The sequence below is a fragment of the Delphinus delphis genome, chromosome 12 (assembly GCF_949987515.2).
Source record: "Delphinus delphis chromosome 12, mDelDel1.2, whole genome shotgun sequence".
NCBI lineage: Eukaryota > Metazoa > Chordata > Mammalia > Artiodactyla > Delphinidae > Delphinus > Delphinus delphis.
The window spans coordinates 82,985,269-83,055,626 of record NC_082694.2 but is presented as its reverse complement, the minus strand read 5'-3'; the positions used below and the strand labels follow the sequence as shown (position 1 = coordinate 83,055,626).

General features: G+C 51.4%; 2 protein-coding genes across 2 annotated transcripts; one reads left to right on the top strand and one right to left on the bottom strand.

The window, feature by feature from the left end:
• Positions 1 to 14,626: 14,626 nt before the first annotated feature.
• Positions 14,627 to 24,587, top strand: KLF11 (KLF transcription factor 11). The gene is made up of 4 exons (XM_060027104.1): positions 14,627 to 14,781; positions 16,376 to 16,645; positions 17,928 to 18,888; positions 21,920 to 24,587. Exons 1-4 carry the CDS (start codon positions 14,740 to 14,742, stop codon positions 22,198 to 22,200), a joined length of 1,554 nt encoding a protein of 517 aa, XP_059883087.1. The 5' UTR covers positions 14,627 to 14,739; the 3' UTR covers positions 22,201 to 24,587.
• A 3,724-nt stretch (positions 24,588 to 28,311) lies between these two features.
• CYS1 (cystin 1) lies at positions 28,312 to 53,857 on the bottom strand. The gene is made up of 3 exons (XM_060027103.1): positions 53,510 to 53,857; positions 35,880 to 35,932; positions 28,312 to 31,250 (listed from the first exon to the last, which is right to left on the bottom strand). Exons 1-3 carry the CDS (start codon positions 53,855 to 53,857, stop codon positions 31,145 to 31,147), a joined length of 507 nt encoding a protein of 168 aa, XP_059883086.1. The 3' UTR covers positions 28,312 to 31,144.
• Between the last annotated feature and the right edge of the window lie 16,501 nt (positions 53,858 to 70,358).

Sequence of the window (70,358 nt, the reverse complement as noted above, 5' to 3'; positions counted from 1 at the left end):
TACCTGCTTACACAGTTAGGAAGTCTGCTGACATCCAGGCCTCAAATGAGTCATCAGGGCACTAATTAGGTCATCTCTGCTTCTCCGTCTGTTTTGGCCCATCTCTCCTGCTGCTGACAGACTCCCTGCACAGGGGTAGTTCTATGGCCCCAGCACATGCTCATAGCCACCCTGGAGAGGAAGGAACGGTGATTCCTACCAGCCCCAGCCCAAGTCCCAGAAGAAGCCTTATTGGTCTGGCTTATGCCACATCCTACCCTTTAACCAATCACTGTGTCCTGAGGAATGCAGAATTATGATTGGCTGTTGTTGCCACTTGGTGGGAGAGGGGCTGGTCAGATCTTGGTCACATTTTTCTGACGAGGCCTTTCAGCCCTCAGGTAAATTCCTGGAGAGGAGCAGACATGTGAGAGAAAGAGCTTTGTGCAACTGCTTTGCAGCCTCTAAACTCCCCAGGATATTTGTGGGGAGGGAGGAGAGCTCCAGGCCCCTGACCAGCCAAGAGGGCCAGCTAGGTGCGTGGGTTTGTATATAAAATCTTCTTTTTAGGTTTCCATAGGTACTGAAGGGTGTGAATACAAGTAAACAGAAGGAGGCCCCTGAGGCAGCAGAGTTCGAAGATGGCCCGCATGATCTCTCACACTGGCCTTATGCCCTGTTTAAGCCCCTCTCCTTGAGCATGGGTAGGACCCATGGCTTGCTTCTAGCCAATGGGATACGCCAAAGATGAGGTCACTCTGATGGCTACATTCCCACCCCAGCCCCCATAGAAAACTCTGTCTTGGCTGACCAGAGAGAGTGTCTCTCCTGCCGGCGTGGAAGAAAGGGCTGCCATGATGTGCTGCCTATGGCAGGGAAATGTAGGCGGCCTCCAGGACCTGAGCACGGCCTCCAGCACCTAAGTGCGGCCTCCAGGACCTAAGCTGACAGCCAGTAGGAAGTCTGGCCCTCAGTCATGGAGCCGCAAGGGAAGGAATTCTGCCAACAACCTGAGAGACCATAGAAGCAGGTTCTGCCCCAGTTGAGCCTCCACATGAGAACACAGCCCAGATGCCGCCTTGACGGCAGATTAACGAGACCCCGAAGAGCAGAAGCCCCAGCTAAGCTGTGTCCAGACTCCTCTTTTATTATCTCATGGAAACTGAGATTTTAAAAAAATGTGTGTTGCGCTTCCCTGGTGGCGCAGTGGTTGAGAGTCCGCCTGCCGATGCAGGGGACACGGGTTCGTGCCCCGGTCCGGGAAGATCCCACATGCCACAGAGCGGCTGGGCTCATAAGCCATGGCCGCTGAGCCTGCGCATCTGGAGCCTGTGCTCCGCAATGGGAGAGGCCACAACAGTGAGAGGCCCGTGTACCGCCAAAAAAAAAAAGTGTGTTGTTTTAAGCCTCCAAGTTTGTGGTAATTTGTCACTCAGTATAGAAAACTAAAAGACTCGCATTTTTTCTCTGCAGCAGGGAACGACTGCAGTGGCCACAGATGGGACCCCCAGCCCCCAGCCTTGCACCTGTCAGTCTGCTCTCCACACCATAGTGAGAGGCATGGTCCTAAAATGCAAATGGGATTGCCTGTTCCTGTAAGTCCTATCAATGCCTGCTCTCCACTCTCAGAATAAAATGCAAACCCTTTAGCATAGCCTGCAAGGCCCTTGATAATCTGGTCTTTCAAATGAGTTCCCAACTGCCACCTGTCTGTGTGTGGGAACCGGAGACCAGTTCCCCCCAGTCCCTCATGTTCCAGGCTTTCATGATCCACACACACACACACACACACACACGCACTCCTTTACGCTTCCTTTTTTCTTTCCTCCTTGAAGCTCAGCTCAAATATGGCCATGAGGCAGGGTTCTGACCCTAGGATGAAGTGCGTATCTACCCTGGGCTCCCCCTTCCCCGTGCAGTTCCTCTGGCCCAGACCCCAGTGCCTGGTCACCTATGTGTCCCCCCAATCCCCATCGTGCCCCAGACTGTGGACTCTCAGAGGGCAGGAAAGGCTCACTGTCTCTGGAACCTGGGACCAGCTCAGGGCTGGCCATCAGGAAGGGTCTGCTGAAATGAATTAGTGAATAACACGTCCACTTTCTGGATGGGGGTGACGGTCATTTAACCCTTTCGTGCCCTCTAAATGAGGAGTGGGACCTACACATGAATGGGGCAGGCTTGGGAACAAATGCGCCCCAACCCCAATCCCTGATCTGAACTGCCATGGCATCTGCAGCCCAGCTGACGTTTGCTGGAACCCAGAGAGCCTGGTTGGGCTCTTTGATCTGTGCTTCTGCTGGTCCGTTACCACCATACCAGCAAGGTCCTCTCATACCCAAGAAGGGGAAACTGAGGCTGAGACCAAAAGGAGCCTGCCTCACCATGACCACTGCCCCCCCTCCCCAGTGGCGGCCAACAGCCTGGGTGTGTCCCTCTGCAGGGGAAGCAGGCCAGGCCCACCCACAGGCTGGGGAGAGATCTTCCCCAGGGCGGGGCGTTTCCTGCTCTCGGGGTACCAGACAAAGCCCTCAGTGGGCCCTGTGGGACCAGGAGCTTCCAGCACCCCTTCCCACGTGCCTCCACCCCGAAGCATGTGCTGGGCCTGTGACACCCTCGTCCCTCCCTTCTTTTGCCGCCCAGAGCTCTGTGAACCAGGAAGCCAGAAGGTGGGGAGACTGAAGGGTCTCCAAGCCCCACTCTGAAAAGGCTGAGCAGCAAAGTGTGTGTGTCCAAAAATGCTCGAGGGCCTGGCTGCAGGATGGGGTGCCCTCTGAGCGTGTCCTGGGACCACCCCAGCTGAGGCCGGCCCACCAGCCAGGCGGTGCAAACTCAGTGGCTTTGTTTCCTACACCAGCGTTCCGGAGGTGCTTCCCCCAGCCCTGTGGGACTCTAGCCCCTGTCCCTGCCAAGGTTCCTGGGGGTCCCACATCCGGGGTGATGGGTGCCGTCCCAGTGTGAGGTTCCCAGCTGCCCCCTTCTCCCTCAGGCATAGAATAAGAAGCTCTCCCACCCCCAAACTCACAAGCTGGTTCTGACATGAGGGCAAGGCTGGGCCCAACCAAGCCAAAAAAATTACCTGCTCGGGATGGGGATAATTTGACTGCCTATAAGGGCCATGTTTTGTGGAATATCACCTGCAATTCTTTTTTTTTTTTTTCTGCTGTACGCGGGCCTCTCACTGCTGTGGCCTCTCCCACCGCGGAGCACAGGCTCCGGATGCGCAGGCTCAGCAGCCATAGCCCACGGGCCCAGCAGCTCCACGGCACGTGGGATCCTCCCGGACCGGGGCGCGAACCCGTGTCCCCTGCATCGGCAGGCGAACTCTCAAACACTGCGCCACCGGGGAAGCCCCTCACCTCCAATTCTTAACACAACCCCGCTAAGGAGGTATGATTGCACCCATTTTAGAGTTGAAGAAACTGACCTCCTATGAAGGTAATGGTCGCCGCCCGGGTGACCACAGGAGAAACTGGAGGGAAAAGTGCTCTGTAAATATGTGTGTAAGGGAGCATCATGACGGCTCATGTGTGCCGGCTCTTAACTCAGGTGGCCCGAGATCTGGGGTCAGGCCTTGAGATCAGACAAATCAGAGGTCAGAGGTTCCCACTGGGAGAGAGTCAAGCCTCCCTGGGTCCGTAATCGCTGCCCAGGCTGGGGGACCGGCCCCTAGGAAGCCGTCTTCCTGCAGAAGGTGAGGTGCCTCGTCACCTGGCAGCTACCACGGCTCCTCAAGTCTCCTCCTGTGCCCAAGTGCCGGGGCGTCCAGTCGCCTGCAGGGCCCGAGGCCCCAGGAAGCCCCGTTAAAGGAGCCCGGAAGGCAAAGAGCAGATGGGCGTGCTGCACGCAGTCCGGAAGTGGGAGTGCAAGGAAGGCGCTGGAGGGCGGCTGGTGTGATGAGTGAGGACTTCCTGCTGAGGCTCCCTTCCCTGGGGGTCAACCCCTGCCTGAGCCAGTCAAAGCGGCTTCCCAGCACCAGAGAGGATTGGGAAGCAATGCTGCTGATGAATACGGGCGAGAGAAGACGGAGGGCATTTGCCAAAGACGAGGAATTTGAGTCTTTCTCCCGGACCCTCGGCCAGCCTGTGGGGCTGCCATCTTGGTAGACGCCTGATGAGGGGCCATGAGCTTCAGAATGATTCCCTGGCAGGCTCTGCATTTATCGGGTTGGTATATATGCTGGAATGGGGGTATCAAGCTAAAACTGCATCCCCGGGACTTGTGGTACCTAGCTAATGACAGATAGCACGGCCAACTCAGGCAAGGGCTGAGGAGGGACTTCCTGGTGAGAAGGCTAACGCTCTATATGAGAATGGGCTGCCAGGTGCGGTCACACAGTCTGGAGACCTGTGATACTGTGGGGTCCTGGGAGGAGCTGCCCAAGCCCCCAGAATCTCAGGACTGGCCCTGGGGCCCCAGCAGCCAGCGTACTCTCGGCAGGAATCACTCCACACCCCTGATGGATTTCTGCCCTTTCCGGCTTGGGCACATCTCAGGTTGGGGAGCTCGTCCCTTGCAGGGCATCCCTGCATTTATCACAATCCTAACACGTATTCCCATTCACTATCGGTGTAGAGGGAGAAAACACGGCCAGTCCCAGAGCTGGCTGCAGAGCTGTTCTTGGAGGAGAGCAACCTACGCGTGGGTCACTGGTGTGGAGAGAGAGTCCCCAAGGCCTGACCACTCTGGGTTGGGGGTGGGACGGAGTTAACGGAGTGGGGTTGAGGGAGCCGGGGACGAGAGAAGAGGGGGGCACGGCACGTGGAGAACAATCCCTGGAGGACAGAGGACTTGGGCTTTTGTAACAGGGATGTTCCGTTTCATGTTGTCATTGTTTATCCCGCCTCCTTCAGCGTGACCTTCGCTCAAGGCGTCCACACATTTGGCCGTGATGGACAGGGGCTTGTCCAAGGGGAGTCCGTGCCCAAGAGATGAGAAGAGGAGGAGAAATTGGTACAAACAGGTCTGAGAGCCAGAGGTGCCTGGGAGAGATGGAGCCCTCGGGGGATCCCTGGTGATACTGGAAAGGATGCAGATTTCCAGCTGGCTGAGGGCTGCACGTGAGCACTTGAAGCTATTCTAGCTGAGTCATAAGGAACAGGGGGGCTCGGGAGCGCTGAGGGTCTGGGAACAGCCACGGACAGTACTGTGGATGGAGATTGCTGTTGGGCAAAACAGGCGTCGGTCTCGCTAAGAATTGGGGTGTCAGCTCTGCGTGGTGCATCCCCTTTCCTGGAAACCCAGGTTCCTCAGGGTGGTTGACAGAGGCCCCCCGCAGCGGCCCCCGCCTTCCTCCAGCCTCCCAGGACTCCCTCCCTCTCGGATCCAGCCACACTCACAGTTCCCCAAAACTCCATGCTTTCCCCTCTGGCCCGCTTGGCCAGGTATGCACTACTCCCTTACCTACATGTGCACAGGTGCACACACACCTGTGCTATCTGGAAAACCTGCTCTGATTCATCTCTTACAGTGAATTATTTAAAAAAAATTTTTCTTACTTTGTAATAATTTTAGATTTACTGAAAACCTGCAGATAGTACAGAGAGTTCCGGTACGCCCTCCACCCAGCTTCCGCTAAGGTTAGCGTCTTACATAACCGTGGTTCATTTGTCAGAATGAAGAAATCAACATCGGGACAACACGACAGACTAAACCGCAGACTTTATTCAGATTTCACCGGTTTGCCCACAAATGCCCTTTCATTACTTCCGGATCCCATCCTGGATTTCGCGGTGCATTTAGTCCTCGTGTCCCCCTAGTCTCCTCCGATCTGTGATGGTCCCCCGTCTCTCCTTGACCCGTTTTGAAGGGTCCTGTGAAGCATTTTGTAGAGCATCTTTCAATCAGAGTTTGTCTGAGGATGCTCATGGTTAGACTGGGGTTGTGGAATCAAGGAAAGAATGACACAGGAAGTGGCCTCCTCGCCTCACCTCGGGGGCCTGTAATGTCAATACGACTTATCACAGTGAGGTTAGCCCCCGTCACCTGATCATGTCTGCCCGCTCTCTCCACTGTGAAGTTTCTATTGCCCTTTCCATACTGTATGTGTTAGAAGTGAGTCACTACATCCAGTTCCTACTCTGGGGGAGAAGATTTAGGCTCCAGTCCCTGGAGGGGGTTATCTCTGCATGTCATTTGGGATTCTTCTTGGGGGAGAATTGTCTCTTCTCTGCCATTTGCTTACTTACAATGCATTTTAATGATCTCCGCTTTAAGATCTTCATCAGGTCTCCTCCTTCCAGTTGAGCTGAGTGGCTAAGACAGCTCCCCACCCCCCATATTTCCACAGCCTGCTGTGCTTTCCGCTCTCGTTGCACTTACCAAACTATACCGTTATCACTGCTTTCCTTGTGAGCCTCCCTATCACTGGACAGCTTTCCTAGTCATCATTTACGAGTAGTTATGCGGCAGGTACCTCTCAGTATTTGTGTGAGCATCATCTCATTTAATCCCCACAACATTCCCGTAAGTAGATGTTATTACCATCCCCATTTTACAGAAGAGGAAACTGGGGCTCAGAGAGGCTAAGCAGCCTGCCTAAGGTCACACAGGTAGTGAGCAGAGTCCGTGAGGCCAGGAACTGTGTCACACCTATCTCTCCCTGGTGGCCGGCAGGGTGCCGGGCTTCACCATCAACTTGCTTGCCTTGCAACAGAAAGAGCAAAAGCCAGAGCTGCTGTTGTCCACACCCGCTTGGGGGAGCTAAGCACAGGGGCCAGGTCCTGCTGGCTTACTGCCCCAAGTCTCCGCGAGGCCCCCGGGGTGGCGGCACCAGCAGAGGCGTCGCTCCTGGCAAGGAGGTTCCCACCTCTCAGCGTCCCTGCCCGGCAGGAGGGAGAGAGAAGGGCAGTGAAGATGGCTCCCAAATCGTGAGCCCGAGCAAACTACCTCTCTCAGAGCCCACGATGGGGTGGCAGCCTAGCGAGTGACCCGAGGGACCCAGCGGGGATCCATGAGTGACACGGAGCCAGAAGGGTGTCCAGGCAGGGGCTCCGGACAAATCAGGGCATGAGGCATTTTCTAAACTCATCCTGGCTAAGCAGTTCACTCATTTCCTGGCCCAATCAACACGGGCCTGCTCTGAGGTCAGAGCTCCCAGTTGAGGGTAGAGACAGAAGGGTAAATAAACAAATGGTAAATATAACAAATGTCACTGTAGAGATGCCGCACGGGGACACTGAGGAGGGAGGGGCACTGACTGCACCCGGGACGGGGGCTTCATGGGGAAGACGAGGGGCTTCAGGGCAGAAAGGGAGCCGGGGAGCAAGGGCCACCACCCAGGAGCCCCTGGTACCCGGGAAGCAGCGGGCAGCAGGACCAGCCCACCCGAGGGAAGCGGGGCAATGCCCCCTGGTTCTGCTGTGCTCAGCTCCGAGCTGGGAGCTGGTACCTCCTTCGAGGGTTTAAAATCCATTCCTATGCTGAGTCAGGCCAGCTTGGGACCACCGGGGCAATGCAGCCCAACCAAGGCTCGGCCTGGCGCTCCCCAGAGGCCAGGCGTGAGGAGCTGGCGTCCCGGCAGGTCCCAGCTCAGGCCCTGCAGGGCCCGTGCAAGTCCCCCTGTGAGACGCTTCTCCACCGGCCACTCTGCCAGCACCTCGAGCTGCCGCCCGCTGGCCCTGCTGCCCGCCTGGGCTGGTGCCAGCACCGCACTGGGTCACTGGGGAAGCCGGGCTGGCAGCACCTCCAGGTACAGGCCATTGGCCAGGCGGACAGCCTGGGCGGCCACGCGGACACTTGGAAGGCTGCCCGCCTAGGCCAGCAGGTACTTGGTGCTGTTGCCCAACACCGCACTGGCCTCTGAGGGCTTGCTTCTGGGGCTGTTCTCAGGACAGTGGCCCTGGGGTGTCCTCCAGGGGGCCTCACAATGTGGTGGAGGGCACTGAGCCCGGAGGCGTGGGTTCTGGTCGTTTGAGAGTGATTTGGATGAGTCGTTCCCCTCCTCTGGGTCTGTTTCTCTTCCCACAAAAAGAGGAGGACGGACTAGATGAGTACTTCTCGCAGCTTGCTCCCTGGACCGGTGGCAGCAACGCCATCTGGGAACGTGTTAGAAATGAAAACTCTCTGACCCCCTTGGAGACCTGCTGTGTCAGACGCGCCGGGCTGGACCTAGCAGTCTGTTTTGACGCAGCCTGCAGGGGGTTCTAATGCTGCTCAAGTGTGAGAACCGCTGGACTGGCTGCTCTCCTCCCAGGTCTCTCCCCAGGCTTATTTCCACCTATCAGGCACCCGCTGCCTAGGCACAGGTGAATGAGGTGTGTCGTCAACACTGAAATGTCACCTCCGCTCCCTGGACGGCTACCTCCCACTTGTCCCTTAACACCAGCTCCAATGACATCTCCTGCAGAAATGGTCCCAGACGGCCCTCCCGCCAGCTCCGCAGGCAGAGGGAGTCAGGTCCCCTCTGCTCCCCCCGCACCTGCGCCTCCAGTGTGGCCACTGTGGACAGTACATTCCCTCGTTTGTAGGTCAGTCTCTCCTGCCGAATGGTGGGACCAAAGGGGAGGGGCTGGTCTGGTCCCTCCATGGTCCCCTAGCACCAAGCACACAGCAGGGCTCTCCTTCCCCACAGCACCACAGGCTGTCCTGCCCAGGCTCTCAAGGCCCCACTGAGCACCCATCCCCTCCGAGAAGCCTCCAGGGGCCCACTACGCCCACATCCGCATCCCAAGCTTTCCTTTGGCAAATGTTGCAAGTTGGAGGCCCCTCTACCCCGGGCCTGGGGACCTGACATACACACAGCCCGGTTCTCCCTCTTAGAAGGTCTGAAGATGCAATACACAGAGAGGTCGTGCCCTGGCCTGGGGACACACAGAGAGAAGGCAGAGCACAGCAGCCACGAGGCAGCCGCAGCCACCATGAAGGAGTGTGTGTGTGTGTGTGTGTGTGTGTGTGTGTGTGTGTGTATGTGTGTGTGTGTGTGTGTGTGTGTGTGTCTGTGTGTAGAGGGAGGAGCTGACCTTCCCCTTTGTGTCTCGTGGGAGCTGCCAAGGCCCCCGCCACCACCCAGGTCCATTCACAGGACTCACATGTGCTCTTAGTGCCTGTTTTCCAGGAGGAGATGGTTGGGAGAAAGATGCACTGGACGTGGGTCTGAGAGATGGAGCCTGGCTCCACCTGTGCCAGCCAGGGCTGCTTCATCTCTCTAGTCCTCAGTTACTACCCCATTTTACAGATGAAGAAACTGAGGGTGTTAGGAGTGACGGATGCCTGCTGTCAGGTTGGTGGATCAGTCATCCAACAGGGGGGTTGGTGGGTCGGTGATTCATTAATCCATCCACTAATCAATCATTGATTAGGTCGTTTAGTCAACCAGCCTGCTGGTCAAGCAGCTAGTCAGTTTACACCATGTTCCGGTCCTTGTGTGGCTTCCAGACAGTGAGCTCAGCCCAGCGAAAGAGAAAGGCAGGAAGGATGGGCCGGACCCAGGCCTTGCCAGCAGCCAGCTCTCCCCTCCCAAGCCAGCTCTCCCTGGCCCTCCCACCCACCCTGGCAGCAGTCGGGGCAGGGAAGGCAGCCTCTAGACTCGCTTTGTTCCTCTTAGCTCCACAGCTGGGCTCTGGCCAAAGGCTGAAACACTCAAGAGCTGGCAAAACCCGGGCTGGCCAGTGTGCCACCTGGAGAGGGGATGCTGAGGGTCAGAGGAAAGAGCCTGCCTGCCCGCTGTGGGTCCCTGCCTCTCGGCAGCTGCCAGGCCCAGGCAGAGTGAAGCGGAGTCACGCCAACCATCTGTTTCTGACTAGGCCTTGAAATCAGCTCCTCCAAGTTCAACGTGGAAAGGGAACGACCCTTGTGGAACCACGGTTATCCAAGATGGAATGGACCTCCGAAAACATCTAGTACAGAGATTCCCAGATTTGGGCATTTCACTGACCATAAAATTTCAGGACAAGTTTGAGGGGCTGCCATAGGGTTGCCAGTGTTTTGTTCTCACAACTTAGAGTATGATGTACCATCTGCTATCACCATCGCTTCCTAAAAGACGTGACACTGTAACAAGAAAAAATAGGAGGATACGATCTCTGAGTAAGTGAGGGTCTGCAAACTGGGCTTAACTATAGGAAGAAATGTATTCTTTGCCCTTATTTTTCTCATTCATAACAAAACCTTGAAAGCTAACTTGATCACAATTCATGACTGATTATTTTGCAGGTCAGGAAACAGGCTCAAAGATGACAAAGAGACCTGCCCAGGTGATCCAGCACTTTAATACCAGGAGCTCGGACACCAACCCAATACCCTGTCCAGGGTCACTCCAGCATCCTAACTGGGTCCTCAGTGCAGTGGGCAACTGCTGTCGCTCTCCCTGGCCGAGTCCTTAACACGTTTCCCGCTGAGTCTGTTCCAAACCTTTCTCATCTCACTAGGGCCCCCTCCCCAGCAGATGGCTCCTAACGTCACCAAGAAGGTAGATCACAGGTCATCACCCTGGCCGTCTCTCCTCTGCATCCCAGAATCTTCCTGACTCCCCAGCCACCTTCTCTTTCTTCCCCTATTCTCTGATGAAGCAGGTCCTTCCTCCCGCCCAGGGCTGGCCTCCCTGTTATGTGCTCTCCCAGCCTTCCCGACACCACTCCCCAACCTCCTTCCCTTCCCTCTCCCTCTTGCGTCACTCGTTTTCCTCCTCTGAGCCCTTCACTTCAGTGTACAAACACGCTGAAGTTCCTGTACTGTCATTTAAAATTCCTTCAGAGTTCACAGAAACCGAAATCACGATGGCTTTCAAATACATGAAAAACTCTCAAGGAAACCCCACCAAAGAAATGCAATCTACTGTTATGAGTTCTCATTTTTTCCACTGAGCTTGGTAGAGGTCAAAAATTCCAGATGGTTCAGTATTAGTGAAGGGAGAGGGGACTGGCTTTGCAGTTCACTGTTCATGGGGTAAATGGACACAAAAGCATGTTTGGAGGGCAATTTGACAATTTTCCTCAATTAAAAATGCACATACCCACGTATCAGAATTTTCATAGCTGCTTTACTCATAATAGCCCCAGACTGGAAAGTCCTGATGTCCATCGACAGGAGAATAGATGGACACTGTGCTGTATTTTATATCAACAAGAATAAATGATCTTCAACTACATGTAACTCCATGGCAGACCCAACAGAGAACAAACCATATGATACTCTTTGTACAAGTTTCAATACATGCAAAAACATCCTATGGTGTTAGAAGTCATGATAGGGATTATCCTGGATGGGGTTAGGGAGGCGGCTTCTAGGATTCTGCTAATACTCTGTTTCTTGATCTCCATGCTGGTGACACAAGTGTGCTTGCCTTGTGAAAATTCACCGAGTTGTACACCTAAGTTTTTGCACTTCCCTATATCTATGGTATACTTCGATAAAATTTATCAAAAGGGAAAAAAAGGGAAAAGGAAAAGAAATGCAAGAGCATTTCCAGCAATTCCAATTCTAGGAAGTAATCTTGTAGTTATTTTTGCATGTGGGCAAACAATGAATGGACATGATGTCCTGGCAAACTGGAAATAGTCTAAATACCCCAGTGATTTAAGCAGGAGTGGTTAAATAAAGTACAACACGTCCATATAACAGAATAGCATCTAACCGTGATAAATCACGAGGGTGACCTTTTTGTACTGATTTGCAACAGGCTCCAAGACATGTTGTGAAATCAGCTAGCAAGATGCAGAAGGTGCACAGAACACTGCCTTCTGTGTAAAAGTATTTTTTCCATATACACAGACTCTCCGGGAGGACCCACGAGAAAGTGGTGGCCGTCTAGCTGGGGGCATCATGCTCTACTTTATCCAGGAGTTACCTGTGTCGAGGCCCAGTCTGCCTGCTGGACCGCGCTCTGCCTGAGGGTCTGTGGGGCCTGGTGCCAATGAGGGCCTCGGGGATGGCTCTGTGTCAACGACTTGTAACTGTCTTCAGTTTATAAACATGTCAATATCCACTGACTATAGGCAGGACCAGCATCTGGGGTTTGGCAGCAACCACAGACCGGTGTGTGTGTGTGTGTAAGAGAGAGAGAGAGAGACAGAGCGAGAGCGAGAGCGAGAGCGAGAGAGAGAGAGAGAGAGAGAGAGAGAGAGAGAGAGGCGGGGGGGGGGGGGTGCGGGGGAGAAAGGCTTCATGGAGAAGCCATATCTGGGTAGAGGTGGGGAAGAAGAGAGAAGGGACAAGCATAAGCGAAGACCTGTCTCTCTGTCACATGGACCGATGCAGGAAGGGTAGGGCCTTAACGCTTGAAGAGCCCCGAGCCAGCCTGCTGCCCAAGTTTCCAGGTATTCCTGCTGTCCAGGGGGCAGAAACTGAGCTGGAGGTGAGAGAAGCTTGTGCTCCAGACTCCTGGAGAGTCGATGCCACCTCCTATTCTGCAGAGACATAGCCGGCCACATGGCCTGGCCACATTGGCAGAGCTGGGATTTGCATCCGGGTGTGACGCCAAAACCCTGCACTTAGCACTTGGCTGAGTCGTCCTGCTGTTCGGGGGTCAGGAAGCGCTTTGCTGAGGAGTCACACTGCAGTCTTACAGTGTAAAAGTGGAGAAGGGTTGTGGTGTTCCACACAGAAGGAACGCCACGTACAAAGCAGAAGACAGTGATCTGACCTGATGTGGGCAGCACAGGGTTCCGTACGGAGGCAATGGGGGCAGGAGGGAAAGGGATTTGGGGAACTGGCCAGAATGATGCAGCACGCACTGGCTGGGGCCTGGTTACGAAGACTCATGGATTCCCACCTAAGGAGTAAGTTTCAGTCCCATAGCTGTTTGGATTCCAAACTGAGGGTTTGATTATGGGTTCGGTACCATCTCTACTTCTAGAAGATCATTGTGGCAGTGAGATGAGGCACAGATTACAGGTGACGAAGCCAGAGGTAGGGGGACCCGTTGGGAAGCAGCGAAATAATTCAGGTGAGAGAAGATGGTGGCTTGGACCAGAGCAGGAGTAGGTGATGGAGAGAAGTTAAGAGTTTGAGAGAGATTTAGGAAGAACAACACAAAGTAATTGGCAGAAGGAAGCAAGTGCAGGAAAAGGAAGGGTCAAAGGTGACTCTCAGATTTCTGGGTGAAGGAATGAGGTATCTGGTGGTGCCCTTCTGGAGGTGAGAAACCTGGACTGGGGTAGAATGGAAGTTGAGTTTCAAGGATATTGAAGTAGAGGGGTCTGCAGCATGTCCAACTGGGCAGGCCAGGTGGTGCTGGCCTTCATTCACTCATTCAACCAGTGGTTACTGCGTACTTGCAGCGAGCCAGGCACTGGGGGTTCACAGTGAATTAAACAAGGTCCCTAACCTTGGGAGGGTTCCTTCTGGTGGAGAGACAATTAACAAATAACCGAAGAAACAGAAGTTACAGGCCATGAAAGGTACTGCGAAGGATCTGAAGAAGATGAAATGGAGAGAAGCTGCAGGTCAGCCTATGCTCCCTCTGCCCAACAGAGCAGGCCTGTTGAGGAACAAGCTGGCCAGAGCCCTGGGTCCCACCTGCTTCCTTATCAGTTTAAGGGGGAGGGCCTGGTGCTCTGATGGCCTGTTCCTTGGGCCCAGAGCTTCTTTTGCTCAGAGCCAATCCCCACAGTGCAGGGATCCGCTACTTTCACCTGTTCTTAGCTTTTAGGGTCAAGGCTTCCGCACTGTGGCCTCTGCACCGTGCGCTGTGCCGAGCCATATCGAAACCCAGCAAATGTGGGCCACGTGGATGGATGAAGGGCTGTCTCATGCCTCGCTGCAGGTTGTGAGGGTGCACATAAACACAGCCTGCACTTCAGGAACCTGGAGCTGCAGAACTGGATAAGCCGCACCCTGAGAAACAGGCAACCGAAGTACTGGGGGGAAAAAAAGGTGTCCTAGGCATCGCTCTCATTCAGGCCTGAGGACTTCCCATAGGGAGTGACGCTTACACCTGGCCTGGGAAGAATGGGTTTCACCAGGAGCCTCTCGGGTGGGCACCCGTCTTGCCCCCCACCCCCACTGAGCTAAGCGGAAACTGCAGCCCAGAACTGCCTGGGGACCGGGGTCAGCGGCAGACACAGGCCTAGAAGCTGCGGTAAGCAGCAGATGCAGGCGATGTCACCTGGAGCTAGCCAGCTTTCAAAACTCTTCCAGGCCAGGGATGCACTCCTAAGAGCGACAGTAGATTAATACCAATTAAAAAACAAGAAAGCAAAATCTGGGTTGAGGTCTCCAGGTGAGCCGCCTCTTCTGGACGGATTCACTTCATGGGGACCTGCGCTCCGGGAGGCTGCGGGCGGTGGCCCCTTTAAGCGTAATCCTCCTCCCAGCCGTCCCAACACGCTCGGGGAGTTCCCCGGCCGCAGCTGCGTGGTCCCCGCCGGCCGCGCCGCCGCCGTGGCCGCCGCCGCCGCCGCGACCTTTCCCCTACTTTCCAGGGCCTCAAGCTCCGCCCCCTCGCCGCCACCAAAATACATGCAGCATCCCGCCCTGCCCGATCACGCCGCTGCCAGGCTCTGATCACGCGGCTCCCCGCGGCGCCCATTGGCCGGCGGCGCACGGGCTAGGTGCGCATTGGCTGGCGCCCTCCAGGCCCCGCCCCGTCGGGGCGTGGTGTATTTTGGTTTGCTTCCGCGCTCCGCCCCTGCGGCCGCTCCCTCCCCAGCCGCCCCGCCCCTCCCGCACCGCGAGGGCCGCGCCAGGGCAGAGCCGCGCGGGCGGGCGGAGGCGCACGCCGGCCGCTGGAGCTCCGGGTCGCCGCCGCCCGCCGTGCACGTGCGGCAGCTGCTGTACTGAACTCCCGCCGCGCGGCCGCTTTGTTGCCTCCGGGCCGCCGGCACCATGCACACGCCGGCCTCCGCGGGCTCGGGCGACGCACGCGCGGTGAGTGGCCTCCCATTGGAGCGAGGGGCGAGGCGGGGACGCGCTGCCAGTGCGGGCCCAGGGCGCGGAGGAGGCCAGAGGCGCGCGGGGCATAACCGCGCGCGCACCGTTAGGAGCACGGGCGGCTTCGGGAGTCGAGAGGGGCGGTGGCCGCACGAGGCCGCGCCGGGAGGGGCGGGAAGTGGGCGTGTGCCTCGCGCTGCTCTCTGCGCAGCTTTGTCTACCGCTCCCGCAGCGGCCCCGCCCCGCCGGCTTCAGGTGCGGGGCTATTTCCAGCCATGACATCACCAGGCCCTGAGGAGGTGGCCGTTGGGTGGGGCGCGGCTGGCGGGAACGCGGCACGCGGGCGGCGGGGGCGGGGCGCCGGCGAAGGGGCAAGGACTGTGGGAACGCGGCGCACGGGCGGTGGAGAGGGCGAGGGGGCGGGGCAACGGCTGGCGGGAAGGTGGGGGCGGGGCAAGGGTTGTGGGAACGTGGGGGCGGGGCAAGGGGCGGGGAAAAGGCCGGCGGGAAGGCTGCACGGGGCGGGGGGCGGGCCCCGGCGCCTCAACCCTGGCGGGCTCCAGTCGGGACCTGAGGGCTGCGAGGAGTTCGCTGGTTGGACCTGGAACCTAGTCGAGCCGCGCGGACCGCTGAGAGGCCGAGAGAGAGGTGTGGGAGCCCCGCGCCGCCCTGTCCCTGCCCGCCTGTGGGCGAAGCAGGCGGTAGCCTGCACGTCTGTGACTTCGCAGTTCGTTCCGAGGCCCGGGCTGCGGGCAGAAGTGGGGCTAGAGCGGCGTTTGTAAAGGCGGCGGCGTTGCCTGTGTGCTTTGGGGGACACCTGGGCAGGACAGGTTGGATGTTTAGGCAAACTGAGTGGAAGTGTGTATCTTACTAGATGTAGAATTTCTCTGCGAAGAGATCATTCAGTCGCTTCCCGCCCCGCTCTTGCTTGACAAGAGACGGTCTGCTGCGCTGGAAAGTCCTCGGGGCCCGGGCTTGTGGCACATCTTACACTTTCTTCCTCTCCCCGCGCTGGCCTTGTGGCGTGAATCGGTGCTCCTGGGGGTGGGGACCGGGGCTGAGCCAGTGCAGGCTCTCCCGCCCAGGGCTCTGCTGAGTGACGGCCTCACTGGTGTGGAGCCTCCGGGGTTGTCGCAGATGCGTCTGTGGGGACGCTCTGGTGGCTTCGCCGACTCAGAAGGGCTGCGCTGTCATCTTACCCAACCTCAGCCATCAGTGTCTTTTCCTCCTCCCCCGGGGACAGTTTGGTACTAGCTACTGCAGCTCACACCTCTGGAAGTGTTATTAATCATTTCCCGAAGGAGAAGCTAGCTTAATAACCTTTGTTAACAGTCAGGATTTTCCGTGGAAGCCGCTGTTGGACCGAGTCCATTCCTCCTTCTCCCCCCACTGCCCCCCACCCGCCGCTGCAGAACGCTGGCTCGGAGCGAGTGGTCCTCGGCGCTCGGCAGGCATCCTTCCCTGGAAGCCAGAGCGCGTGCGCGTGCTGCCGGGGGCGGGGCAGGCTTCTGGTGTGCGCGTCCCCGTGCTGTCCCGGTCCCCCCCTCCCTGTGTTTCCAGGGACTCAGCCACTGTGTTGTGTCGACTTTAGGTTGACATCATGGACATATGCGAGTCAATCCTGGAGAGGAAGCGGCACGACAGCGAGAGGTCTACGTGCAGCATCTTGGAGCAGAACGACATGGAAGCTGTCGAGGCTCTTGTTTGTATGAGCTCCTGGGGTCAGAGATCCCAGAAAGGGGACTTGTTAAAGATAAGACCCCTCACACCTGTCTCTGACTCTGGGGATGTTTCCACCATTGTGCACGTGGACGCAGCCACACCCGAGTTACCAAAGGACTTCCATTCTTTATCAACTCTGGTAAGAGGAGGGGGAGAGGAGCGATTTGTGCAATGGCTGGAGTACCTTCAGTAAACATGCTGAAGAGCTCCTGGGGAGATTCACCCGATGCTGGCAAGCAAGTTCATACCCTCCCCTGTATGGGTCCTAAGGGTGAAAACTTCTTTTATCTCTTGAAAATATGCTTTCCATTGATTGATCATAGCTTGCAGCCACGGGGTGAAAATGTCCATAGGCTGAAACGTACAGATTAATGGGAGAAAGCAAAATGTACTCATTTCCCTGGGGAACTGAGGGTGGAGGCTTAGATTCCCCAGATACCCCAGGCCAGGGTCAGGATCCGCTGCCACAGCTGGGGAAAGCCTGTGCTTTGGCACTGGACAGCTTTTGTTAGCTGCGTTGAGACCCTGGCCTCTGCCACCCTGTGGCAGCCAGCTTCTTTCTTGGGTGAGTTGGGTGTAGTCAAGCACTGGTTTTGGTTTTGGTTTTCTTAACTTGCTACAGCTCTGAAGTTACTGGGGAAAACTGCTTCGCAACTTGGAGAAGTCGAGAGCTGTCAATTGCTAACAAAACTGAAAATTATAATCTAATTGTCCTGGGCTGGAAGCCTGCCCTGGAAGGAGAGTGTGGAAAACCGACTTGGAGAGAGAGGGATGAGAAGGGACTTGGGGGTAGTGGAGAGGATTGTACAGGTAGTGGGCCTGGCTGCCCAGAGCACGTCACAGCGTTGGGATCGTCCACTGAGAGGCTGAAGATAAGTGGGAGTGGTGGGGGAGGTGTTACAGAGGCTCACTATAGGCAGAACCCCTGGTTAGAGCAGGGCCTTTTATGGGTCATTCTGACAGGTTTTACCTCTCATCCAATAGGCACAGGATACGTGTGTGATTGATTGGATATGTGTGTGTTAAATGATTACCACCGAGGTTTTTAAAAAATTTTTGAGAATCTAAAATTATTGTGTAAAGCTTTCATCTTGAATATAAGTTTGATTTCTCATTTGCAGCCCTAATATGCAAATTGTTCATTTCAGTAGCTGTGCGAGGCCAGGAATGGCGCTGGCGTCCTTATAACCGAGCAGATGGACGGGTTTGAGAGAGGTCGGGAAAGGGAGAGAAAGCTAGAAAGTAAAGTGTCTCATGCAGCTTTTATATTCACTGGGTGTGATTGGGAGCAGACTTTGACCAGTCTTTTCTAGATACTTCTTTGTAAAGACCTTGGGGACAACATGATCAAAGTTAAGTTCCTTAAAATTTAACCAAAACAACCTTTTCACACAGTACTTTTTTCTTTTTTTTTTTTAAAGTGCATGACTCCTCCTCAGAGCCCTGACCTCCTGGAGCCGTCAACAGGGACAGTTGTTCCTTCCCAAGTAACTGATTCCAAAGCACCTGTGGTCGTGGCTGTCGCCCCAGCCTCTACTGGGGCAGCCGGAGTGCTGAGCAGGAGGGCAGAGAGCGCCCTGCCTGCTTTGAAGGCAGAGCTGCTGGAGCCGGCTGTCAGCCCTCACTGCAGGGCCACGGTGACAAGTGTCATTTGCCACACTGGGGGGAGTCCTGCTGCTGCCCACGTTCCTACCACCCAGACTCAAGCACACCAACTTTCGGCCAGCGCGGAAGGAGAAGCGCAGTTTTTGGGGCACGTTGAAGCTGTGCAGGACACACACCTCACAGACAGTGTGCTCAGCGCTAACTCAGCGTCCTGTCAGCCTTGTTTGCACAAGTCCAGTGGCCTGAGCCCCACCAAAGACCAGCAGGCAGGGTGGCCCGTTGCAATTCAGACCTGCTCACCAAAGAATTATGAAAATGACTTGCCAAGGAAAGCCACCCCTCTGATTTCTGTGCCCATTCCTAGTCCTCCTGTCCTTTGCCAAATGATCCCTGTGACTGGACAAAGTGGCATGTTATCAGCTTTTTTGAAGCCATCTCCCCAAGTGTCTGCAGGGACTGTCAAACCCATCTTACCCCACGCTGCTCCAGTGCCCCAGCCTGTGTTCGTGGGACCGTCTGTGCCTCAGGGAACTGTGATGTTGGTTCTGCCCCAGGGGGCCCTCCCGCAGCCTGCCACGTGTTCGTCGAGTGGAATGGCTGTTGGGAATACCAAGTTACTGCCCCTTGCCCCTGCTCCAGTGTTTATTGCATCCAGTCAGAACTGCGCCCCTCAGGTAGACTTTTCCCGAAGGAGGAACTATGTTTGCAACTTCCCAGGCTGCCAGAAAACCTACTTCAAAAGTTCCCACCTCAAGGCTCATCTTCGCACTCACACAGGTGAGAACTGAAGCAGGTAGGGCATAGGGAATGTCGGATCCCGTGATCGGGAAACACACGTCCAGCCGCCTTTGAGTGGGAGCGAAGCTGAGAACCGCTGGAGAAGGTGGCCATCTTTCTTTGGTTCTGAAAAGCCTTCATAGTCTTGGGGTGAACGTTAGTACAGCTGTCAGTGGTTTTCCTGGAACATGGTATCTGGTCACCCCAGTAGCTAAAATGTAATATAGTTCTGTGATTGTGAACCTGTGATTGAGAGGCTTTTAGGGTGAGGCTCACATTCCCCCTTTCTCTTCACATTGCAGTAGACATTCTTTCTTTGCATTTTAGAAAGTGTCCATTCACGTTCAATAAACATCAGTGTGACTTACTTAGGCTTACTATGGGGAAAGAGCTCTCCAAAGTATGGAAAAGTTTGAATTCTAGAATATTTGAACTTTAAAGGAATATTGTTTTTTTATTTTTGGCAATATGTGGTTTTAATTCAGAAGGACTCACACAAGAAACTAACTAAAATGACTTAATGATCTCTTCATTGTCCTGTCAGATCCAGTAGAGTTTTCGGCAGTGATGGAAATGTTCTCTGTCCATTAGGAGGGTAGCCACTAGCCACGTGGACTTGAAATGTGAACAGTGTGTCTGAGGAACCGAAGTTTAACGTTTTCATTAAGGTTGCGTTTATATAGCTACATGGGGCTGGTGGCTACCATGTTTAGCGGAGGTGTGAGGTTGCCTGGTAGGTAGAACTTCTGCTGTAGTTGATTAGGGCAGAACGTCTCAGGTGTTCTGTGACACTCTTGTTCTTTGAGTTAGTGTCACTTGTTTTGTTTTCAAGGGTACTGTGGTTAAATAGTCTGCTTGTTAAACTCACCTTTCAAAGGTTCACACACATATGTATATATAATAAGCCCAGTTAACAGGACGCAGGTTCTGCAGTAAAGGTGTGCTTCGTAAGCTGTCTTGATCGTGGAACCCCAGATGCCGGCTAGTGGCCTGGGGGACAGCAGTGAATTGTGAAATACAGTTTAGGAAAGGCTGAATTGGAGGGAGTTGTCATAGTACTTTACTTTGAAATGCTTTCCTGGTAGAGTGGTTTCTAATTAACACATTAGAACTCCAATCGTGGCAGCTCCCGCTTGCAGAATGAAGCCGCATCTGGAAGGCGGGCCTTACGGAAGGAGCCCTGCTGTCCTCCACACTGCGGAAGGGGCTGTGTGCTTCCGGGCTAAGGCCCCAAACCTGGCCTGTGAAGAACTTGCCTCTCTGCCTTTACTGTCTCTCTCCAGTTCCACATTTCTGCCCTTCACCCTCTGCCCTCTGCCTGTCTCTACTTACTGAAAACCCTTTAAGGGCCATCCCAAAGTTAGTTCTTAGAACTCTTCCCTGATCTCTCCTTCTTTATTTGACCCTGGTGGTTTGTTGTGTTTTTCACCTTATTGTCCCTTTGTATTTTTAGTTACGTACATAGGTGTCTGATCTCACTGGATATAGACTCTTGGTGTCTGTCCCAAGAGCCTGACGCTAGTCATTGGTGATGCAGGGTTGCTGTCATGGCTGTATCGGTGTGAATGGGCACCCCTAAGGGGCTCATTGACTTGGCAAGCCCTGCTTTTCACTGAGACTGCTGAGGTGAACTTCAGATCACATCCAAACACAGATTCCACATGTGGGGAAGCGCAGTGGAATGAGGTTTTACTGTTTATTCAGTCAGCTTCCCTTGGTAGGAAACTAAGGTGATCATACAAGCTCTTTTCAGGTTTCCCAAAGTACTTACATTTAAGTAACCATAAAGGTTCTGAAGAATCAAATTCTTGTGTTATTTCATAAACACTAAATTGGAGTTTTTATAAGAAATAGAAATCTTGGATAGGTTTACCTTAGATAAGATAGTTTTTCACTGTACCAACATGAAAATTTGTTTAATTAGGATACGGTCGAGTGAGCAAAGGCTACATTTTTGACATGCTGAAAACATAGGGCACTTTGTAAATCCCACGCCAAAGGGTGGTGGTTCTCTGTCCAACATCTGGCCATCTGGTATGCTGCCAGCACTGGTGGTAGTTTCCTGGGAACAGGTAACCTTATGCTTTCAACATGGGGTCTTTGAAATCCATCACAGCATCACTGTGATAATGAATTTTCCTTTTAAATCAGCTTTGAAAAACATCAGATATTTAGTTGATCTCTCTCCAACACTCATTCATTCAAAACCATTTATTCACCACCTGTCATACAAAGTGCTGTGCCGGGGGTTAAACTGTACATAGATGGATGAACTAGACAAGTCGTAAACCTTCGGGAAGGTAGGTCACATGACAGCACGCAACAGCATTTATCAAATCCCTTCACAAGGTTGCACAAGCGGTCTATGGTGGTCACAACCTGGTCAAGATCAGGGCTTCAGGATGCAGGAGACGGAGCATTCCTGCTGGCTGGAAAGGCCCAGGATTCTGCGGACAAGGGCTTCCCACTCACCCCTGTACCTCCAGGAAGACACAGTATGGGCAGGACACCTGCCGGGTGCTCTGAAACTTTGAGTGAATGACAGATGCTTGAAGCTTGTAACAACAAGAAGGTAGCTGTTAGAATTCTAACCTGTTCTGCAATTAACCTCTTTGTCAGTGTAATAACAAATATGAAGATGGAATTAATGATTCTGAGAAGTCTTGCAGGTGCTAGGAGGGATTTTTTTTTTATATGTGCAGCTTCCAGAGAGGGAAGGAGTCATTCCTTTCAACAATTTACCTCCTACCCCAAGTTCACAGTCAAAGATTTATTTTTATTTAAAAATATCTTTAGAAGGATTAGATTAGTTTGATGTCTTTGGGCCCTGACATATTACATCTTAGGTGTGGCAGGAAGAAATGCATCTTGGACGATTTCTTGACTTCCACATAACCTGATACCAGAATGATAGGATATTACTTGCTGCTTAGGTTTCGACGAATACAGTTGTAAAACGACATGAATTAACCTGTCCAATAAGGTGCTGCGGATTTATGTTTCCTTTACTTTGTGTTTTCTTATCTCTCAGGAGAGAAACCTTTCACCTGTAGCTGGGATGGCTGTGATAAAAAATTTGCTCGTTCAGATGAACTCTCTCGCCACCGCAGAACTCACACTGGGGAGAAGAAGTTTGTATGCCCAGTGTGTGATCGGCGTTTCATGCGCAGCGACCACTTGACAAAGCATGCCCGGCGCCATATGACCACCAAGAAGATCCCTGGCTGGCAGGCGGAGGTTGGCAAACTGAACAGAATTGCCTCAGCAGAGAACCCTGGGAGCCCGCTGGTGCACCTGCCGGCCTCTGCATGAAAGGTCCTCCAGGGAGTTGTGGATGGGAATTTTTCAAAGCCTTTTTTCAGGAATGGAAGTGATGGTTTTCTCTCCAAAAGAAATTGTCTTGAGGGCTAGGGGAGCTGGTTCTGATGAAAGTATGTTAACTTGTCTTTTTTGGTGGGGAACCCTGTTCAATATCTTTTGTAGTTTCAGAAGTTGTTTTAAGGAAAATGGAAGAAAATTTGATAATCTAAATCACCAGCATTCAAACAAACATTTCGGCAATAAATTTTACAAAATCTGGATTTTTTTACAACCTTCCTACTCCTGTTTTGTAGAAATGAGACACGTTACTAATTTTTATACTGTTTTTTATTAAAAAAAATTTATATTGTTGGTTCTCAAATTACCAATTTCTATATAGATGATTTTACAATCTTCTTTTCAATGTTTAACGATGTTTTTATAATAACCCTACTTTTAGTAAAGTTGGCACATTATTCAGACAAAAAAACTTTACAACTTTGTAATCAGGCCTTTTAGATCTACGAATTTTTTAGAATCAGAACTGGTTGAATAGGGGCCTCTTAAAGAAATGGGGGGGAAAAACTTCGCAGTCAGCTTCTTCATAACATTTCCAAGGGAAATTCCAGACAACTATTTCTTTAAGGCTGTAGCCCAAGGAATTAAAATTTTCATTAAGTAGACCTTAGTCACCTGTGTCCATGGTGTGACTTGTGAAGAATGTACCCCAGAGATTAACGTAAAATACTCGGTAGATACCCGGTGAGCAGAGAGCTGATGTAGGGTCTGAGTGTCTGTACTCTGCTGAGAGCAGACCATTCAGAGTCTGCTGTTTGTACCTCAAACCCCCAAAAAAGAAAATGTAAGCACTCAAACCCAGCTGCTTTGTCAGTTGTCAGTTTGACTTCTTTTGCTGTGGCCTTATCCAAGTGTTTTGTGGGTAGAGTAACTTAGAGAAAAAGATGTCCTTAGTAGTTGGAGGAACTTTCCACCAAAGTAAAGCTTATGTAAGGTGAAGCGGACATGCGTATGGTCCAGCTCCAGTGTTCTGATTCCTTTATTTATTAAGTATTAAGAACGACGGGAAATGCAAGTTACACTAAGCGGCAGTAATACTACCAAGCTGTCCTTTCATTCATTTTGTTTGAAAGAAATTGTTTTGATCAAACAGAAAATTACTTGGAATGGGGTATTTTGCAGTCTGGCTAGAGAATAGACCATGGGCATCACTTTGAAGCTGTGAGCACAGGTCCTAGCATTACAGAGACTGCGCCCCAGTGTCCAGGTGTCCAGGAAGCTGCTGAGACTGCTTTGGTTGGGCAGCGTTGGGAATCCAGGCAAGAGAGTGCATGTAAGGAACACAGTGATGTTGCTCTGCCCTTCGAGCCTGGGAAGGTTTTTATTGTGCCATGTGTATTTAGATTTTTGTCTTTGCCTCTTATTTATTTGCATTTACCTTTATTAAAATGACGGTAAGGTGAAATATTGAATAAATATCAGGTTTTGTGTTCAGGTCTTTTTAGTCTAATAACCCTTGCCTGGTCATTCATTGTATGTTACTTGATACCCATGAAGTATCAACTGCTAATTGACATACAGTTCTGTAAGCGCCGGCTGTGTGTTTAGTAGGCTTCCGTGTCTTTGGAGACTTCTGTAATTGAGTATTCCTACTGGTCATGAGACATGCTACAGTTGGAAGAGAACCAGAATTAAATGTCTATAGTTCGTGATTCCCCACCACCCAGTTCTTTCTTGCACTTATATCTTAAATCAGCATAAACATTTCTTTGTGTATGCTGTAAGTGGCATTAAATCTGGATATTTTTAATTATACAAAGTGATGTTAGTCCTGCTAAAGTTCTGGTAGATAATACAACGTCTTTGAGTATTTGGTTGCTTGTCACCTAGAACTTCATTCTCTGAGCAGTGTTGTTGCTAAAGGATAGATGTGTTAAAAAAAAAAAAAAGTTTTGATTTACACTTCCATTTCCTGATTAGACTTTGAAATACCTTCTGTAAACAACATTTTTGGCCCTCTGTGATTGAAAGATTGTAAATTGGGAAACAGCTTCATCTGAAAAATGCAACGTGAGAACCAGAACCCCGCGGTGCGTGTTCAGCGTGGAGTCCTTCCGCTGCGGCCCGGGCATCGGAGGAGGGCGCGGGCGGCACGTCCCCCAGTGCACTTTACTGCCTGAGCAGTTTTGCTTGATCTTTTTTGACTTTGAGCCTTTCAAGTAGTTAATAAAATGTTAAATGTTTCAGAATTATGTTTTATGTAACAGACTTTGACTTATTATTTAAATGAATATGTGTGATGTAACTTTTTTCTTTGGATCATATAAAACTTTTTTGATTTGCAAACTGGACTTGTGTCCTGTGTCATTCAACTGCACTCCGGTGTACCCAGTGCCTGACCCTCCTCTTTGTTTTCTTGGGTTCTGTTCTACTTTCAGGGCACCGTTTGGCTTCTTTGGAGGGTCCTTTGTGAAAGAAATGTGTGAAGGAGCAGCTTCTGTGTTGGCCAATTTGACGTCAGGACCGGTCTTGGCAGTAGAGGACCATGGCTGCTGGGTAACCCATGACCCTCATCCTCATGCCCTCCGTGTGTCAAGAGGGGAGTATGGGAGGCAGCCTCTTCCCTCCCTTCCCCCACCCCCAGCCCAGGCTTTAAAGGTACATCAGGGAGCCACAGTCTCCGCTCCTGCCCCTGGAGTACGTTCTCTCTCAAGCCCGCTCTGCTGGGGCTGTGCATCCACGTCCCGCGAGGGGAGGCCTCGTGGGTGTGGCCAGGCATTCGCGTGGGCTCAGGTCCTGGTGCCCGTCGTGCTTGTCTGTGAACGGCACTGGACAGGGTTGGTGGGTTCCCCTGCAGGCCGCACCGTGCTGCTCTCCTCTTACCTCGCTGCTCCTTCGCCGGTCCCCCTCCTCTCCCTGACCCCTCTTCTATTCCCCTCACAACCTTGGTGATCTTTTCCAGCCTTGGCACTTAGATAAAAATAACTTCTCTACCATGAAGAGCCCCGCATGTATGTCTCTCCTTTACGCTCCACACCTGGCTTCAAATTCCTGTGTCCAGCTCTCTGCTTGACACCTGTCTAACCAGCATCCCAAACTTGAGACGACTGAACTCCCCATCTCCTCCACACTTGCTTTTCTCACAGTGACCCCGCTGCCTTTAAAAAGGACAAGGAGTCCATCCTTCTAGCTGTTCAGGTGCAAAACCTTGGAGGCGCCCTGGGCTCCTTTCCCACTCCACAGCCAGTCTGTCACTACCCTGTTGACTGACTGCCTTCCCAAGCCAACCATTCTGGAATGTGACTCCATAAGCCACGCTAGTCCCGGTTATGCGTGTGTGCGTGTGTGTATGTGCAGGTGTGTGGGGAGGCGGTAAAGGATCAATGTGCTTTGCATTTAGCAATACACTTAGAAAAGTCTCTCCAACTCCAAGCCCCTTTGCGCCTAGGTGCCGGCCACACACCTGTTAGCCTCAACTCTGTGACTCTGTACCTGCTCTCCTCCCTTTGTGCCACCAAGATTTTACTTTCTGGCTGTAACATCCATTGTTCCTTTGCTGTCAACCTGCCTCTTTGTTTAGGGACTTCTTAAATTAAGGACTTCAGACATGTTGCTAACACCCAGGCCCCATCCTGGGAGGAAGTCCGGGCACCAAGGACACCACACCCCAGGGGGGTGAGACACACTCAGTCCCTGCTAAGTTAGGGAGGCTCATTCTCAAAAGCCTCTCACCACTCTGTAGGAAGCCTAGTCGTCCCAGAATTGCCCAGAGCTGGCTCTGCAAACAGGTTTCCTCTCCCCAGCATGTTCTCATCTCAGCAGACAAACTGGTCAACAAGCAAAGATGATAAGGAAGAAACAAGTTATAAAATAAACGTCACAGGGATGTAAGGTACAGCATAAGGAATATAGTCAATAATACCATAATAACTTTCTATGGTGACAGACGGTAATTAGACTTACCGGGGTCAGCTTTACGCAATGTAGAAAAATATCAAATCACTATGTTGTACACTTGAAACTAATATAATATTGTAGACTATAATTTAATTTTAAAAAAGAAGACTGTGTTTAAAAAAAAAAAAGAAACAGGTTGCTACAAGTCCAGTGGTGCTGGAGGAGGAGATGCACAGGCAGAGTGAGATGATGACAAGGTGGGGCAGTGGCAGCTAAGCTCTCACCGCCCAGCTCTGGTGGTAGCCTCTGGGAGCCTTCCCAGGGCTCCCCTTCTTTGGACTCCTTCAAGACTAGAGGTTCTAACCACTCGGAAGAACTTGCCAGTTTTATTGAATTTGATTGTAAGTCTTGTGGGTCCCACAAGACTTGTGGATGGGTGGGTAGGGGTATAGATGGATGGATGGATGGATGTGATGTGATGTGATTTCTATCACAGGGCAGCTTACATTTTAGCAGGTAGATTAGACTTGCAATGTTCAGTAAAATATGGCAAGTTCCTACTGGAGCGGGCAGAACCCCTAGTCCTGAAGGAGTCCAGGGAAGAGGGCCTGGGAAGGTCTACCAGACTCCTGGCAGGCTGCTTTGGTAGGTGGTGTTGATTTGGCCTGAGGCAGGCCTGGGTGCAGGTCTGACTCCATCTAGCTCTGTGTTGCTGAGAAAGGTACTCTACCTTTAGACTGCTTATTTATAGTGAAGACTAGGTAGAGACAGCAGGTAGTGTGCCTGTCTCAGGGTCTGGCACTTCTACTTTGTACGTGGAAGAAAACCTTAGTTTTCTATCAAAGGGAGCTAGGGCCCAGAAATAACAGGATGGGCTTAGAGTATTCCTGTGTTGCCGGCTGCCATCAAGAGTGTCAGGGACTGTGCTAAACGGCACAGGGGCTCCCACTGGCCAAGTTGTGACAGTTTAAACATTAAAGTGATAGTAATATGAATTCCACTTCTGCCCATGATGGAGTAACAGGAAACAAATATACCCTCACACCCAAAAAATCCAGACAAAAGGTATCAAATGAGAGTTTTCCAGGAGCTGGACCTTAGGTCATGAAAGACAGTGACCCTGAAAGACAGGAAATAAGTGAATCTTGTGACTGCCCAGATTTGCTGCCTTGAGGAGGTTTCCAGATTGTGGTGCAGGGACAGGAACTCAGCAGGGACCCAGAGGAGTCCCTGAGTCGAGGAGATGGAGCTGAGGGTCCAGGGATGCCAAGGCATTGGGGGTGAGGGGCAGACTGCCAAGAAAGAGAGGACGGCCCAGAAAACCCTGGAGATCTCCAGACGGGGCGCCTGGGGGGAGGAGAACAGCCTGAAACCGAGGCGAGTCCTGTGCGCGGGGGAGGGGTGGGGGTGGCGTGTGTCCATCTCTGGGCTGAGGAGCCGTCTCTTGTACCACTTCTCAGAGGGCCACCCGACGTGGTTAGAGGGCCGCCCTAGCGGATAAGGCGCTCGGAGAGAGCATAGAAGGCGCACGCGGTGGGTCAGGACGTTGGCGGGGCCTCGGGCTCAGTGTGCGCGCTCCCCGACCCCGTGCCCACCTGGCTGGATGTTGGAACCCAGGGAGATGGCTCTGCGTGTGGGAATTACGCGAGCTGTGACAGGTGGTGCCCAGGCGGTTCTTCTGAGAGACACCCCTACCAAAAGGCCACAGCGGGGCAGCAAGTCCGCACACGCACCTCTGAGCCCCCGAAGAACCCGGGACCCGGGCTTCAGCAGCCGCGCAGCCCGCCCGCCGGGCCTGGGGGCCTGCGGGCCTGCGGTCGGCCTCGAGGGGGCGCACCCGAGCTCGGCTCCCCGCGCGGGGGACCCAATCCGCAGAAACCGCTCCGGGAACCCTCAGAAGCCCCTCTGCCGGGAAGATTCCTGCCGGCATGGGGCCGGGCTCGAAGCCAGGGTCCCCTTGAGTGTCTGCAGACTCGGGTGGGAGCCCGCCCCCAGCTCCCTCCACGCGACGCCCGCGGGCTCGGCACCCCCGCGACCCGCCCACCTCTCATCCGCGTGGCTCCGCGGGGTCCCAGCGCACGGCCGTTTGTCCCTCAGGCTTCCCAGTGACCGGGGCGGAGGAAGAGGCGCCGTTGGGCAGGGAGAAGCTTCAGGGCCTCCCCGGGGAGCCCAATCCCCATCACCCAAGCTGCCCAAGGACGGGGAGCAGCGAGGATGCTGGAACCCCGACAGCAACGGCTCTTCCCACCTCACTCTGCTCACTCGCATCACATCTTTATTTTATCCCCCAGGGCCCACCTGGCACAGGGCCTGGCCTGGAGCCCGCCCTCTTCAAGTAGATGTTGGATAAATTAAAAAAAAAAAAAAAAGTAACATGTCTGTAACCTGTGCTACTAAGGTCATGTTATTTTTATTTTTCACTCAAATCCTCTCCTCACCAGATTAGTAGAAAAGTCAGCCCCTCCCTCTACAGTTTCTCCCCTTCCCTGAAAATAGTCCTAAACCTCTCGGGCTTAGTTATCCCAGGCTGGGGTCTTTGTAGCCGCCACTTTCCAGGGACAGAGACACCCAGTCCAAGCGGACACCCTGCTGTGTGGACACCTTGCTGCCACGTGGTGCCACTCTTGACAGCCGACCACAGGCCCCCGATTTTGGTGGTTTGGACCTTGAAAGCGCAGCCGGGTGCCCTCAGTGCCACACGAAACCACACGCTTTTTCCGTCTCATGTGCACACCCTGGGGCACCAGCTCCACAGGGTGTCCATCGGATGTCATCCACCTCTTGAGGACTTAAAATGTGTCACTGCTCCTTCCCAGGGTTCACACGTCACAGAAAAGGCAGCTTTTTGTTTCCAGAGGGGTTTCATCACACCAGAAAATTGAGCCCCGCCCACCTGTTAAGGTCTGATTTGGTGCCGGGGGTCCAGGTGTCACCACCCCAAAGGTCTGGTTTTACATCGTTTCCTTCCTGGGAGAGCGCAGGACGTCCGAGCCTCAAACGTTATTTGTCCTCTCAAAAGCAACCAAGAAGGCTTTTCTCCTGACTAACTATCGCCAGCCCAGAAAAAGAACCACATCCCCAATCCACAGAGGCTAGATCTTCAGAGGGCTTTTGGCTACAGTTCTTTGACAGCCGTGAGTCCATGTTTACAGGTGCACCTCTAGAAACAGCATGTCCTCACTAGTGGAGACCAGATCTTGCTACACGAACCCTGGCATCCAGCAGAGGGCCGGGCTCACAGCAGCAGGGGCTCATAAGGTGAGAAAGAGTGGGGGGGGTTGAACAGAAATTCCCCAGGGGCGTCCACCCAGTGGTGCTATCTCACTGGATGGCAGCCCAGTGAGAAGTGGCTCTGAGACTTCAGAACATCAAAGGGGAGTGTCTTGGAAAAGCTCACCTTAGGTGAGGAGAGGGAACCTGAGCCAGGCGGGGCCCCTTTGAGAACTCGTGCGAGGGGCAGAAGGAGGGCCGTGGCCTGGCTTCTTCCCCAGGAGGACGGGCACAGCATTTCTCAGAGCTGGGAACGGAGCGTGTTTTCTAAATCCCTGGGCTTTGTAGCATCTCAGAGGAACTCGCCACCACAGAAGCCAGGAGACACGTGTGGCACTGAGACTTTTCCAGACATCGATGTGTCATTGTCACCTTCGACATGGAGATGTTTTTCTTCCTGCCTCTATTTCAGCCACATTCCTCCCCCTCCCCTTCATGAGCAGGTTCCACACTCAGCTCCACAGCAGAAGGCTGGGGCTCAGAAGCAACACCCAGCGACCAAGAGAAGGCCTGGGGCCGCACTCGGCACCCAGCAGGCCCTCTGTGCACGTCTAGTGCAAGAAGCACTCGCCTCCAGGCCCTGCCTGATTCACAGGGTGTCAGCTTTCTCATCAGTCAGCTGGGAATGTTCTAAGGCTCTCCTGGCCTCACTGCTGTGATTTTCTACCTTCTTCCAGGTGGGAAGAGCCGGCAGCCCTAAAGACCCTTGCCAGGTGTGGCCAGTGGTCACCCTCAGCAGGGAAGGCAGTCCCGTGCCCCCAGGGGACGGGGACGAGAGACTGAGGAAGCCTGGGATTGTGTGATCCCTGATGGTCAGAGCTGGGGGACGGGGCGTGCCTCCAGGACTCACTGAGGACCAGAGGGGGGAAGTGACCGCAAGTTAGTGCAAGAGCGAGGATCAGAACCGGGGTCTCTGGCTCCTGTCCCACCGCACCCACTGCAGGGGCACAGGCCTCTCTTTGGGGAGGTGGGTGGGTCGTGGCTCTGGGCAGCCTCCAGCACCGGGGAAGGAAGAGTCAGCCAGGCCTAAAGCTCAGACAAGGTCCCTGCTACTCCAGGCATGGCTGGGATCCAGCAGCCTGGGTATCGCCTGGGAACTGGTTAGAAACAACGCAGACTCTCAGGCCCTGCTGGAGACCCACAGAATCAGAATCTGCATTTCAATAACATCTCCAGGCGACTCATTTGCAGAACAGAGGGTGACTCCCTCCAGCTCGCTAAGGCATACCTCCTGGGTGTGCCCTCCAGAGCGGAACCTCCTTGGGGCCCTCTGGGACGTGTGTTAGAGTTCGCAAAGTGTCCAGTCTGAGCCACGCTCAGTAAAGTGGCTTCTTCGGAGCAGGTGGCAAGTGGGCCTTCAGAAAGGGGAAGCATTTCAAGACCCAGGAGAACCTTGTAGACGGATCTCCCCAGAGACTGAGAGGAGGGGCAGGTATCCGGCAGGTCACCTGCCCACGCACCTGTGGGGCAGCACCTGTGCCTTCCTTGTGGCCTGGATCTGCACAGCCGATCACCTCTTGCCAGCAAGCATGATGGCCAGCTGCCGGCCACGTTCAGGACTGTCTGAATATGGATTTGAAGAGGGCAGTTGTGAAAGGTCTGGGAGTAACTGCATGTTGGAGGTGGCTAAGCTCCAGCTAGAGCCCTGGGCAGGGCAGGGGGATGTGTGCACCCAGCCTAGGTTCCTAAGAGACCCAGTCGGCTGGGGCTGGGGCTGGGAGGAATGGCGCGCTGGCCGCTGGCTGACCACGGGGCTGCTGCAGCACCAGCCTTAGCAGCAGTATTCCTGCTCGATGCTGGCCATCAGCTCCTCCTCAGAGTAGTCGTATGTGATGGCTGACTGCCTCTCAGGCCTCCTGTGGCAGCTGCCTGGGGCTCTGTGGGTGAGAAACATGGACATGGGAAACAAGATGTTACCTTCAAACTCCACATCTCTACTGGACAACCACGGTGGCCCCTGTATGGAATTCTGATCCATCCTAAAACTAAAACTGAAAACCTCTGCCCCGGGAACACCTCCTCAACCTCTTCCATCAGCAGGCCCCTGCCTGATTCTCTGGTTTCATCTCCCCAATGTTACCCAAGACCTTACGCTGTGAGGAAGCCAGTGCCTCTGATGCTTAAGGGTGAGGGCCCGGGGATGGGAAGACCCAGCTTGAATCCCAGCTCTGCCAGTTACTAGCTCAGTGATAATTTTCTCTAAAATAGAGCTGTATTCTTAAATTCATTCTGAGGCATAAATGAGCTAATGCATGGACAGCGTGTGACACTGAATTTTGCACCCTGCCCAGCCCTCAGCAAAGGTGAGCTGTGTCTTGACTATCCATCGGCCTGACTCACGCCCTGTGCCTGACCCTTGGGTGGGCGGGGGTGTCTCACAGGAGCTGCCACGCTGGGACAGGATTGGGCGTCAGGATCCTGGCCACTCCCCCAACCTGCTGGGCAGTGTATTAAGTGACCAAATCTCGGATCCTCATCCTGCCACCTGGGCCCCTGGAAGTGGTTCCCACCGGCCTGGATCCGGCTGCCCACCCCCTCTCCGGCTTTCTGGACTCTGTTGTGCCCCCGACTTCCCTGTCCTGCAGGCTGTCCCACGGCGGTGTCCACCTGTGCCTGGCCATGGCCTTGCCCCCTTCAGCACCTTTGACAGGTGGGAGGGTGTGAAACCTGGGCCGAACTGGGTGCTGCCAGCCTGAGGGGCTACCTCTGAAGGAGGAGTTAGGCCAGAGCTGCCCACTGCCAGCTAAGGGACCTTGAGCTCCCACCTGCCAGCCAGAGACGTGCGGCCATGTGAGCTGGGGGGCTGGGCTGGATGATCTCTAAGGCCCACCTGATCACTGCCGTCACACTCCTGACATGTTCAGAGCGGCCTCCAGGGCCCTGTCTGCTGTCCCGGAATGCAGGGCAGGAGCTGGGCTCTGGGCCACTTGACTGTCACCTCAGGGTGTGTGCCGCCTAACAGGCCCCCAGCGCTGAACAGCAAGGATGAGGGTCTAACGGCGGGACTCCACTTCCCCAAGCCCAGAGATGACACGTGCCTCCCGCACAGCCCTCTGGGGTCACCCAGGCCAGCCCCCTCTCTGTGGATGGGGGAGAAATGCCTTGCCCACGGTCCCATGGCGACCTGGCTACAGACCGTCCTCACCCGGTCCCACAGCTCAGCAAGGGCTTTCTCTCTAGGCGCCCGACGCTCCCTGCAGTTGGGACATGGGGGAGAAAGGGGGTGAGGAGGCAGGGCCGGCAGGGGAGGCTAGCAGGGGAGGCTGGCAGGGGAGGCCGGCAGGGGAGGCTGATGGGGAGGCTGATGGGGGAGGCTGATGAGGAGGCCGGCAGGGGAGGCTGACGGGGGAGGCCGGCAGGGGAGGCTGACAGGGAGGCCAGCAGGAGAGGCTGATGGGGAGGCCGACAGGAGGTGTTGCAGCCCCAGCAGCCAGGGCTCCACTCGGCCTCACGCCATCCTAGCCTGTCTGTTGGGCAACACTGTCCACCAGCGGCCGTGGGGCTGCCGGCCCGGGGGCCTGAAGACCGAGGTGGGGTCTCCCCCTACTTGGGGGAGGGGAGCACGACATTAAAAGGGAGAGATGGTTCCTAGAGGGACTGAGGAGTCAAGAATTGAATCTTTGTTTAAATTATAATTCACTATGTCAGAGATTCCTAAAGTCATGCAAAACAAAAACCCATTACTCTTCCCCAGAGAGAGCAAATCAATTATAATTGGGCTACAGAGCCACATGCAAAATGAGGTGAGTCATTTATACTGTCTGTTGGGTCTAGAATTTACTGGCCCTTTGACCATGGGCAAATCATACCTTGCATCTGTTTACTCATTAGGAAAACGGGGTGCCTGGCCTAGGCCTGGCTTATAGTAGGCATCCCACAAGCATTTACAGAATAAATAATGAGCAAATTTCAGCAGCAGCTGCAGACAGAAGGCTCCTGAATCCCTGTTTCCCCTCCACAGGCCCTAGGCTTCTGCTACCGGATCCTCACAGACTTCAGGTCAGGCCAGCCCAGCCCTGTCCTCAAAGCCAGCCCGGCTGGCTCAGCTCTGTTGCTTCCACACCCCAACCCTGGGGAAAGGGCGTGGCCGACATCGAGGATGGTCAGGACTGGGGGTCAAGGCCCACAGGCCCAGGTTCACACCAAACGTTCCCTTCAGCTGCATCTGTGAAGCACCCGCTCTGGGCCTGGTGCTGTGAGGGCCCAGAGATGCGGCTGAGAGTGAAGAGGTAAGACAGGCTGTCACAGGTACCCGCTGCATTACACGTACAGGTGTGGTGTGAACTGGAGCCGGCACTGCTGAAGGAGGGAGACTCACCAGGTCGACACGGAGGGAGAGGAGGGTGAGAGTCTCTGAGGAGGAGATATTTGAACTGAGTTTGGGAGGATTTTCCTCTTCAACCTTTTATTATGAAGACTTTCAAGCATACCGAAAAGTTGAAATCGTGGATTCAAAAATTAAGTAAATACTTTTCTGCTACATTTTGCTGGGTTTACTTTATCCCATGTCTATTACTTTATCTGATTTCTGGATGCATTTCAAAGTAAACTGCATGCATTAGGACACTTCTCCCTGAAGCGCTGCTTTGAGGGGTTCTGGTGGTGGAGAAGGGGACGGTGGGCTTGTCTGTGGCTGGAAGGGTGGGCGCTGCAGGAACCAGGAGAGGAGGGTGCTGTGGGCTGCGCTCTGTGTGCGCCCAGTCTGGGGGGCGGGGAGGGAGGCGCACACTGGCTGTGTGGAGGAGCCCAGGGCCGGCCGCTGGCAGTGAGAGGCCACAGTGGACGTGGTGGCAGGACACCCGCCGCTCCCTCCTCAGAGAGGTTCCCCTACAGACAGGGGAGCCCGAGTTTGGGGAACAGAGGAGGGCGGCTACTGCCAGTCCAGACCCTGGGGCAGGCCTGTATGGCTTCAGAGCCTGCTCCTGGGAGGCACAGCCCTGGTCTCACCTTCATGACGCTCTCCCCTCTGCCGCCAGTGAGCCAGGACCAGCCTGGGACCCACCCAGCCTGGAGTCCAGGGCCTAGCGTGGCACTCAGGACCCTCCCACTAAAGTATATTGAGGGAGTGAATGAATGAATGAATGAAGTACTCCTAGTGAGGGATGTCCTGGAGTTTGCATGTGAGGTGAAGGGACCTATTCATTTAAAAATAAGAAGAAACAGCTAATTTGTTCGAGGCAGAACTTAATCCTCCTAAAGTCCCTGGGGTGATGAAAACTTAAGAAAGTCACTGCCAGTTATCTTTACAATCAGTAGAAATATGCAGGCGGGACGGAGCTCCATTGGCACCGCTCCGGGCCCAGGTCCTCAGCCGCGCCACGTGCTCGGGCGTCCAGGTCAGCGGAGCAGAGGCGGCCCTGGCGCCCGGTCACTGCAGCGAGACACAGCGCCCAGTCCAGCACGGGAGTGCACGGGGGCGCTGAGCCCACCTGGAGGCAGCTGTGCTAAGCGGAGCCTGTGACGGTTTGCAAAACAAGTGAAGAGCAGGGCCTGTGAGGGGGGACCGGGAGGGATGCTCCTCTCTGCTGCGTGAAGCGCTGGCCTTGGCAAGGGGCGGAGCCCGTGTTCATGTGCTCACTGCTTCACCTCCGCGGCCACGGTGGAGTCCCAGCTCCCAGAGCTGACCCCAGCGTCCTCTGACTGGACAGCAGTGGCCCACGGTTTCAGCTTGGCCTTCAAGGCCCTCCTTCTCCCCCCAGACCCTGTGCTAAATGTCACCAGCCTGTGCGTGGTGTCCTGTTCAGACCTGTGTCTTGCTTGTGGAGCCCACCACCTGGAACGCACCTGCCCTCTCTCCTTGGTGAAAATACGTGTCCTGCGAGCCACTTAAACATCAGCTCCTCCACGAGCCCTCGGCAGTTCTGTCCCCTTTCAGACCTCCCTTGAGCCCGTGTGAAGAGACCCCAATCTTCGGGAGAAGGTCTCCTCAAATGTTTGTTAAATAAGGGAACCTGGCAAAGTTCTGGCCCTGAGCCGTTTGGAATTGGTAATAAAAATAGCTGTTGAGCCAGAATTTTCACATCTCTGGTCTTGAGCATCACACTCACCTACCTCCCAGTGACCCAGGGCCGATCACCGTGAGCCAATTAGAGACGAGAAAGCCAAGGGCACGATGAGCCAGAGGCCCAAGGTCACCCCCGCACAGCTTCCCGGTGCTGGCTGCTCCTGGGGCCCTGGAATCCTCCCACAGCCCAGGGCCATGCAGACAGAGAAGGCCTGGTCTCTGGGCCTGGGGTCCTCAGATGACACTTTCCAGGGGTTTTAAATGTGTTTTCCTTCTAACGCTGTAATGGGATCACGGGGGACCCACCTGCCATCCTTCTAGGCTGGAAACTCCTGAAGGCCAAGGACTGTGCCTCACTTACAGATGAGCCACTGCAAATAGCTTCTGAGTGAATGGGCGGGGCCAGGGCCGGGGATGCAGAGGCGTGGGGAGGGCGGGGGGTAGGGTGGCTGTGACTCTGGTGGAGATGTGCTTCCCCCCCACCCCCCGCCCCTGTACTTACTCAGAGACACTGCTGCTCTCTGGGTGGTCTTCAGTGCTCCGTTTCGGGGACACCTTGAGAAAGACAAAAGGAGGAGGCATCAGAAGGTTGGCAGTGGTGCAGCCTGTCTTTGCCCTGGCTTTGTGCTGACAGACGGCCACCACATTCAACCCAGGGCTGAATAAACCAGAGCTGGAAAGTGGAAAGGCTCCCCTGCTGTCTAGTTCCATCCGCCTATTTTGCATGTGGGAAGCTGAGGCTGGGAGAGGGGAGTGACCTACACAGCTCACACCAAGAGACTCCCCACCTCCCCGGCAGCTAACGGCCAGCATGTCCCCATCTCTCACGCCAGGAGTCGAAGTCCTGACGTCCATGTAAGCACTGCCCGGCAGCCTGCCCTGCTGCTCAGCTGTGCCTTCTCTGTTCTCAGTCAAGGGTGCACAGACGTCGCACGTGTCTGTCTGCAAACTCTTCCAATGGTCCATGCCTGTCCTGTGCCGGCACCACCCCGTCTCAGTTACCACAGCTTTAGAATAAGCCTGGACTCTTCCCGGTTCTTTGCACCTCCTTATATGTGTACTGCAGTCAGTTTGTCCCCCTTGGGGATTTTGTTGGGGTTGAATTAATATACAGATCATTTTAGGCAGACTTGATATCTATAATAACAAGTCTTCCAGTTTAAAAACAAGGAACACCTCTCCATTCATTTAGGATTTCTTTAATGTCTTTTAAGAAGTCTTATTTTCCCTGTAGAGGTCATAGATATCTCTTTTTAGACCAATTTCTAGATACTTGATATTATCCTTTTTTAAATAAAATTTTATTTTCTTCCTGTTTGTTTCCGCAGATATATGATTGAAATATATACATTTTGTGTTCACCAGTCTTACTAAACTCTCTTATTAGTCCTAATAACTTATTTGTAGATGCTTTTGGACTGTCTTTCTTCCTGTTCACATTATCTGAGAAAAATGGCCATTTGATTTTTTCCCTTCTGGTCCCAGAAGGGAAACACACTTTTCACCTAGCCCTTCTGCACTGGCTAGGACCTCCAGTACTACCTTGAAAAGAAATGATAACAGGCATCTCTGCCTTGTTCCCTTATTGAAAGGAAAAGTTTTCATTATTTCAAATGTAATATTAGGTTTGCTGTGGCTTTTTCTCAAGTTGTCCTTTATCAGATCCTGGTCTCTCTGTGTAGGTCATTTCTTCAGTTCTGTCTTCCAGGGCACTGATCTTCTCTTCATCTCTGTCTAATTTCCTGTTAACCCAAACCATCAGAATCTTTAATTTTGTTTATTGTATTTTTCATTTCTTCAAGTTCTATCTGGTTCTTTTTAAAATATGCTAGGTCACTTTCTAGAGGTCCTGGTCCTTCAAAGGTATTTCCCTTAAATAAGATAAAATAAACATAGTTGATTATAATCTGTGTCTGGTAATCCAAAAAAACAACTGAAGTCTTCATTGGTCTATTTTTGTTGTCTTTGTTTCTTCTAGTGTTCACTTGGTTCTCTGGTTGGTTGGTTATTTTTTCTTGTTTGATGCTCATTAGCCTTGAAAACACTTTGTGGGTGGTCTCTGTCCTGAGAGGAACATGCCTTCCTCCAGAGAGGACATGAGCTTGCTCTGTCCGGGCACCAGGGGGCACTCCTGGTCTGGGGCCACTTGAAATTAAATCCATGCATTCAGGCATTTTGGACCACCTGGGTGATGGGAACTGGGGCTGCAAACCTGAAGAGGCAGCTAGATTGTGGCTCTTCTTCCCTCCTTCACTGTTCTGTGCTGTGATACTTTTCCTTGCCGTCCCCCGAAGGTCCTGGATTGATGAGGGAAGGATCTACTATAACTTTCATTGGGCCCTAAATTCTGTTCCCTTTACTGCTGGACACCATCAGCCCCAAAGCTCAAGTTCACCTGAGGCACATGCAGCCCAACGTCTTATTTGCATCTCTGATTCTGCCTTTCTTGGATCTGGGCTGGTAATTCCTCACTATCTCACCAGCCACTTAATGTTTCAAAGACACTCTTACTACATTAATTATATCCAGTATATTATTTTCAGCAGCAGAGGGGTCTGAATAACCTTCCATACTATGTTCCCAGCATAAGGCACTTGAGGGCACTGTGGACACCAGCCTTTGACCCATGAAGCTGAGCAAGGCCATGTCCCAGCCAGACGTCAGCCTGCTTTGTGCACAAGATCTCCCATTGGCACGAGCAGTGCCCCCCAGGACAGGCCACGACTGTCAAGAACCCAGTCTTCAAGGAGCTCACAGTTCACGGGGAGAGTCTCATAAAAATGCAATGCGATGCTATGTGATAAATTATGTAGCCGAGTTATAAAGGGCTGGGAGAGGAGGGGAAACCAACTCTGAATGGGAAAAACACCATGGGAGGTTTCCAAGAAGAGTGGCAAGAGTGACATTTTAGCTGGAGTTTTGAAAGAGTAGGGGTTTACCAGGTGGAAAAGAGGGGAAGGGCACTTCAGATAAGGAACATATTTGCATATGCAAATACACGGAGTCGTCAGAGGTCGTGAATAAGCATTCATCAAGTCCATGTGCCCTGTTGTGCGCCATGTTCTATTATCCATACAGGATATGGTCCTTGCCCAGAGCAGCTCACAGCTGGGCAGAAAAAAACTAGCGTGATGACACAACTAGAGAAAAATCCAATGCCAGACACCGAGGTGTGGACTACAAGTGCACGGGTCATCAGAAGCCGTGATTACAATGGTAAACCAAACATGCAGGCCCGCTTCCCGCTTTCATCCCAAATCCTTAGAAATGACAGAAAAGGCCATAAGCAAAAAACAAAACAAACCAAACAAAACAACTCACAAATCTCTAACAGTACTGCAAGACTAGAAAGTAGTAGAGCTTTTTTTTATATAAATTTTTAAATTTTTATTTATTTTTGGCTGTGTTGGGTCTCTGTTGCTGCACACGGGCTTTCTCCAGTGGCGGCGAGCGGGGGCTACTCTTCATTGTGGTGCACAAGCTTCTCATTGCAGTGGCTTCTCTTGTTGCAGAGCACAGGCTCTAAGCGAGCAGGCAGTAGTTGTGGCTCACAGGCTCTAGAGCACAGGCTCAGTAGTTGTGGCACACAGGCTTAGTTGCTCTGTGGCATGTGGAATCTTCCCAGACCAGGGCTCGAACCCATGTCCCCTGCATTGGCAGGCATATTCTTTTTTTTATATATATAAATTTATTTATTTTTTGGCTGCATTGGGTTTTCATTGCTGGACGCAGCCTTTCTCTAGTTGCGGCGATCGGGGGCTACTCTTCATTGCAGTGCACAGGCTTCTCATTGCAGTGGCTTCTCTTGTTGAGGAGCACGGGCTCTAGGCACACGGGCTTCAGTAGTTGTGGCTCATGGGCTCTAGAGTGCAGGCTCAGTAGTTGTGGTGACCAGGCTTAGTTGCTCTGTGGCATGTGGGATCTTCCTGGACCAGGGCTCAAACCCGTGTCCCCTGCATAGCAGGCAGATTATTAGCCACTGTGCCACCAGGGAAGCCCGGTAGTAGGGGTTGTTGGAAGACAGACTGGGTTAGATCGATGGAGGAAACCACAGCCCCCAGCACACACAGGAGGGGACTGCTGGACAAAGCAGCAGCTTTGGGGGCTCCAAGTTCAGAGGAGACAGACACCAGAGCAGGAGAGGGCCTTGGGGCAAGGGTCAGAGAGGAGGGGCCTGCTTGTGCAAATGACAGGGCACAGAGGTGCATCCCCCAGACTGGGACAGGAGAGGGGGGGTAGCATGGGCAGCCGCTGACACCAGGAAGCACAGGAAACTGTTCCCAGACCACTAACGATGGCCACACTCACCAGGAGCATATCCTGACCCTCCTCTGTGACACGTGGAGGCAGGAAACAAACTCATCAGTTCAAAGAATTAAACCTGAGAAAAAAGTGATTCGAGCAGACTGAACGTGACTTTAAAAGGAGAATGATTCAGTCTCAGCCAAACAAGAATAAGCTGTTGTGCAAGATAACCAGCTAGACATTTTGGAAATGCCATCTACGATGGAAGGAAGTAAAACCTCAGGAGGTGTTCTGAAGAGTAAATTAGACACAGCTGAAGAGAAGCTCAGTTACCCGGAAGGTCAAACTGAGAGAGTCTCTCTGGAAGCAACACAAAAAGACAAACAAATGGGAGAGAGATACTAATCCTAAATAAATGATTAATCAAGAGTCTTATTCTGACGTAGTCTGCAGACATTGGGGAGTTTTAAAGGTTTTGTTTTTTCCTTTTAACAGTAGAGCAGGATGAGCTTCCTTCCCACGGTGCTCCCTGTGCACATAATCCTACACCACCAATAGGCAGAACTGGGCTTTTGCCCCCACAGGAATCTGCTTACATTCTCTCCAAATTCGTTTTTAAAGTCCCCCTCCATCTTCCTATTGAGGCTTAATCCCAGGGATTAATCAATCGCCAGGGATTAATCAATCATCAGTACCCCAGTGTGCCCAGTGCTCTGTCAGCTGCTGTGGAGACCCACACCCTATACTTTTGAGGTGCAATGTCACCAGAGAAGTTAAGTCTTAGACATGTTAACAATGAGCAAAATGATAAGAGCACAGACTGGGGGCTATAAACTTTGTGCAGTTTAACCCTCAGTTTACTCATTTGTGTAACAGGTACTTAGCCTTCAGGGCTGCAGAGATATGAAAGATAATCTGTCTCTTTCTCTTCTGTCTCATCCTTAGTACAATGCCTATCCTGTAAGCGACCAGTAAACACCATTACGAACATCTGACCCAACGTCCAGCCCAGAGTAGCCTCTGACACAGCCCTGCTAGAAGAGAACCTGAAGGCGTGAGGAGGAGAGCGCAGGGAAGACCTTGGTGTTCAAGGCCTGAGAGGTTCCAGGACAGCATACGCTTCCCTGAGAACCTAGTTCTGATGTGTTTCTTGGGAGATGTTCGTTAGTGGTGGTTAGCAGAAGCAAGCCTGGGTGTGTCCTGCCACACAGGCCCTGTGGCATGGGCCGCGGCAGCCGCCTGCCACTACAGCCACCCCCATGCATTGGCCACACAAGCCCTGTGGCATGGGCTGCGGCAGCCACCTGCCACTACAGCCACCCCCACGCATTGGCCAGAAGAGCCTGTCCTGCCTGCCTGGCGCTCTCTCCACGCGGAGGTGGGCTGCGCAGCGAAGGTGCACACCTTCCTCCCAGGGGTACCTGTGGGGCCGGCTAGTGTCTGCTATGGCTAGTGATCTTGCCCCGGGGACTCAGTATTCCCTGCATATTCCTTTGAATATTCGTGCCTTTGGGGAGTGTAAAGATGAAGAGGAGATGACTCCCAAGTCAGCAAGGAATTCACAATGGGAAGAGGGACAGAGGGTAGGGAGGGGCGACGAAGATGAGAGAGAGGAGGGCAAGTCACACAGGCACGCACACGTGTGCGTGCACACGTACACACACGCACTCACCTCCACCACCTCCTGAAGCAGCCCATTCCTGCTCAGGCAGCTCGGACTAGCTGAAAATTCTTTTTAATTTTTTTTATTCAAAAAACAATTAATTGTGGTAAAATACACACACCTTAAACCATCTTAACCTGAAGTTTACCATCTTAACCATTTGTAAGCGTACAGTTCCGTAGAGTGAAGTACATTAACCAATCTCGCAAACTTCATCTTGCAGAACTGAACCCCTGTCCACATTAAACAACAACTCTCATCCCCCAAACCCCAGCAACCACCACTGTACTTCCTGTCCGATAGAAATGGGTCCTTTAGCAACTCACCTGAGTGGAATCATACAGCATTCGCCCTCTTCTGCCTGGCTCAGTTCACTCAGCGTAATGTCCTCGAGGTTCATCCGTGTTGTAGCACGTGCCAGAACCTCGCTCCTTTTTAAGGCTGAATAATATTCCACTGCACGTGTATACCACGCTGTGTTTATCCATTCATCCACCAAGGGACACTGGGGGCTTCCACTTTTTGGCTATTGTGAACAACGCTCCTATGGACACGGGTGCACAGATATCTCTTTGAGAGCCTCCTTTCAATTTTCTTGGGCACATGAGAAAGTTCTCTCGTATAATATTGACACCAATCTTCCTCCCTGCAGTTTTCAGCCACTGAGGCTGGTTATTTTCTCAGGGACAACAGAGAAGTAAAGTAATCCTTTTACTCAACTACCCTTCAGCTGTTTTCTATGAAGTCATCCAATAGGGGCCCTAGTTCCCTCTTGTCCATTTCTGCTGGAACCAGCTTTTGCCATCACCTGCTGGGGCTTTTCCTCTCATCACCAGGTTTTGTAAGAGTTGTTACATATATGGTTTCTCCCATCAGGAGGGCAACTGAGTGAGGGAGCAAGAAATCGGAATCAAACATTTGCATCGTCAGCCAGTTTCCACTTCTCTGCGCTGCTCTACTCACTACTAACGGGGACACGCTGCCAGCTGCAGGGCCGCGATGATGTGGCGCATCAGGTACGTGGACTGGACGCCCCAAGCCTGCACTCGCACAGAAGGCCATACTCTTTCTTTTCTAATTTCCCTGACAGCTCAGCTTTGTTATATCTTTCATTTCTTTACCTGTGTTTCTCTCTGTGGTTTGAACGTGTGGTTCTTCCTCTCGTCAGTTTAAGCCTTTAACTTGACTTTCTCAGACGCAAAATGTGTTAGGCAGGCCTCCCAGAAGATCCAACTTGCTGAAGCAGCTCGGGAGCTTGTGAAAAGCAAAGACACAGCAGCCCCTGGCGGCTGCTCCAGGCCTAGTGCAGACACAAGCTCCCAGCCAGCAGGAAGCCTGCCCCTCCTGCTCGGTAGGCCACATCGGGACCCCGGGGAGGCCATGGCGGCTGGACTGGGGCCGTGGGAACCCGGCTGAACGCAGGATGTGATGTGTCATCACTCGAGATCCTAGGGGGGCTTTGAAAAACTCACACCAGAAGCAGAAAACATCTGAGGAAGAACTCAGTAAGATGATTTCTTAAAGTCTTCTCTGGGACTTCCCTGGTGGCGCAGTGGTTAAGAATCCGCCTGCCAATGCAGGGGACACAGGTTCGAGCCCTGGTCCAGGAAGATCCCACATGCCGCGGAGCAACTGAGCCCGTGCGCCGCAACTACTGAGCCTGCGCTCTAGAGCCCGCGAGCCGCAACTACTGAAGCCTGCGCACCTAGAGCCCGTGCTCCACAACAAAGCCCGCACACCGCAACTAGAGAAAGCCTGTGTGCACCAATGAGGACCAACGCAGACAAAAATCAATAAATTAATTAATTAAAAAAAAAGTCTCCTCTGACTCTTACAACTAGGGTTTTTTGAAAAAAAGTGAAGTATCAGTGGTTAATCTTTAGAAAACCCACTGAATATTTTATTTAACAATATGTGTATCCTGCTTCTTCTGTTTAAAGAGTTCTCCCCTTAACTCTTAAAGTACCCATATCAATAATATATATAGTTGACCTGGAACAAGCTGCAGGCATCTGCAGAATACAATCTGACAGGTTTGACAGGTGTGTCCACTGTTGAACCACATCCGTCACCCCCGGTGATGCTCCCTGCTTCCCTCCTCCGCCCTCCCATCTCCAGGCGGCCACTAGTCGGCCCCTGTCACCGCACACCCGTGTGCCTCTCTAGAAGCCTAAAGACATGGGGTCGGACAGCATGCACCCTTCTTTGCCTGGCTTCTTTCACGCTGCACGACGAGCCTGTTGTGTTTTATCAGTAGACTTCCCCCTTCCTCTCTAAGAACTGTCCTTCTGTGGAGCCCAGGTTTGCTTATGCTTCATTATGGAAATGTTAACACCTGCAGTGGAGAGAAGAGTGAACTCGGTCTCCCGGTACCGAATCTCCCGGCCTCGGCAGGTTTCAGCACTCTCCCAGTCGGGTTCAGTCCTCTCACCCCCGGGGGCGCTACTGTCCCCACACGGCTCCACTTCATGGCTTCCCAGGCAGCACACGCTGCAGGCCCAGTGGACTCTGCTGGGAGGGCTGCTTTGCGTTCCTAAAGTGACAAAGGACTTCTGCAAAAGGAGGCTCTGACTCTGAAGCCACCAGTCCTAGCGCGCCCACCTCCCCTCACCAGGCCTTGCTTCAGTAAAGTGCTTCCAGAGACAAAAGGCCGGGGAGACCTGGAGAAGGTAAAGGGTGGGACTGAAGGAAAATAACGATAAATTACGTATCTACAGCGTTATAACACCTTATGAAGCACCTGCAAACGCATTTTCACATGGGCAGCCGGATCCTCACCCCCGGAGGCAGATGACCTGGCGTGGATCCTCCTGCTGGGGATTTGGGCAATCACCCTGCTGGGACCCAAAGGCCTGGGATGTAAATGAGAAGGTAGCCCCGGTGGTCTCTAAGGTCCCTTCAGCTCCAGCAATCTGTGATTCTCAAGCTGCGAAGGAACCGAAGCGGCCGAGTCTGCTGGGAACCTGAATGATAGCCTTGGGCTGGAGGCCGCCTTCCTAGCACTCAGGTGCTGAGAATCTCCGTCTGCACAAACCACTCCTGACCGTCCGCACCGGAGTCCAGCTAGGGCTTGTCCCAGGCGCTGGGGCAGCCCGAAGCTCCTGGCAAGGAAGCCCTCCTCAGCACCTCACTTTCCTCAGCGCCTCACTGAGACGCTGCAGGGACGCCCAAGCCACCTCGCTCCCCCACCTCCCCGCACCAGCACTCGGCACCAGCCGCTGGGGCCCGGCCTCAGGCAAGGCGCGGGAGACCCCGCTTCCAACCTTCACTACGGTCAGGCTTCCCACCATGGACGAAGCCCACATCCCGGAACCACAGAGGGAGGGAGCCCTCTGGGGTCACACCTCTGACCCCATCTCCAGGCAAGCGCTTCTAAACACTTTTAGATCTGGCTGTTTCCGTACATCTCCTGAGAGGAAGCGTCTTCCTCCGGCTCCTGGAGTTCTCCAGGGCTCCAGCTCAGGACTCTTCTCCTCCCACCCACATGCTCTCCCTCGTCGCCCCATCTAGATGCTGAAGTTCACAGAGTTACGTGCCAGCTCCAACCACCTTGTACAGTGGACCTGAGCTTCTGGCGGCCCACGGACTTGTCTGCCTCACACCCCAAAGCCACTTGCACAACACTGAGCATGGCTGTCGACGCTACGACACCAGCAGGAAACCCGGCTGCCTCTGCGGCAGCCCGCCTTCCCTTGCTCTCACAACCAGCGTGCACCTCGCCTTCTCGCATCGTCTCTCACCTGGATTTCTGCAGAATCTCCCACCTGGGCACCCTGCTTCCCGCGCCATCGCCTCTCATCCTCTGCCCTCCTGCCACCCCTTGTCTTTCTAAACACAGGCTGGGGAGGAGACACAAGGACTCGATAAGGTGGGCGTCTCTGGAGAAGTGAACTGGAGAGAGTGGGGGACAGGGTGGAGGGGAAACTTTCCTTTCAGAGTACCTGTTACATTTTCTCTCATGTGCATGTATATTACCTATTCTGATTTTTTAAATAATCATTTAAAAATAAAAAACACAAAATTTCCACTAGCTCCCTGCTGCCTACAGGATAAAGTTCAACCCTTTAGCCTAGAAGGTTGTGAAATCATGACCCAAACCGATCTCGTTGTCTTTTGCGCTCTGTCCAGCCATCATCACCTTGCTGTCCAGCCATTATGGACAACATGCTGTTCTCCTAAAGCACTTGGTCCCTCTGGGTTCTTCTACATGCTGCTCGCTCTTTATGGAATGCTCCCTCCTTTACTGACTGCTGGAAAATTCTACCGATCCTTCACAACCAACTCAGATGTCAGGTCTTCTTGGATGCGAAGACTTCTGCCTTGGATGGGATTATTCAACTCCTTGTATGTAATAATTCCTACTTACCTCCACTCCAGGGCTTCCATGAGGAACGCTCATTTCACAACCCTCCCCCAACACGGTATGAGCCTTGGGGGTCAGCACGACGCTTTACTCTCCTATGACTCCTAGGTTGATCAAATGCCACTTACTGCCACTTAAATTTGTGTTCTTTGCGAGAGATCTGAAAGCGGACAGATGGTAACTGTCTTCAAAATAGTGGCTTTTTGCCAGAAGTCCATTAGAGTATCCGTCACTTTCAAAGTCCTCTGGCGGATCTGCTTTCCGGCCACGGAACCATTTTGATGCCTGTTTTCACCTTCACATCCCACAGCAGCTGTGAGCCAGGATTACTGGGAATCCCTGGCTGACGGTGAAAGACAAGAAAGAGGCACCCTGGTCCTCCTTCGCTAGAGCAAAATGCAAAAGTGCATTTGCAAAAATGGTGGACAGTGGAGTCATTCAGCCTGGAAGACAGACAATGATCTTCCCTAGATCTTGAGTGACTAAGATTTATTAGGTGGCGGTGGGGAGTACGAATTATCATCACCTGGTAGTAAAAACACTGAATTTATATCTATTAGACTGAATCAGAATATCCTCTTTAAGGGTACCCTTGAATTTCACTAGCACGTTTAATCCCCCAAACTTCTTTTATCTAGCCCATTCTGGGACTGAGAGTTTACGGTTAATTCAGTGTCCTAATGGAGCCATCTTTATGGCTACCCACCAACACTGCACTGTAAAAAGAACCTTCCTGAAAGCCTTGGCTACTCTCCAGTTCCCTGCCTCCATGAAGGCCAGCCCATCAGGCTTCCCGCACCGCTCCACTGAAACGGCACTGGCCAAGGCACCAGGGACCTCCAAGCCGCCAGCTTCCATGGTCAGCTCTCAGACTTCACCTCACTCGTCCCATCGAGCAGCGTTTACAAGAGCTGGTCACTACCTCCTCCTTGACATACTTGCCTCCCTTGGCTTCCAGACCTGCATCCTCTTGGTTTTCTTCCCTTTAGGATGTCCCCTCATCTTCTCTACCTCTGAACACAGGTCACACACATAAACACCCAGAGCAGTACCTGGCACACACTCAGGTGTGAGCCGACCTCAGTATTACTGGTGGGCTGATCTAATCTCAACCCTTCTATGTTTTAACGGCCGCCAAATTTATAAGTCCAAAGCCAGCCTCTGCCCTGAACGCCAAACTCTTACAAAGATCTTTTCAATTGATCTCTCTGTGTAGATGCCTAGCACGCACCTCAAATTCAACATATTCTAAAACAACTTCCTGATTCACAACATTCAAACCCTGCCCCTTCCACATTTCCCATGTCAGTTAATGGCAACTACGTCCTTCTAGCTGCTCAAGCCAAACACTTTGGGGTCCTCTGACTCCTTTCTCACACAACCCACAGCCAATCCATTAGTAAACGGGCTGTCTCTAGTTCTAATCTAGGTCCATATGCCAACCGGTCCTTCCCAGCTCACTCACTACCACTCTAGTCCAGACCAATCCCTCTTCTCACTTGGATTCCTGCAAAAGCTTCCCAGCTCTGCTCCCAGCTTTGGCCCCTCCATCCCAGCCCAGGCTGTCTTCAACAGGGCAGCCAGGGTGAGCCTTCAAACAAACCAGATCATGCCATCCGCTGTTCAGAATTCCTCCAGCCTTCCCTACCTCATTCAAAGTAAAAGCCAAGGCCTGGGACTTCCCTGGTGGTCCAGTGGTTAAGATTCTGCACTCCCAATGCAGGGGGCACCGGTATGATCCCACCCCCTACCCCCCCAAAAAAGCCAAGGCCTTCCGGTGGCCACAAGGCTCCCTGTTCTCTGCCCGGGCACCAGGCCACCACTCCTGCTCTCCCCAGCCCCTACTGCTGTTTTGTTCTTTGTACTTTACTTTGTGCACTGTTGGACTTCCATGACCGAAGGTTAGTGAAGGTTTTGTCTGTTTAGTTCACTTATGTATAACCAGCACCTAGAACAGTACCTGGCACACGTAGGGGCTCAAAAAATAAACGTTGAATGGATAGACCAATATTAGATGGTACGTTTTTCTAATTAATAGACCACTGATTGAGAGAGATACTGCTGCATTTTTTTAAAAAATCACAATTTGATTAAATAACTTAATACAAGACAAATCCAAACCCTTAGATTTTCACACATAATTCTCCCACCCTAAATAGTTTTCAGTTTCAATATCTCACTAAAATACTGTTGATTTTGAAGTTCTTCTGACTTTGGGAAAGGAATTCTGCCTTGGGCACCTAAGACTGCCCAGGAACAAGTTGAAAATTAGCCTAGAACAGTAATAGATGCTTTAGTGAATTAAAGTACGTGAACTTGATGAAATATTTTGCAATCATTAAAATAATAATGAAGAATATCATGCAACAGCATGAAAAGCCGCTTATGAGATCGATTACGTAAAAAAATTTTAAGACTGTTATAATTCAATGATATATATCTTTAAAAGCTGTGACAAAGTGAGAGAGTGGCATGGACATATATACACTACCAAACGTAAAATAGATAGCTAGTGGGAAGCAGCTGCATAGCACAGGGAGATCAGCTCGGTGCTTTGTGACCACCTAGAGGGGTGGGGTAGGGAGGGTGGGAGGGAGGGAGACGCAAGAGGGAAGAGATATGGGAACATATGTATATGTATAACTGATTCACTTTGTTATAAAGCAGAAACTAACACACCATTGTAAAGCAATTATACTCCAATAAAGATGTAAAAAAAAAAGAACAAAAGAAATGAAAACAGGTGACAGCTGGTAAGTTAAAGAGTATAGTGGGAAACATTTTAATCTGTTAATGATGCAGTATGGTCTTTGCCTATACAATTTTCTTCAGATTCTCAACATTACGGGAATTCTCTGGTGGTCCAGTGGTTAGGACTACACGCTCCCATTGCAGGGGGCACGGTTCAATCCCTGATCGGGGAACTAAGGTCACGCAAGCCACGACGCGGCATGGCCAAAAACAAAAGGTTCTCAATATTGGCAAAAAATAAACAAACAAAAAAATCTACCTGGAAACAGCCTGAATGTCTCACAATAAGAGATTAATTAAATAACACTACTTCTGGATGGGGGGCAAATTATGAAGACATTATGATGGGAGAAATGCTTATACTATAATGCTAAATAAAAGGATGCTATAAATTGTATATCTACACTACGCTCTTTTTTTTTAAGGGAACTTTATTTTTTTATTTATTTTTGGCTGCGTTGGGTCTTTGTTGCTGCGCGTGGGCTTTCTCTAGTTGCAGCGAGCAGGGGCTACTCTTCGCTGTGGTGCGTGGGCTTCTCATTGCGGTGGCTTCTCTTGTCGTGGAGCATGGGCTCTAGGCGCGCGGGCTCAGTAGGTGTGGTGCACGGGCTTAGTTGCTCCGTGGCATGTGGGATCTTCCCGGACCAGGGATCGAACCCATGTCCCCTGTGTTGGCAGGTGGATTCTTAACCACTGCACCACCAGGGAAGCCCTATGAGCAATCTTTATTTCCTTTTCTCTATATTTTTTTATTATATATTTTTTCTGTTTTCCAATTTTTCTGCAATGAGCATATATTCCTTTACAATTGTAGAGTGAAGCTAATATAGGGCTTATCTTTTTATTTAAAACCTCTCATGTGGGACTTCCTTGGTGGTCCAGTAGGTAAGACTCTGCACTTCCAATGCAGGGGGCCCAGGTTCGATCTCTGGTCAGGGAACTAGATCCCGCATGCATGCCACAACTAAGAAGCCCACGTGCCACAACTATGAGCCCACATGCCACAACTAAGACCTGGCGCAGCCTAAATAAATAAATGAATAAAATATTTTTTTAAAAAAACCCACATCTCTCATGAATAAGATCATTTTAAGTATTTTATTGCAGAGAACAACCAAGAACAATTTTTTTTTCTCACGTGCATGTATATTACCTATTCTAACTTCAAAAACAAACACTTAAAAGTAAGCATAACCTTTTCTGGGCTGAACACATCTTTAGAGACTGGAACACATCTTGTACACAATCACAGAAGCCGGGGTATGGAGACCTATCTCAGAGAAAAACTGAGCACCAGAGGAATCAGGGAACAAGTGAGAATCCCTCCTGATGGCAAATTCACTCAGTTAAAATTCCAGTATATACAGTGCTCTACAGAGGTATAGTCAGAACGACTCTGACTGGCTCTTTCAAACTGCACGATACTGGCCAAGTGAACTACCTCTCTGGGCCTTGTACACTCCCCTCCGACACGAAGTTGCGGGGAGGCGACACCAATTTGGCAGGAACTTATTCTGATGAGGATTAAGCAAAGCAATGGATGTAAGGAGCCGGCTGTTAGAATAGCCTGAATAAATAGCAGCTGCATTACAACATCTGAACAATTTCCGAGTGACTGTAAGTGAACTGCAAAGCCCTCTGTTTCACAGGAATCAAACCTGATACAGGATGGGGAAAGGACTCTTTCTGAGTCTTTTGCCTCTTTGTTCTTCTGCTTCTGCCCCCGTGCAACCAGCAACATGCTTACACGCAGGGGCTCATGAAAATGCTCAAGTAAAAGGATGCTGGTGACAGATGTACTAAGTGAATAATTGGGAGTCTCACAACTTTTAGTAAAAACTGTATGACCCCTAAGCACCTAAACATCTGAATGAATAAGGAGGCTGCCGAAAGTAACGTTCAGGGGGTATTATGAGGGCAAGATGGGTGGTACTTTTATCAGACAAAATACAGGTTCTTGATGAGTTTGCTTGGGGAATGCTAGGGATTACTGAACGTTAAAAAAAAATCGTAAAGAAAAACGGGCCAGGCATTAGTGCCACTGCGAGCAGAGCACTGGAAGTGCGGGATCTGCCTTGTGACTTGGACATCTGGAAAATGGAAAAGGCATGGAACGTTCCAGGTTGTCTACGGAGGGGCTGGAGCCCGGCAGGCCTGCTACAAACTCTGCTACCCCCACTTACTGGCTGTGTGGCTTTGGGTATGTTATCAATCTCCTGGGACTGAGATGGCCTTGTTTGTAAAATCGAAAGCACTATTCATCTAAAAGGCTGTTTGAAGAGGGGAACGTGGGACAATGACCAGGAAGTACCTAATTCAGTCCTTAACACAGAGCAGGTGCCCAACGGACGTAAGCCTCCTTCCCCTTCTTTACTGTGCACGTCATCTGACAGGAAACCGAACATCTCATGCGCGTCTCTGCAGTGAACACGCACCCAAACTTAAAACTGCATGAAGGGAAAGACTTCTTTCTAGCTGACATGTACTGGTACCAAGAGTTTATGGAACTGGACTGGAAACTAGGAATGTCATGGAAATGCTCTTTATTTGGGGAAGTGTCTCAGTAGTTGTATTTCAGTGAATGTAAATCCACACACAGACTGTCACGGGTTCCCCAGCGGCCTTGGCCTCATTCAACCCATTTTCTCCCTGAGATCCTATTTCTTGGACATGGGGATTTGTAACACAGCCCCAGTGCAGAGAGACTACTGTATCCTTCACATTTGTGTCTTACCTCAAATTTGCCCATAATTTTTCTTAAATTTACAATCCAGAGTGAAAATCCTCTTACCTAGTGTTTCATTACAAAGTATTATGGTTCACAGACAAAAAAAAAAAATATTTAACTTAAAGTTGCTTCTACCAAAATGTAAGGGAAAAATTTACCTTGATTTGGAACATATACACAATAAGAGCAGAAAAACTCCATGGTTAGGGGCTTCCCTGGTGGCGCAGTGGTTGAGAGTCCGCCTGCCGATGCAGGGGACACGGGTTCGTGCCCCGGTCCGGGAAGATCCCGCATGCCGTGGAGCGGCTGGGCCCGTGAGCCGTGGCCGCTGAGCCTGCGCGTCCGGAGCCTGTGCTCCGCAACGGGAGAGGCCACGACAGTGAGAGGCCCGCGTACCGCAAGAAAAAAAAAAAAGAAACATCTATGGTACAGAAGCTACAAACAATCCGCACCCAAAAGAGCGACCCCAGCGGGCTGCCTTCACCTCCTAGTCTCTCGACTCCATCCCCTTCAGTCCTCGCACTGCGCTGCTGCCCTCAGCACCTGCCCGTCTGGACCGCTGAAGCAGCCCCAGTTGGACATCCTGCCCCTAGTCCTTACTCTGCCCGGTTCATCCTCCCCATGGCTGTTGGTCCAACCTTCCTAAGACACAAAATGTCACTCCCCTTAGTCCTTCAAAGATACCCACGGCTTTTACGGTAAAGTCCAAACTCCTCAGCAGGGAATACTCCTAGAGTGACATGTCCGTAGCCTGGCATTCACCCTTCCCAACCTCTTCAACTCCCGTGCTCCCACCCACACCCTGGGTACCCTATGCCCCGGCCGGCACTGCCTTTGCTCGCAGGCTTCTCTCTGCCCAAATGCCCTTCGCTGCTTGTTTGCCTGGCTAGGGCCACAGACCCTTCCAGATCCAGCTCAAGTGCTGTCCTGCTGGTATGCCGACCTGACTTCTCCAGAGGACCAGTTGCTCCTCCTGTGGACTCTCTCTACAGGCTGCCCACAGGTATTCTACTTTTTGTTTGCAGATCCCTCTCCCCCATTACACTGTCAACTTCTTGAGGGCAAGGACTGCATGCCGTCAGTGTTCATCTCTAGCACCCAGAGCGATGCCCGGCACACAGTAAGTGCTCAAGCAATACCTGAGAAATGACTGAAAGAATGAGTAAGGCAGCCCATGCACCCTAGGAGTTGCTGTGATACTCAACGAATGGGGGTGGGGACGGGGGAGGGAAATCCATTCTCTCTGTTTTCTTTCCATTTTCGCTTCTGAAGTTTCCAAAGCACTTGACAACTGATCCCTAAAAGATTGCTTCCATGCCGTCTCAGAATTTCCCCCAAAATTTCTCAACTGTTTATCCATTTTGAGGGTTATATAATGGAACTCTGATGTAATCTTAAAGGAATCTTGTTATATAATTGGGTCCCACTTGCTGCAGCTCACTTTGGGAGGGCAGCAGGGGCTGGGCAGGAGGACAGGGGAGGAAGACCCTGCAGTGCCCAGGTTGGCCCAATCCTTTTCACCCACCCCTCCCCACCTCACTGAGGAGCTTCCAGGATTCCACTGCTTGGTGGCTGCCCCGGAAGACACCTCCCTCTGGTCCCAGCAGTTGTTAAGCAAAGCCTGCAGGACTCCGGGGAAGGGGGGGAACTGCCTTGGACATCCTCCTCAAGCCCAGGAGCTGATATCATAGATCTTGTTCATTCAGCTCTGCTGGAGTGAAGGCTGTTGCCATGCGAGAGTGCTCACTTTTATTGTTTTTCTAGAACAGCGGGGATGTTATTACAAGTGTTCTGGAAGAGAGAATTGGGAAGCCAAAAAGAAATTGCACAGCATCTCAAAAAAAGCCAGTAGTATGCAAACTGCTTGACCACAAGGCAAAGATCCTGATGTGTCTGACGCGAGGGGCCTTTGTAAACACTGTTTGGCTACCGGTCCCACCTCTTAGCATCCTCCTCCGACAGTGCCCGGGGAATGGCCAAGGGGGAGGTACCTGAGAAGAAAGCAGCCCCGCTGGCCAGCCCCTACCTAGGCTGGAAGGAGCCGCAGTTCCAAAAGGAAAAAAAGGCAAGCTCTGGCCAGAAGCAAGCCTGGGAGATGCATTTCTGCTAAGGGATGTCTGTCTCCCTGCCTTTTAAGGCTGCTGCCAGCACAGCACTGTCACCCCCCAAATTGGAGGCAGTGAGACCAGCACCCAGAGGAGGCAGAGAGGGGAAGGGGGCGAGCAGGGAGAGCGCGGCGGGACGGCCGCGGGGGCTGGGGGACAGGGCAACAGGGCGGGGGCCCCGGAGGGACAGGGCGCGGCGTGCGGGCCGGCGGGGAGGGGGCTCCGGGGCAGGAACCGGCGCAGCTGCCCCACCGACTCCGCGGGCTCCGACACTCACCGGGCTCCCGGCGCCGGTTGCGAGTCGGGGCCGCGCCGGGCCTCGCGGGGCCAGCTCCCCGGGGCCCCAGGCCGCCGACTCGGCCAGCAGCTGGTCCAGCAGGCGAAGCGTCTCGTCCCCGCCGTCGGGGGGCGCCGCGGGGCCGGGGCCGGGGCCGGCCGCCCCCTCCGCCGCCGCCTCCCAGGCCTCCTCCCGGGCCGCCGCCGCCGCCGCCGCCGCCGCCGCCGCCACCGAGACTGGCGGCCCCGTCCCACCCTCCGGGGTTGCCCCGCCGGGCCCCGCCGGCCGGCTGTCGGGGCTGCGCAGCCGCCTCAGGGCGCGGCCGCTCCGGCTGCTGCCGCTGCCCATGGCGCACCCGCCTAGCAGGCCTGTGGCGCCGCCGGAACGCGGCCCGGGGGCGGGGACGCGGGCCGGGGCGCGGCCGGGCCGGGGGTGCGGACCCGGGCCGGGCGTGAGCGGGGGGAGGGGGAGATCCCGGGTCTGGGACACGACTGGGGGCGGGGGGACGCGAGCCGGGCCTGGGGGAGGGGCGAAGCCACCGGTGTGCGGAACGTGGGGCGTGGTGTCGCGGTGGGGGCACTAGATCCCGGGACAGGGGAACGTGGGAGGGGGCGCGACCGGGGCTGGGGTGCTGAGCCCGGCCTGGAGGTGGGGGCCGAGAGCCGCGGGTGAGGGCTCTCGGGGAGCCGGCGGCCGGGGGCGGGGAGCGAGGGCCGGGTATCCGGGCACTGGATGGCGAGGGCACTGGGGCGCGGCGTCCCCTCCTCCTCCGACTCCTTCCTCCTCCCTCCGGCCCGCCTCGGGCCCCGCCTCTCCTTGCGGGGTCAGCCCTCCAGGCTCTGGCTCCCCGACCCTCCAGGTCCCCGCCGCCTGGAAGAACTGAAAGCACTGGGGCTCCTGCAACACGCCCAGACCGGCCTGCGTAGGGTGGTGATGAGTGCGGAGGTGACTCCACAGCCCGGCCCCTCCCGAGCTTAGAGCGCGATGGGGACTTCACCTCTCCCAGCCTCCTGTTCCTCACATGTTAAGTTGGGGGAAGGGGCCGGACGGTAAAAATACCTCTGAGGATGGAGTAAGATGATGAAGGTGCCGGGCATCCCACCCTTCAATTTCTGCCCTGCTCCCTCGTGCGACCTAAGACAGAACAGAAGGAGGGAAGGGGGCGATTCTCCCGGACCGGACTCCCAGCTGCAGCCTTTCCGCAAGGGAGCCGGCAGCAGGCAGTGGTGGGCCCTGGGTTTCCCGTCCCTCTCCTCCTGCCCCAAAGGAGATCTGGTGCTTGAATGCTGAGCCTCATTAAAAAAGTAACTACTTTGGGGAAAGAAAAAATTTGAAAGGAGACAGAAAAAGCATTCTCTCCCCAAGGAAAAAAGCCAGTAGGTACTGATCGTAATTAATTCTAGCTTTTGGTCATTGGATAGTAAAAAAGAAAGAAAGAAAAACGTTTATTATTTTTAAGTGAACCAACCTCCAAATAAGAAAAAGGCCGAAGCTGTCTAATTCAAACCCGGTGGTGTTATTGTTGGTTGTGCTTTTACATTTTAAGACTTGACTTCTTTCTCTCCCTTCCTCACTTACTTAAAAAAATCTAACCTTTCCAAAGCAAGACAACTCAAACATCCTGGGTTTAACTCACATCTTGACATTAACCTGAATCCAGATGGGATTGCAGAATAATTGTTAAAATCAAATTTTGGCTAAACTTTCCCTACCATAGACTTGAAATTTTACTATTTTATCACTTCAGGAGTAGGCATTGAAAGCTTTATGCCCAAGACAATGGAATAAACATGGGCTTCAAGTCTATATCCATTTGTTTTATTATCAAGAGACGAAGGAAGTATTTGTAACTCCTCTTTATTTTTGTTTTTACCTTTTTTTGATGTGCTGTCTTAACCATCCAGATGCAGGAGATGGGCCAAATACATTATTTGGTGTCATTTGGGTGTTCTGATTCCACAGATGTGTCTAGTTTGGAAGCTATTGATATAAGTTTTCTTTTTAAGAAAACAAATCTCATCTTGAAACTCTTTAAACCTGGTAGAAAAACATTCACAGCGAAAAATCTTTCTTGTACTAAGTTCAACTAAGTTTAATCATTTAAAGGAAAACATGTTTTACTACTGCATAAGTAGAGGCTAGTCATGTGACTCACAGTTTAAATATATCCAGAGCTCCCTGAGTTCACCTCCCAGGGCAACTGATTTTTCTGACCGCTCTTGATTCCAACCCTGTTTTCCCCAGACGTGTCTGGCTCGCTCAGCTTCAGTGAGTGTATCGGCCAAAGCCTCTGTTCTTTCCACTCTGAGAGTGCGTTTAAAATCAGCTACATTTGGGGACCTGGCTTCCATCTACTTGTGCTAAAAACCCAGACTACTTTTTTTAGAAGCTTCCCATGACAAGCAAACAACCTGAGTTTTCCCACGTGACCAATGCCACCTAAGATCATCTCTAGAAATAAACAAGAATCTCTTTGTTCCAAAGGGTTGGCAAAGTCCCAGGAATATTGGGACCTTGAAAATGGGGTCTGATCCCTCTTAAGGAAGCAGCCATACTGGCAGCCACACTTCTCCAGCTAAAGGACTTCTTTATGCAGTGACTGGGGTGGTGGCTGGTGAGGGTGGTGGAAGATGAGGCCCAGGGTGGGAGCTGTCTGCTTAAACTCCTGGAAAAGAACATCCTGCAATGAATAAATTAAACTTTGCGAGAGAACTACAGTTGTTGATACTTTTGGCAGGAGATGTGTCCTGAGTGATGTTTCCCTTGGCAATAGGACTAGCCTGGCATCTGGAGATGAAGCAGGTCCTTTCCTTACCGCAGCCTGAGGACCACCCTCATTGCAGTGGGCGGGCAACCCCTGCCCCCCTTGCAAAGCCCCACTCAAGTGCCCTTCTTCAGGAACCCTCTAGATCTCTCTGCTCAGAACCTCTATGATTTCCCACCATCCCTGACCCATCACTAGCTATTACATAGGAGAGAGATATTGTATAGGTGCCCGTCATTATGAATATGCAGAAGGATAGTGTTTGTATTCAGATGAGAAATGAGATAGCATTTGAAATGTAGGCAAGCCATGTTTCTATTTTTAATGCTTAATCAGTAACTTGAGAGAGCCACAGTGCTATCAATTATTGCTGATACCTTCATACCTTTTGAGAGCAGTATCTCATATAATTGCTATTGTCTTCTTGCAAAGTTCCAAGCTTTTGCATTTGGTTTCATGGCTTCACCACTGAGAGGGGTGGGAGAAGTTGTAAAGGAGAGTCAACACCATTCATTAAGGACTATTAATGAGTTACAGAACTCCTTTGCAAGATTTATTCAGAAATAACATACCTTGGACTTCCCTGGTGGCGCAGTCGTTAAGAATCCGCCTGCCAATGCAGGGGACATGGGTTCGATCCCCGGTCCAGGAAGATCCCACATGCTGCGGAGCAACTAAGCCCGTGCACCACAATTACTGAGCCTGCGCTCTAGGCCCTGCATGCCGCAACTACTGAGCCTAGAGCCCATGCTCCACAACAAGAGAAGCCACCGCAATGAGATGCCCCCGCTTGCCACTACTAGAGGAAGCCCGCAGGCAGCAACAAAGACCCAATGCAGCCAAAAATTTAAAAATTTTAAAAAAAGAAAAGAAATAACGTATCTTAAGTCCTCAGAGTTGGCATGTTTACATCATGATTGATTTGGCCCATTCTATAACATTGTAAAAGATTCCCACCCTATGCGGTAAACGTGGATGACTTATACCCCGTTTGAACAAAAGATGGAAAGTGGGATTTGTGATGCAGACTTTCCATTAGCTGACCAGTTCTCACTGCTTAGAGAAACATCTACGGGCTTCTGGTTCAAAATGACAGATCAGGCAGAGTTTGCTTCTCTTGTTACTTGAGACCCCTCTAAAATTAAGATATTGAAGTTTAAAAAAGGAAGTTCAGAAAAGAAAAAAGGGACGGGAAAGGAGCTGTAAAGGGGAGAGAAAATCACAAATGAGAGATTTCAACACACTTCTGGAAGATGGAAAGCTGACAGTAGAGAGCTGCCAGATGAAACAGGAAGAGAAATTACAACCTAAGCTATGATGTCAGGGGCTGGAGAGGAAACGGGAGTCAGCCTTCTGACAGATGAGGTCTGGGACTCTTCCTACGGACAGTGCATCATCCCCCACCCCGTTCACGCGTAAGGAGAAAGGACCAGGTCGCTGGTGTGGCTTACTCTGCTACTGTGTGAATAAGACTTTTCCTGCTGAGTTTTTACTTGGAGTGGGGAGCTGTGTGTGGACGGGGTGTTTGCTGGCCACTCTGGAGTTGCGTTCCTCCAGGTTCAGCTGCTCACACCTGCCCACTGAGCTGTGGTGATGGCTTGTGTGGAAAGACTGTCCTTCCCAGGGGCTGTGGACAGGGCAGGCATCGTGACTGTGCAGGACAGTATCCATGGCTGTTGGCCTTGAAGAACCCGTTCTCTTCTCCTTGCAGAGCCGCTGCACAGAAGCCATAGGCTGAGTGTTCTTTCCATGAACCCACAGTTTTGAGTTGGAGATGTGGAGGCTACTCAAGGCACACTCAGATTCCAGGCTTTGTTAGGGTTATTTATCACCCCGAGGAAATTGTGTAGCAGGAGGGGAGAGGGGAGAGGGCAATGGTGAGGAGGGGGCAATGAAGCCTGTGCACATGTGGCCTTTAACATGCTCTGTTTATCACAGAAGTTAACCTTTGCAATACCACTGGCTAAAAAAGAGTGTGTAACATACACGAAATGTCGAACTTTAAGCTCAAACATCCTCACCATGAATGGCAACTCTGCAATGTGGAAACTGCCCTGTTTGGATGGTCAGTTCTGCACAGAAACAGCCTATGGTTCCAGAGAGCTGGGAAGATACTCACAGCCCCACTTCTCGCTGGAGACCTAAGAATTAACTAGTGAGATAATCAGCTGAAGGTACGGAGGTCTCCGCTTAAAGCTCAGGTTAAACGTTGTCTCTTGACTCTTGTTCGCAGCTCTTTAACTTGTAAAGTGGAGTTAAAGTCCTAGCCTGCTCACAGCTGTTCCTGATGAATGCCTGTGAGCTGTTTGCACAAGTCCTCCTGCTGGGAAGGATCTCTTGTCCTCTGGAATGTACCTTCTTCCTCAGTGCCATCAACTACCGTTTCCTGAGAAGCTGCCCTGGTTCCCTTACAGGCTGTAACTCATTGAAGGAGCCGCTCAACACATCCTTCTGGTGTGGATGTTAACTTCCTCCATTTTACGGACGCAAAGCTGAGGCTCGGGAGAGCGGGGGAACTACCGAAGATCTCAAAGCTAGTAAGTAGCAGAGCTGGGACTCAAACCCAGAGTCTTTTCATTACGCTAGCTATGCCCAGATAAATGAGAAACCTAGTAGAATAGACGAACGGACCTCTGAGTATAAGGAACTACTACTCTGGTACCCAGGGCTACCATGCAGGTAGGGTGACCAACCATTCCTGCTTGCCTGGGTCTGGGGGTATTCCCAGGTCATGGGACTTTCAACTGGATGAGTAGGTCGCCCTACATGTAGGGTTGTACAGGTTGCTCACTGCACAAAAGTATCTGACCAAACAGCAAGTCGAGGCTGCAGTCTACCCACGCTCCATTCACCAAGCTGTCCCTGTAGAGCAGAGCTGTATCCCCCTAGACGAAGGACAGCATGGGCTCACCAAGGCCCCGCTGGTTCCTCTGACACTATTGACCCAGAACTTTAAGTAGTTCAGTGATTAAGGTAACGGCTTCATTCTAAACTGACCTTTTTACACTCTCTTGCCAGAGAATTTCTCCCAATCCCTGTACACACACACACACACACACACACACACACACACACACACACAGAGGATCAAAACACAAAGTCCTAATCATGTTCTTGCAAACTAGTCCTGTCACAGATGGGAAAAGAAGCTGGAGAAATACCATGACGGATCTGGAACCCCGCGTCTGACGGTCGTGAGAGCTGCTCTGTGAACATTCCTTCCCGGATGTGTGGGAGGGATGTACTTCCCCCCTGGGGATTGGGTGGTCCTGGAGCAATCTCTGGCCAATAACTCATGAGCAAAAGTGAGTGTGTCTCTTCTGAACTAGAGCAATCAATCTTGCTGAAAGAGCCCCTCAGTGACTGGCTGTGTTAAAGATGGCGGCAGCTCTGTCAGCCAGGGTCCTGGAGGGGCCAGCTCATGATGGACGTGGAGCCTGGGTAAGAACTAAACCTTGGCTGTCCCAAGCGAGTTCTGCTGGGTGCGTTTCCTACTGTGGCATAATCCAGCCTACCCTCGCTGATACTCCACGGTAAAGACAGTGACACTCGATTCTGTGAACCATGCGGGGCCCTGGAGAGTAAGAGAGTCAGGTTTGCAGTTTTCAAAGACCACCCTACTCTATCTCACTGGGTATTTTAAACATGAATAAGTTTAATAATAAGGTTAGTCTTAAATATATTCGTATTTTTTTTTTTAGTAAAAGTTACTTTAATGGTAGATGTGTGGTTAATTTTATGCGTCAACTTGACAGAGCTAAGGGATGCCCAGACTGCCGGCACAACATTATTTCTGGGTGTGTCTGGGAGGGTGTTTCCAGAAGAGATTAGCATTTGATTCTGGACTCAGTAAAGCAGAGGCCCTCACCGACGTGGTTGAGGGCCTGAAGAGGACAAAAAGGTGGGGCAGGGAGAATTCTTGCTCTCTTCTTGAGCTGCAACATAGTCTTCTCCTGCCCTTGGATGTCAGCCATCCTCATTCTCAGGCCTTAGACTGGATTACATCACTGGCTTTCCTGGGTCTCCAGCCTGCAGACGGCAGATTGTGGGACTTCTCAGCCTCTCTAACCCTGTCAGCCAATTCCTGGAATAAGTCTCCTCTTATATACATCTCTATACGTATCCTATTGGTTCTATTTCTCTGAGACCCTTACCAATACAATAAGCCACATAAAATCTCTGAGTAATAAAAGAAGCAAATTTACTTTCCTACATTTCTCAGAAAGTTAACATTTCTAGTGTATGAAGGTTTGAGTAGTTGCTTCAGAGCCCATTTGTCAAAAAAAAAAGGGAGTTCCCTGGAGGTCCAGTGGTTAGGACTGTGCACTTTCACTGCCAAGGGTGAGGGTTCAATCCCTGGAGACCATTTGTCCTATGAAGCCTAAAACATGTACCATCTGGCCCTTTACAGAAAGTGTGTGGAGCCCTGGTTTAGTTGAAATTGCTCTGAGTTTCACCCATTAGTCCTGGATGACAGGGTTTATTCATTAAAGAAAAGGAAGTTAATATTAACCACCTACAATTTTTAGTAACTTATTCCTGTCTCAGTATGCTCACCTGAGCCCCCAGGTGAGATTGCTGAGTTACGAAACCCAAAGTAAAAAGGTTCTTCTAGACAAATCAGCCTTCCCAATGTTTAAATTCCTTCTTGTGTATGAACCAGAAACTAGATCTGAAAGTCACCTTTACTTTTCTACTTCTAGATTGTGTTTTTTCCTTACAGATAAAATATGAAGAGCATTTCCCTTCCTTCTTCACTCTCTTATTTGGATACAAATAAAAATCTTTTTAAAAATCTTTTTTCGGTATGCGGGCGTCTCACTGTTGTGGCCTCTCCCGTTGCGGAGCACAGGCTCCGGACGCGCAGGCTCAGCGGCCATGGCTCACGGGACCAGCCGCTCCGCGGCATGTGGGATCCTCCTGGACCGGGGCACAAACCCATGTCCCCTGCATCGGCAGGCAGACTCTCAACCACTGTGCCACCAGGGAAGCCCCAAATAAAAATCTTTTTTATACAAATAAAAATCTTTTCGATTTTTTGCAAGTATCAACACTAGGAATATATTAAAAGTTATTTTTGATCCACTCAAGAATACTTATCCATGGGCTTCCCTGGTGGCGCAGTGGTTGAGAGTCCGCCTGCCGATGCAGGGGATACGGGTTCGTGCCCCAGTCCAGGAAGATCCCATATGCCCCGCGGAGCGGCTGGGCCCGTGAGCCATGGCCGCTGAGCCTGCGCGTCCAGAGCCTGTGCTCCGCAACGGGAGAGGCCACAACAGTGAGAGGCCCGCGTACCGCCAAAAAAAAAAAAAAAAAAAAAGTGCTATACGCGGGGCTTCCCTGGTGGAGCAGTGGTTAAGAATCCACCTGCCAATGCAGGGGACAAGGGGTTTGAGCCCTGGTCCGGGAAGTTCCCGCATGCCGCGGAGCAACTATGCCCATGCGCCACAACTACTGAACCTGCGCGCTAGAGCCCGCAAGCCACAACTACTGAGCCCGTGAGCCACAACTACTGAAGCCCACGCGCCTAGAGCCCGTGCTCCACAACAAGAGAAGCCACGGCAATGAGAAGCCTGCACACCTCAATGAAGAGTAGTCCCGCTGGACGCGACTAGAGAAAGCCTGCGCTCAGCATCGAAGACCCAACACAGCCAAAAATAAATAAATTAAAAACACACACACACACAAGGAGAGGGCACAAAGTAAGTGATCAGAAAGTGCTATTGGGCTTCCCTGGTGGCATAGTGGTTGACAGTCCGCCTGCCGATGCAGGGGACACGGGTTCGTGCCCCGGTCTGGGAAGATCCCACATGCCGCGGATCGGCTGGGCCCATGAGCCATGGCCGCTGAGCCTGCGCGTCCAGAGCCTGTGCTCCGCAACGGGAGAGGCCACAACAGTGAGAGGCCCGCGTACCGCCAAAAAAAAAAAAAAAAAAAAGTGCTATACGCGGGGCTTCCCTGGTGGAGCAGTGGTTAAGAATCCACCTGCCAATGCAGGGGACAAGGGGTTTGAGCCCTGGTCCGGGAAGAGCCCACATGCCTCGGAGCAACTAAGCCCGTGCGCCACAACTACTGAGCCCGCATACCACAACTACTGAAGCCCGCGAGCCTAAAGCCCGTGCGCCTGGAGCCCGTGCTCCACAGTAAGAGAAGACACCGCAATAAGAAGCCCATGCACTGCAACGAGGAGTGGCCCCCACTTGCCGCAACTAGAGAAAAGCCGCACGCAGCAACGAAGACCCAACGTGGCCAAAAATAAAATAATTTTTTTTAAAGTGCAACCCCCCCACACACAAAAACAACAAATAAGTGCTGAACACCAGCTGCCCTGAAAGCAAACTTTGGTTGCCATGGTAACTGGGCCATCAGCCTCTTCCTGACTTGAACAGTGCCAGCAGCATCACTGTGGTCTTAACTCCAAACTGTACCTACAGCAGCTCACTCTCTGGCTGCACACTGCGGAAGTCTGGGTCCCTGGTCGGGCGAAAGGGGGCGAGGGTGTGAGGAGGGTGGGAGGGTCGCGGAGGAGCAGTCGGGCCTCTCCTTACTGGCTGCAGTGTTCTTCAGCTTCAGGGCAAATTTCAGAGTCAGTGTTTTGATCCTGACAGAGTTCAGGAGGGGCCACCCTTTCCTTAACCATCTGTGCTCTGTTGAGGAAACAGGCAACACAAGGGGGACATTTTGCTGCCTCCCAGGCCCAGCTCTGTTGATCAGAAGTGGCCGTGGTCCACTGGGATAGTGGATCGGTGGTCCCTGGGCTAGGAGCTCCAGTGAGCTGCGGACCAGTGCAGTGGCCCAGGCCAAGGAGAGACCCAGCTTGGGCTGCTCCTCTCTTGGGCAGGCTCCCTGGGTGGGCGGCCAGAGCTTCACCCTGGCCCCAGACTCCTGCCCAGACCTGGGGCCCAAGGAGAAAGGAGAGAGCTGCCTGGCAACTGCCAAGGAGACCGAGAAACTGTCTCAGATTGGAGGAGAGTAAGGAGACATGACAACAAAACACAGGGAGGGATCCTGTATCACAAAAACAACAGTAGGGGGAAAACTCGGGAAATGTGAGTAAAGTCTGCAGTTTTTAGCAGTATCGTGCCAAAGTTAGTGTCTTATTTTTGTAGCTGTGCTGTGGTTATGCCACATGTTAACAGTAGGGGGAGCTGTGTGCAGTATGGAAACTGTACTATCTTCTATAAGCCTAAAAGTATTTCAAAATAAAAAGTTTAAAGCATTGTGTACTTTCCTTCATGGAAATAAAAGGAGGTGCTGGCTTCCATATCTTGGTACACTGTGAAATAGTTTTGTCATACTGCCTTCTGTCTTTACCCCTATAACTCTGGCACAGGCATGCCACCCAGACCACTGGGCACAGGTCCACAGAGGCTGTGGGCTACAGAGAAGAGAACAGCTGGCCTCTTCCTGATGCTGCAGCATCATTCTAAATTCTTTATTATTCCAGCCACTCAGTTACTTGGGGTCCTCCTTGACTCCTCTTCTCCCACATCCCACCTTCAAACCACCAGAGATTCCCTTAGTTCTGCCTTCCAACTACATATCTAGAATCTGGCCACTTTTGACTACCTCCACTGCCCTTTCTTATCTCTCTCCAGCCTCGCTGGAGTCCTTGCTCGGCCTCAACCAGACACACACGCACCTCAGGGCCTTTCCACTGACTGTGTCTGCGTCATTCTTCCAGAAGGCTGCATGGCTCACATCCGCCCCCAGTCTCCCTATTATTGCAGGGAGGCTTATTTTATTTTATTTATTTATTCTTTGCGGTACGTGGGCCTCTCACTGTTGTGGCCTCTCCCGTTGCGGAGCACAGGCTCCGGACGCGCAGGCTCAGTGGCCACAGCTCACGGGCCCAGACGCTCCGCGGCACGTGGGATCTTCCTGGACCGGGGCACGAACCCGTGCCCCCTGCATCGGCAGGCGGACTCTCAACCACTGCGCCACCAGGGAAGCCCAAAAGTTCAGATTTTAAAGAACTAAATATCAGTTGAATTTTTTTTCTGTTCAAGCTAACATTAAGTGGTGTTTAGACCTTTCCTGCACTGTTTTGAGCGCTCCTTGAATAGTTTCCTGTGTCAAAGCAGAGCTGGAGGGTCTCACCCACACATCCTTGTCTTAGGAGGGGCAGGGGGGAGAGAAAGGTGGGGCTGCCACCCATAGGAAGGTGCTCAGGAATTCAGCCGACATGGGGGGGGCAGGGGCTCGGCCAAATGACCGCCCCAGAGATGGGCTGGAGGACAAAGGCGGGGCCAAGCTGATGGTGCCGCAGGTGCTGGGGGCAGACACGGCGGGACGTCTACTCCGGACTGTTCAGGCACATAAACCAGTAACACCCTTTATGCTTAAGTGTCGATCACTTGCAGCCAGAAGAGTTCTAACTAACAGTCTCCCGCTCCATCTCTGTTCTGCTTTCCTCTACGTAGATTCCACTTCCCACTCTGTGCTCCCAAGAGCCTCAGACTTAATTCTCCAAGCTCCAAATGCAGCAGAAGTCAGAGCTTCTCTTCGCCCTCCCGCTGCCCCCCACGATCAGCCTGAAATCGGGCTTCCTTAGGAAGGTCTGAGATGGTCGCCATTCCTGAATGGGTCAAGAGACTAGAAATTACCAAGGTCATGTCCGTCTCCCACATCTTCAAGGGCAAGGAGGACAGGTGGGGAGCTGACCCGCTTAAACCTCACGAGCCTTGTGGGCCTCGGAAGAACTTGCACTTCTGCTCTGTGTGGGACGAGACAGATGAGGGCAAAGTGCGTCAGGACCAGCGCTGAGTGTGGAACCCAGGCATCTTGGCCCCCTGTCCACACTCGCTCCATGACCTCATCCTGTCCCTCTACTTCCTGGAACATTTTCTTGCCACTTTGGGGTGTGTCAACCCACCCTAAATGTGATTCTGCAGGTTTTTAAAAATGTGCATCTGCCAGGCCCAGCCACCAACCTGTCTAATCTCCCTGCACCGCACGGGGCTGGGCCAAGATAAGCTTCCCATCAGGCACAGGCAGAGAGAGAACAGCGACACCTCTGCTGGGTCTCCTGAAGCAACACGGCGGTGGAGCTTTTGGATGGGGGGTATGGGGTGGGGTCTTGGAAACCCCTGGAGCAAAGCTCACAATGATCATAACAGCTACCATTTATTGAGGATCGCAACGTGCCAAGCACTTTGCTAAATCTGCCATGAATTCTCACTCAAGCCGCACAACATCCTACCACAGCACGAATCCCCATTTCACAGATGAGGGAGGTAAAGCTTGCTGAAAAAGCAACTTGCTCAGTTACACAGCTAGGATGTGGCAGGCAGGATCCACCTGGGCGTGTCTGGCTCCAAAGGCCGTGCACTAACGTCACGGCGCCTCCGTTTCAATGTCCCACCTCAGATGAATCTGGTCTCCTGTTGAACTTTCTCAACCTTTTTCACTAAGTAGGGTTATGTGATATGCAGCAGATAATAGTATCAGTTTTATTCCAAACTCTACACTGTCCACCTATTAAAATACTCCTATAAACGTTAATGATGGAAATGTACATCAAAGCCACAACGGTTATTTTTTTCTAAAAAACATAAAATAACAAATGTTGGTGAGGAGGTAGAGAAACTGGAACCCTTGTGCACTCCTGGTGGGAATGTAAAGTGATGCAGCCAATGTGGAAAACAATATGGCAATTGTTCAAAAAATTAGATTATTCTCCATGCTTAACAACATTTTTTTAATGAGAGAGAAAAACATGCCACATTTTCCGATCACAATGCAATAAAAACAGAGAGTGGAAATTAAAAGATAGCCCAAACTGAAATCAAACCAACATGGATTATGAACATTTTTGACGTTCTATGTAACTCAGATCAAGGTGGAAATCAAAATCAAAAATTCAGACTATTTAGAAAAGTGCAAAAATGAGATCACTACCTACTAAAACCTGTGGGATTTGCCCAAAGGATACTCAAAAGAATGCGCAAGGGCGTTAATGATTTCATTTTAAAAAATTGCTAAATGCAGTGGGGGATCCTGGATTGGATCCTGGAACAGAGAAAGGACATTAGTGAGAAATCTAATGGAATCTGAATAAAGTCTGTAGTTAATAGTTTGGTGCCAACATTAATTTTTTACTTTTAATAAACGTAAGATGTTAATATTAGGGGAAGCTAAATAGATGTCAATACAGGAACTTTCTGTAACATCTTTGCAATTTTTCCGTAAATCTAAAATTATTCCCAAATACAAAGTTCAAAGTAAAAGATAGCAGTTTATAGCTACATGGGTGTCAAGAGGAAGGGCATAGCGCACCCAGCTGGTGACAAGTAGTGTGGACCAGAACCCTGCAATTGGGCACTGGCTTCCTTATACCAGTCTGCTGACCAAGGCACTGGTGGAAGCTCCCGTGGGGAGTTCTATAGCGTTCTGGGAGTTGCCCCTGGCGCCCACCCCTCCAGCCCTTCCAATAATTTTATAAGCACTAATTCCCTCTAGTAAATCCTTTTCTGCTTAAATTGGCTATAGTAGTTTCTGTTATTCCCAACTGACCCCTAACTGAGGTGCAGATAGAAACACTGAATCTATTCACCCCATAGAAGGAAGTGAAAAAGTTGTCAAATATTTAGCTCCCTCTGCCCAAAAAAAGGTGATAATCCTTGATAGTTTTTACAGGTAAATTCTATCAAACTTACCAAAGACAGATCATTTAAACTATATCAGAGCAAAGAAAATATGTTAAAATTCTTATTTTATTCTAATGAAACTACTTGGATTCCAGACTACGTGAGAATAGAGAACATGATAAAAAAGTAACAATTTTATTTATGAATGATGCAATAATCTAAATAATCCTACTGGTTCTAGTAGAGTAATAAAAGAATAAAAGACCATGACAGATACAGACTAACTTTGTAGTTAAAAGCACAGATTCAGGAATAAGACATGGACGTTCAAACGTGGCTTCACCAGCTTGATTTTGGGTCAGTTACTTAATCCGTCTGTTTCACTTTCTTCATATGTAAAAGGGGGATGATGATGTACCTACTTCATGGGGTTGTTATGAGTTAAAATAAGTAAATGCAGAAAGTGCTTAGGTGGCTTCCCTGGTGGTCCAGTGGGCAAGAATCCGAGCTCCCAATGCTGGGAGCCCAGGTTCAATCCCTGGTCGGGGAACTAGATCTCACATGCCGCAACTGAGAGTCCACATGCTGCAACTAAGGAGTCCACACGCCGCAACTAAGAACAGGTGCAGCCTAAAGAAATAAATATATTTTTAACGTGCTTAGGACAGTCCTGGTGTATAGTAAATGCTGTGTATGAGTTGGCTATTATCATTAATATCATTCCAGGATGCAGTGAAGCAACTGCATCAATAAATTTACAGAGAAAAGTCATACCATTTTATTGGCAGATGTCAAAAGAGTTTTTGATTAAATTCAACTTATAAAAACTCTCTGTGATCTGGGAAAATATTAAAATTTATTGTAAAAATGTGTGTCAAACATCAACAGATACTGCTGGGTAAAGAGAGTGAAGTGAAGCCCAGATCATAGACTCACTTGATTCACTCTCCTGTCATTCGTTCAATGAATATTTATCAAGAACATACTGGGATCCCGCGCTGGGGATGCAGCAGTAAACACAGCTCACTGGGTCCTGGCTCTCGTGAGCTTACATTTTAAGAGGAAAAAATTCAGAGACTGACAAGTACTGTGTGAAACATTGAAATAGGGTGGTGTGTTACAGCGTGACCGAGCAGGCATAAGGAAAATAAAGCTCTGATAAGATAATGCTAAACGCCTATTAGAACGGCTAAAATAACAAAACACTGATAATACCAGAGGTTTGCGAGGAAGGGGAGCGATTGGCGCTCTTGTTCATCGCTGGTGAGGATGCAAATGGTACAACCACTCTGCCAGACAGTTTCAGTTTCTTGTAAAGTTAAATATCCCCTCGCCACATGATGCAGCAATGACACCCTGGCGTATTTTTCCTAGAGAAATAAAAACGAATGTTCACACCAAAACCTGTATGCAAACATTCCTAACAGCTTGATCCGTCCTAGCCAAAATCTGGAGAAGACCCAGATGTCCTGCACCAAGTGGCACATGCATACCATGGACACCACTCGGCAATGAAAAGGAACAAACTACTGATCCACTCGGCAACCTGGGTCATCTTAAGGGAACTATGTTGAGTGAAAAAAAGCCAATCTCAAAGGGTACACACCGGGATTCCATTTACATGATATTCTCTAAATGACAAAATTGTGGGAATGGAGACCAGGCGGGTGGTTCCCAGGAGTCAGGGTCGTGGGAGGGTATAAGTGTTAAGGACTAGCACAGGGAGTTTCCTTCTGGTGATGAACTCAAATCTACATATGTGATAGTATTTCCAAGAACCATGTGTATACACACACACGCACGCACGCACGCACGCACGCACACACGAGTATGGGTAGGAACTGGTGAAATCCAAATAAGGTTGATAATTAACTTAATAGGATTGAATGAATGTCAGCTTCCTGATTTAAACAATGCACACGGTTGTGTAAGTTACGAAGGGAACCTTGGTGAAAGGTTCACCGGAACTCTCTGTACTAATTTTGCAACTTCTTGTGTGTCTTAAACTCTTTCAAAATAAAAAGTTATAATCTAAAAAAAAAAAAAGACAGAAAAAAGACACAAATGAAAAACCGGGAAACATAACTGCAACATGTATAATAGAAAAAGAGGTACCATCCAAAACGTATAGAGCTCTTAAAAATGACTATGAAAATAAATAGCTCAATCAATACATAGATCAATATCAGGAAATTCAGAGAAGAACTATAAATGTCCATATGTCCATATTCAATCTCACTAATAATCACATACATTCAGATTAAGGCAAGGAAGTGTGAGCTTCCATCCATAAAGATTAACGGCCAGGATACAGAGAAAGGGCCACTCCTAGACACTGCCAGCGAGAGTGGAGACTGGCCAGCATTCTAACATGCAACTTGATGGTACCTATCCAAGTTCTAAATGTTTACACCTTTGGACCCAGTAACTCTGCTTCTAGGAAACACAGAGATGTCCATTGCAGCACTGTTTTTGGTTTGTCTGTTCGGCTGCACCGCGCGGCTTGTGGGATCTTAGTTCCCCGACTGGGGATTGAACCCCAGCTGTTGGCAGTAAGAGCGTGGAGTCCTAACCATTGGACCGCCATGGAATTCCCACAGCATTGTTTATAATAGTGAAAAACTGGAGATGGCCTGCATACGTGTTACAGAGGGCTGGTTGGACAAATTATAATGGCAACTAATATTTACCCGTTGCTTTCGATGTTCCAGGAACTTTCATGAGTATTTTACACGTAATAACTCGATTTAATCCTCACAACCACCCTATGAAGTAGGTTCTAGATGCTGTTATTATGCCTGTTTTACAACTGGGGAAATTAGCCAGTGGGTAAGCTGGGATGCACATGCAGGCAGCCTGGGTCTAGAACCTGCACCCTTTTTCCTTAACGGAGAACTCTGAGCATCCTGAAGGTCTGAAAGTGGAATGTCAAGTTCAGAAAGAAGAAGGAGGTGCTCTGGAGTCACACAGGGAGTAGCTCAGTTCAGAGGAGGGTTGACCTTGCTTCCTAGTAGTTGGGAAACAAAAGAACTCCATGGAGGGAAGGGGCTGACGGATTGCAGAAAGGAAATCTTATAAACAAACTGTGGGATATCCACACAGTGGAATATTATCCAGCCTTAAAAAGGAATGAAATTCTGACACAAGCTACAACATGGATGAATGCTGAAGACATTATGCTATGTGAAAAAAGTCAGACACAAAAGGACAAATAATGTAAGATCGCACTTGTACGAGGTACTCAGATTCACATAGACAGAAAGTAGAATGGTTTTTACAAGAAGTTGATGGGAGGGAGGAATGGGGAACTAGTGTTTAATGGGATGATAAAAGTTCTGGAGACGGATGGTGGTGATGGTTGCATAAGGCTGTATATGTGCTTAATACGACTGAACTGCATGCTTGAAAATGGTTCAAATGGTAGTTTTTAGCTTATGTACAAAAAAAAGATAAGCTAAATCTAATAAAGCCTTTAGATCTAACTTTCAGTTTACAG

What these genes read in the sequence shown, in the direction of transcription:
- KLF11 (XM_060027104.1), top strand. Translation starts at nt 14,740, where the DNA reads ATGCACACGCCGGCCTCCGCGGGCTCGGGCGACGCACGCGCG. An exon ending in TCCATTCTTTATCAACTCTG is followed by an intron (nt 16,646 to 17,927) that starts GTAAGAGGAGGG and finishes TTTTTTTTAAAG; the next exon opens with TGCATGACTCCTCCTCAGAG. An exon ending in TCATCTTCGCACTCACACAG is followed by an intron (nt 18,889 to 21,919) that starts GTGAGAACTGAA and finishes CTTATCTCTCAG; the next exon opens with GAGAGAAACCTTTCACCTGT.
- CYS1 (XM_060027103.1), bottom strand. Translation starts at nt 53,857, where the DNA reads ATGGGCAGCGGCAGCAGCCGGAGCGGCCGCGCCCTGAGGCGGCTGCGC. An exon ending in CAACCGGCGCCGGGAGCCCG is followed by an intron (nt 35,933 to 53,509) that starts GTGAGTGTCGGA and finishes GTCTTTCTCAAG; the next exon opens with GTGTCCCCGAAACGGAGCAC. An exon ending in GAGAGCAGCAGTGTCTCTGA is followed by an intron (nt 31,251 to 35,879) that starts GTAAGTACAGGG and finishes TCTCACCCACAG; the next exon opens with AGCCCCAGGCAGCTGCCACA.